At 44.1% G+C, this 72,089-nt stretch overlaps 1 pseudogene; it reads left to right on the top strand.

Annotated features, from left to right (window-relative positions):
• Positions 1-32,639: 32,639 nt before the first annotated feature.
• Positions 32,640-52,185, top strand: LOC119804463 (annotated as a pseudogene).
• The last annotated feature ends 19,904 nt before the right edge of the window (positions 52,186-72,089 follow it).

Here is a 72,089-nt window from a genome sequence, read left to right as displayed (position 1 = left end):
ATAGGACCCTGGGAAATGTACTCTCCCATTACCATTTTCTGTCTTACATGGCCACATCCTGCCCCAGACGCTTAAAACACTGGGAAATGTAGTCACCATCACCACTTCCTGTCGTACATGGCCACTTTCTACAAATGACCCATGGGACCCTGGGATATGCAGTCTCCATAACCACTTCCTATCTTACAGGGGCACTTCCTGCCGCTGACCCCTGGGACCCTGGGAAATATCATCTGCATTACCACTTCCTGTCTTACACAGTGGCCACTTCCTGCCACTGACAAATGGGACCCTGGGATATGTCGTCTCACATCACCACTTCCTGTATTACATGACCACATGCTGCCAATGACACATGGAACCCTGGAAAATATAGTCTCCATAAAATCTTCCTGTCCTACATGGCCACTTACTGCTACTGGGAAATGTACTCTCTCTCCATAACCACTTCCTGTTTTACAAGTCTACTTCCTGCCACTGATGCTTAGGACCCTGGGAAATGTCATCTCCCATCACCACTTCCTGTCTTACAGGGCCACTTAATGACAGTGTCCCATGAGACCCTGCGAAATGTCATCTCCATAACCATTTTTGTCTTACACTGCCACTTCCTGCCACTAATACATGGGACCCTAACAAATGTCGTCTCCCATCAAGACTTCCTGTCTTACACGGCCACTTCCTGCCACTGAACCATGGGACCCTGGGAAATGTTGTCTCCCATAACCACTTCCTGTCTTACATAGCCACTTCCTGCGACTGACCCATGGGACCCTGGGAAATGCAGTATCCATAAACACTTCCTCTTTTACTGGGACAATTCCTGCCACTGACACTTTGGATCCTGGGAAATGTCGTCTCCAATAACCACTTCGTGTCTTACACAGACACTTCCTGCCAAAGACGCTTAGGACCCTGGGAAATGTCATCTCCCATAACCACTTCCTGTCTTACAAGACCACTTCCTGCCACTGACACATGAGACCTTGGGAAATGTCATCTCCCATATCCAATTCCTGTCTTACATGGCCACTTCTACCACTGACCCATGTGACCCTGGGAAATGTAGTCTCCCATTACCACTTCCTGCCACAGACACTTAGGACCCTGGGAAATATAGTCTCCCATCACCACTTCCTGTCTTAGACGGCCACGTTCTACCACTGACCAATGGGACCCTGGGAAAGGTAGTCTCCCATTGCCACTTCCTGTCTTAGACAGCCACTTCCTACCACTGACTGATGTAACCCTGGGAAATATAGTCTCCCCTTACCACTTCCTGTCATACATGACCACTTCCTGCCACTGACCCATGGGACCCTAGGAAATGTAGTCGACCATTACTACTTTCTGTCATACATGGCCACTTCCTGCCAATGACCCACTGGACCATGGAAAATGTAGTCTTCCATTACAACTTCCTGTCTTACATGGCCACTTCCTGCCACTGACCCATGGGACCATGGGAAATGTAGTCACCTGTTACCACTTCCTGCCTTACACAGCCACTTCTTACCACTGACTGATGTGACCCTGGAAAATGTAGTCTCCCATTACCATTTCCTGTCGTAAACAGCCACTTCCTGCCAAAGATGCTTAGGACCCTAAGAAATGATTTCTCCCATAACCAATTTCTGTCTTACATAGCCACTTCCTGCCACTGACCCATTGGAGCCTGGAAAATGTAGTCTCCCATTACCACTTCCTGTCTTACATGACCACATGCTGCCACAGATGCTTAGGACACTGGGAAATGTAGTCTCCCATCACTACTTCCTGTCTTACATGGTTACTTCTTACTGCTTACCCCTGGGACCCTGGGAAATGTAGTCACCCATTACAACTTCCTGTCTTACATGGCCACTTCATGCAACTGACAAATGGGACCCTGGGAAATGTCATCTCCATAAAAACTTCCTGTCCTACATGGCTACTTCCTGCCACTGGGAAATGTACACTCCATAACCACTTCCGGTTTTACAGGTCCACATCGTGCCACTGAACAAACTGACCCTGGAAAATGTCTCCCATAACCACTTCCTGTCTTACATGCCAATTCCTGCCACTGACCCTTGGGACCCTGGGAAATGTAATCTCCCATGACCACTTCCTGTCTTACATAGCCACTTCTTGCCACTGAGCCATTGGACCCTGGGAAATGACATCTGCCATAACCACTTCCTGTCTTACAGGGCCACTTTCTGCCACTGACCCATGGGACCCTTGAAAATGTAGTCTCCCAGTACCACTTCCTGTCTAACACGGCCACTTCCTGCCAAAGAGGCTTAGGACCCTGGGAAATGCCATCTCCCATTACCACTTCCTTTATTACATGGCCACTTCCTGCCACTGACCCAGGGGACCCTGGGAAATGTAGTCTCCCATTAGCACTTCCTGTATTACACGGCCACTTCCTGCCACAGACGCTTATGACCCGAGGAAATGTAGTCTCCCAACACTACTGCATGTCTTAAATGGCCACTTACTGACACTCACCCATGAGGCCCTGGGAAATGATGTCTTCCATAACCACTTCCTGTCTTACAAGTCCACTTCGTGCCAAAGACACTTAGTACCCTGGAAAATGTCGTATCCCATAACCACTTCCTGTATTACACGGCCACTCCCTGCCACTGACCCATGGGACCATAGGAAATGTCATCTACCATAACTACTTCCTGTCTTACAGGGCCACTTCCTGCCAGTAACCCATGGGACAACGGGATATCATCCCATAAGCAATTCCTGTCTTATACTGCCACTTTCTGACACTGATACATGAGACCCTAAGAAATGTTGTCTCCCTTAACCACTTCCTGTCGTACACAGCCACTTCCTGCCAAAGACGCTTAGGACCCTTGGAAATGTAGTCTCCCATCAACACTTCCTGTCTTACATGACCACTTCCTGACACTGACCCATGGGGCCCTAGGAAATGACATCTTCCATAACCACTTCCTGTCATACAAATACACTTCCTGCAAAAGTCACTTAGAACCCTGGGAAATGTTGTTGCCTATAACCACTTCCTGTCTTAGAAGGCCACTTTCTCCCACTGACCAATGGGACCCTAGGAAATGTATTCTCCCATTACCACTACCTGTCTTACACGGCCACTTCCTGCCACAGATGCTTAGGACCCTGGGAAATGTAGTCTCCCATCAACACTTCCTGTCTTATATGGCCACCTCCTGACACTCACTCATGGGACCCTGGGAAATGATGTCTCCTATAACCACTTCCTGTCCTACAAGTCCACTTAGTGCCAAAGACGCCCAGTACCCTGTGAAATGTTGTAGCCCATAACCACTTCCTGTCTTAGAAGGCCACTTCCTGCCACCGATGCTTAGGACCCTGGGAAATGTAGTCTCAAACACCACTTCCTGTCTTACACGAGCACTTCCTGCCACTTACTCCTGGGATCCTGGAAAATGTAGTCACCCATTAAAACTTCCTGTCTTACATGGCCACTTCATGCAACTGACAAATGGGACCCTGGGAAATGTCATCTCCCATGACCACTTTCTATCTTACATGGACACTTCCTGCCATGTACAAATGAAACCCTGCGAAATGTCATCTCCCATAACTACTTCCTGTCTTACAAGGCCATTTCCTGCCAACGATGATTAGGACCCTGGGAAACTTAGTCGCCATTAACCACTTCCTGTATGACATGGTCACTTCCTGCCAGTGACCCATGGGACCCTGGGAAATGTTGTCTCCCATAACCACTTCCTGTCCTACAGGGCCAATTCCTGCCACAGACCCTTAGAACCCTGGGAAATGTAGTTGCCTAAAACCACTTCCTGTCTAACATGGCCAATTCCTGCCAATGACGATTAGGACCCTGGGAAATTTAGTCACCAATAACAACTTCCTATCTGACATGTCCACTTCCTGCCACTGGCCCCTGGGACCCTGGGAAATGTCGTCTTCCATCACCACGTCCTGTCATACATGACCACTTCCTTCCAATTAAACATGGGATGCTGGGAAATGTAGTCTCAATAAAAACTTCCTGTCCTACACGGCTACTTCCTGCCTCTGGAAAATGTAGTCTCCATAACCACTTCCTGTTTTACAAGTCCACTTCGTGCCACTGAACAAAGGGACCCTGGAAAATGTCGTCTCCCATAACCACTTGCTGTCTTACACAGCCAATTCCTGCCACTGACCATTGGGACCCTGGGAAATGTAATTTCCTATCACTACTTCCTGTCTTACATGTCCACTTCTTGAGACTGACCAATGGGACCCTGGGAAATGACATCACCCATAACCACTTCCTGTCTTACACGGCCCCTTCCTTCAATGACACATGGGACCCTGGGAAATGTCATCTCCAAAAACTACTTCCTGTCTTACAGGGCCACTTCCTGCCACTGACACTTAGGACCCTGGGAAATGTAGTCGGCCATCACCACTTCCTGTCTTACATGGCCACTTACTAACACTGACCCATGGGGCCCTGGGAAATGACATCTTCCATAACCACTTCCTGTCATATAAATACACTTCCTGCAAAAGTCGCTTAGAACCCTGGGAAATGTTGTTGCCCATAACCACTTCCTGTCTTAGAAGGCCACTTTCTCCCACTGACCAATGGGACCCTAGGAAATGTATCCTCCCATTACCACTACCTGTCTTACACGGCCACTTCCTGCCACAGATGCTTAGGACCCTGGGAAATGTAGTCTCCCATCAACACTTCCTGTCTTATATGGCCACCTCCTGACACTCACCCATGGGACCCTGGGAAATGATGTCTCCTATAACCACTTCCTGTCCTACAAGTCCACTTAGTGCCAAAGATGCCTAGTACCCTGTGAAATGTTGTAGCCCATAACCACTTCCTGTCTTAGAAGGCCACTTCCTGCCACAGATGCTTAGGACCCTGGGAAATGTAGTCTCCATAACCACTTCCTGTCTTACAGGTCCACTTATGCAACTGACCCATGGGACCCGGGAAAATGTAGTCTCCATGACCACTTCCTGTCTTGCAGAGCCACTTCCTGCAACTGACCCATGCGACCCTGGGAAATGTTGTCTCCCATAACCACTTTCTGTCTTACAAGGCCAATTCCTGCCACTGACCCATCGAACCTGGCGAAATGTCGTTGCCCATAACCGATTAAGGTCTACACGCCACTTCATGCCAATGACCCATGCGACCCCGGTAAATGTAGTCTCCCATTACCACTTCCTGTCTTACAGGGCCATTTCCTGCCACAGATGCTTAGGACCCTAGGAAATGTCGTCTCCCATTACCACTTCCTGTCTTTCATGGCCATATCCTGCCACTGACACAAGGGACCCAGGAAAATACAGTCTCCATAACCCCTTCCTGTCTTACATGGCCACTTCCTACCACTTATCCATGCGACCCTGGGAAATGTAGTCTCCAAACCACTTCCTCTAGAACACGAACACTTCCTGCCAAAGACGCTTAGGACACTATGAAATGTTGTCTCCCATAACCACTTTCTGTCTTACACGGCCACTTCCTGCCCCAGACGCTTAAGACCCTGGAAAATGTAGTCTCCCATCACCACTTCATGTTTTACATGGCCACAATCTGCCACTTACCCATGGGATCATGGGAAATGACGTCTCCCATTACCACTTCCTGTCCTACAGGGCCACTTATTGATATAAACACTTAGGACCCTAGGAAATGTCGTCTCCCATTACCACTTCCTGTCTTTCATGGCCACTTCCTGCCAAAGGTGCTTAGGTCCCTGGGAAATGTTATCTCCCATAACCACTTCCCGTCTTACATGGCCACTTTCTGCCACTGACAAATGGGACCCTAGAAAATGCAGTCTCCATAACCCCTTCCTGTCTTACATGGCCACTTACTACCTCTTACCCATGCAACCCTGGGAAATGTAGTCTCCCATTACCACTTCCTCTCGTACACGACCACTTCCTGCCAAAGACACCTGGGACAAAAATATATGTTGTCTCCCATAACCACTTTCTCTCTTACATGGCGACTTCCTGCCGCTCATTCATTGGACCCTGGAAAATGTAGTCTCCCATTACCACTTCCTGTCTGACATGGCCACTTCCTGCCACTGACCCATGGGACCCTGGAAATGTCATCTCCCATAACAATTTCCTGTCCTACATGGACACTTGCTGCCACTGTGAAATGTAGTCTCCATAACCACTTCCTGTCTTACATGGGCAAATCCTGTGGCCGACCCCTGGGACCCTGGGTAATGTAGTCTCCAATACCACTTCCTGTCTTAATGGCCACTTACTGCCACTGACCTATGGGACGCTGGGAATGTAGTCTCCCATTACCACTTCCTGTCTTACATGACCACTTCCTGTCTTACGAGGCCACTTCCTGTTACAGATGCTTAGGAACCTGGGAAATGTTGTTGCCCATAAACACTTCCTGTCTTAGAAGTCCACTTATGGCCTCTGACCCATGAGACCCTGGGAAATGTTGTCTCCATAACCAATTCCTGTCATACGTGGCCACTTCCTACCACTGACCCATGAGACACTGGGAAATGTAGTCTCGCATTACGACTTCCTGTCTTACAGGGCCACTTCCTAAAAACAGACGCTTAGTACCCTGGAAAATATAGTCTCGAAATTACAGGAAGCACATGTGGATAGGGTGAATCCAGAAATCAGTTGTATTCTCGTCATATTACCTTCAAAAATTTCTCCTACAGGAATTTTAATGCAAAGAGATGATATTAGAGTGGATCTTTCTACCTCATAAACCAAGTAAGAAAATAAAAACCTATGTGGAAAAGGTTTCTGAACTAATTATAAAAGGCAAATTGAGACTTCGTCAACTAGCAGGCATGGACCCAGCAGAAATCATAGTGCCTTTCACTGCTGATGAGATAAGAAAATTATGGGAAGATAATGAAACATGGCAAAGAGCTTGTGCTAACTTTTTAGGAGAAATTAATAACAACTATCCAAAAAGCAAGAGGCTTAACTTTATAAAGAGAACTTCTTGGATTCTTCCTCAAATCGTCCGTGATGCTCCAATAACTGGAGCCCGCACGTTTTATACTGATGCTAATAAATCAGGGAAGGCAGGCTACAAATCAGAAGACTTGAGTAAGGTGGAACAAAGTCCTTATGATTCTGTCCAAAAGGCAGAGTTATTTGCCATTCTTATGGTGCTAAGGGATTTTAAGGAACCTCTTAATATTGTTACTAACTCACAATATGCAGAAAGAGTTATCTTGCATATTGAAACTGCTCAATTCAAACCTGATGATACTGAACTAACCTCATTGTTTATCCAGGTACAAGACATAATCAGGAACAGACTTTTCCCTATGTATATAACACACATCCGATCCCATACGGGTCTGCCAGGTCCTCTAGCACAAGGTAATGCAGATATTGATCAGTTATTGATTGGTAGTGTGCTGCAGGGTTCTGAATTTAATGAAAAGCATCATGTCAATAGCAAAGGCTTGAAGAAAGAGTTTTCTATTACATGGCAACAAGCTAAGGAGATTGTAAAGAAATGCCCTACTTGCTCTTTCTATAACCAAGCACCACTGCCTGCAGGGACTAATCCAAAGGGCACTAAAAGGAATGAAATCTGGCAGATGGATGTGTTCCACTTCACAGAATTTAGAAAATTAAAATATGTACACCATACCATTGACACTTATTCAGGCTTCCAATGGGCAACTGCTTTAAGCTCAGAAAAGGCTGATTCGGTAATCACTCATTTGTTAGAAGTTATGGCCATCATGGGTATACCTGCACAAATAAAGACGGATAATGGTCCAGCTTATGTCTCTAGGAAAATGAAATGGGTTTTTGCTTATTACAACATTAAGCATGTTACAGGTATACCCTACAATCCTACAGGTCAAGCAGTCATTGGAAGATCAAATAGAACTATAAAGGATATGTTAAACAAACAAAAGGGGGTGGAAAATGCCCCCAGAAATAGAATACATAATATTTTATTAACCTTGAATTTTCTCAACGCTAATGAGAAGGGGCCAACGGCTGCAGAAAGACATTGGATAATGGAAAAGTCTGCTGAATTAAATCAACCAGTTTATTTCAAGGATGTGCTGACCTCACAGTGGAAGCCAGGGGATGTGCTACGTTGGGGAAGCGGTTTTGCTCTTGTCTCCACAGGAGAAGAAAAATTGTGGATACCATCAAAGTTAATAAACGTTCGGTTTGAAGAGGAGGAGCCCCTTGGAAAAGAAAAATAACAATTCATGCACAAGGATGGTGAACATACTGATAGTAAGAGACCTATAGTTTGGGGGCAGGGTTCTTTTCTTATCTCTACAGGAAAATGCTCACCTTCAAAGGATCTGAGGGACCCTGGATATTTTGAATACTGATGGATGGAAACCAGTTGCAACCCATCAAGGATCAGCATTAACATTGGGTAAGCTCCGCGAGTATGAAAAACAATTTTTTAATGTGTGTCAATATGCATTTCTTTATAAATATTTAGAGCTGGTTTTTTGGAGTTGGACTCTGGCCCAGTCCCTCTCCAATTCCAAGCTTGTTTATAAAAGATTTCTCAGAGTTTCTGTCTCAGGTCAGGAGTCATGTTATGAGACAGAATAATAATAATAATAATAATAATAATAATAATAATAATAATACTGTTAATAATGATACTAATATATTTGTCTTCTTTGCCTTCCCTCATATCTGTGTCTGTCTTTAATGCACCTTTCATTGAATATATACACGTATATGTCTGTATATGTCTCTGTAGATAATGCTTATCTTTCCCGTAACAAACAACAAATTTTTTTCTTTAGTAATCTTTGCAGTTTCCAGGATGAAGACGGGGCCACGCAACATCAACTCCAACTGGTTATTATAATGTCATGTTTTTGTAGCGCTAATATTTGGCCTGTTTTTTGGTACCAATTGCACAGAACACTTTTGAATAGTGCATATTTTTGACAACATTCTGGCCAGATATCCTCAAAATATTCAGAGGCTAGACACATTCTTCTTAGATGAAATGTTACCCTGGGTATTTTACCATCATTTGCTTTCACAGGACCCCTTGAGAAGAAAAGTTGCCCCTATGTCAGTTGGAAGCAATCTTAGATGACGACGCCCCCTCTCCCAACAAAGTTTACCCTCAGGTTTAGGGACACTAATTGGTGGCTGGTATAGGATTGAGGGGTTGAGAGAGGCTTTATATGGACTCAGGGGTATAAACTACATATATAAAAAAGGAGGGATTAACTGGTCTGAAGGAATAATTGATTTTTGTGAGTTATTGTTTTTTGAAAACTATATTGGTGCTGATTCTTGTATATTGATATATTGAACATTTTGAACATCGTATGAGAGTATGATCCTACTGCTGTTTGAAACAATTGTTATATTGAGATATATACCATATTGCAATGTACATCTCTACCTCTGATATTATTAATGTAATGACATTGTTTACCATATTGCAATGTACATTTATACCTCGGATATTATTTATGTAATGACCCTGTTTACATTTGGAAATCATTGTCTTCATTTATTGCACAGTTGTCTATTCTATTAGTCATACATTGAGATAAGTGTTGAGAATTATATGTTTGTCATATTTATATTTAGGATAATCAGGTTTTTTAGACACATAGAGATTATATTTAGTATAGATAGCATAATCTTCGACCTCTTCGAAGAGCTGTAGAACATGGCTTTTAATCTAACCTAGAGTTTTGTACTTATGAGACACAATCACTCTTGGCAACAATGCTCTACTCCCGAGAGAACGTTGAGAACCAAGGACACTCCACTGGGAGTTTGTCTTCTTCTTGGCAGAACTGGCCTTTGGGAAAAGAAAAGCCCATACCTCCACTACTGACTAAGATACAAAATATCCATAAGTGGATAAAACAGAATTGTCTTATCTTGCCAAGACAGGATAGGATAGTTCTACTAAAGTTTCCTTGCCATTGAAAAATGGTATGTCAGGTTATATCAGGCCTTAGCCAAAGTTGGTTGCCTCAACATTGCTAACAAGACTTTGTGTGGTTGCCCAGGTAGTCAATTGTCTCTGTCATCTGTTGCACATTTTGGAAGTTTCTCGTTTGTGCTTCCTGGTTGCTTTAGTAATATTACTTCCCTTCTCAGATCTTTGATGGGGTTGAAGATTAGATAATTGTAGCTACCTTCTACATTATTTAGACTTCCTGAAGTAGAATGTTTAGTAAAATTTCTGTTATATGTTCCTTGCCTAATATAGTTTGCTTCTTGTAATTTTACATGATGTATTCCCATTGTATATAGTTGTATTTGGTTTCTGAATCTGCCTTATTTAGACAAAAGGGGGAGATGTTGGGGCGGCTGACCAAACCCTGCTTTCAGGGGCTTGGCTGCTCCAGGAGAGAAAGGTACCTTTAAAAAGACCCGGGTTGGGGATAGACACCCTGTTTTTTCCCCCGCTTGATTCTCTGCATCGCTGGAACTTTGGCTTTGTAAGTGTATCCCACTTTCTCCTTTTATTAAAACTGATTTATTCTAAAACGACTATTTTTGGTTATTTCCAAATTCCTCCGACTGCCGCTACAGTCTCGAATCACCACTTCCTGTCTTACATGGCCACTTCCTACCACTGACACATTGGACCCTTGGAAATGTAGTCTCCATAACCATTTCCTGTCTTACAGGGCCACTTCCTGCCACAGACACTTATAACCCTAGGTAATGCCGTCTCCTATTACCACTTCCTATATTAAATGGCCACTTCCTGCCACTGACCCATGGGACCCTGGGAAATGTTGTCTCCCATTACCACTTCCTGTCTTACATGGGCACTTCCTGTCACAGACACTTAGGACCCTGGAAAATGTAGTCTCCCTTCACTACTTCCTGTCTTACATGTTAACTTTCTACCACTGACCCATGGGACCCTGGGAAATGTAATCTCCATTAATACTTCCTCTCTTATATGGCCACTTCCTGCCAAAGACGCTTAGGACCCTAAAAATGGTGTCTCCCATAACCACTTTCTGTCTTACAGAGACACATCCTACCGCTGACCCCTGGGACCCTGTGAAATGTAGTCTCCCATTACCACTTCCTGTCTTACATGGCCACTTCCTGCCACAGACACTTAGGACCCTGGGAAATGTAGTCTCCAAAACAACTTTCTGCCTTACAGGTCCACTTCCTGCCACTGACACATGGGACCCTGGGAAATGTCATGTCCCATTACCATTTCCTGTCTTACAGGGGCAATTCCTGCTGCTGACCTCTGGTACCCTGGGAAATGTAGTCTCTTATTACCACTTCCTGTCTTACATGGCCACTTCCTGCCACAGACGCTTAGGACCCTAAAAATGGTGTCTCCCATTACCACTTCCTGTCCTACATAGCCACTTCCTGCTACTGACCCATTAGATCCTAGGAAATGTAGTCTATATTACCACTTCCTTTCTTACAGGGCCACTTCCTGTTACAGATCCTTAGGACCCAGGGAAATGTAGTCTCCCATCATCACTTCCTGTCTTACATAACCAAATCCTGCCAAAGACGCTTAGGATCCTAAGAAATGCTATCTTCCATAACCACTTTCTGTCTTACAAGGCCACTTCCTGCCTCTGACCCAATGGACCCAGGGAAATGTAGTCTCCCATCATCACTTCCTGTCTTACATAACCAAATCCTGCCAAAGACGCTTAGGATCCTAAGAAATGCTATCTCCCATAACCACTTTCTGTCTTACAAGGCCACTTCCTGCCTCTGACCCAATGGACCCAGGGAAATGTAGTCTCCCATCATCACTTCCTGTCTTACATAACCAAATCCTGCCAAAGACGCTTAGGATCCTAAGAAATGCTATCTCCCATAACCACTTTCTGTCTTACAAGGCTACTTCCTGCCTCTGACCCAATGGACCCAGGGAAATGTAGTCTCCCATCATCACTTCCTGTCTTACGTAACCAAATCCTGCCAAAGACGCTTAGGATCCTCAGAAATGCTATCTCCCATAACCACTTTCTGTCTTACATGGCCACTTCCTGCCTCTGACCCATTAGACCCTGGAAAATGTAGTCTCCCTTTACCACTTCCTGTCTTACATGGCCACTTCCTGCCACTGACCCATGGGACCCTGGGAAATGTAGTCTCCCTTTACCACTTTCTGTCTTACATGGCCACCTCCTGCCAATGACCCACTGGACCATGGAAAATGTAGTCTCCCATTACCACATCCTGTCTTATATGGCCACTTTCTGGCACTGACCCATGGGACCCTGGGAACTGTAGTCTCCTGTTACCACTTCCTGCCTTACATGGTCACTTCTTACCACTGACCGATGTGACCCTGGAAAATGTAGTCTTCCATAACCATTTCCTGTTGTACACAGCCACTTCCTGCCAAAGATGCTTAGACCCCTAAGAAATTTTTTCTCCCATAACCACTTTCTGTCTTACATAGCCACTTCCTGCCACTCACCCCAGGGACACTGGGAAATGTCATCTCCCATAACCACTTCCTGTCTTACATGGCCACTTCCTGCCACTGAATCATGGGACCCTGGGAAATGTTGTCTTCATCACCACTCCCTGACTTACAGGACCACTTCCTGCCAATGACAATGGGACCCTGGGAAATGTAGTCTCCATAAAAACTTCCTGTCTTACCCGGTCACTTCCTGCTACTAGGAAATGTAGTCTCCATAACCACTTCCTGTGTTACATGTCCACTTCATGCCACTAACCAACGGGAAACAGGAAAATGTTGTCTCCCATAACCACTTCCTGTCTTACTCCGCCAATTCCTGCCACTGACCCATGAACACTGGGAAACGTAGTTGCCTATAACCACTTCCTATCTTATACAGCCACTTCCTGCCACTGACTCATGGGACCCCGGGAAATGTCAACTCCCATAACCATTTCCTGTCTTCCAAGGCCACTTTGTGGCACAGACGCTTAGGACCCTGGGAAATGTAGTCCCCCCTCAACACTTCCTGTCTTACATGGCCATGTCCTACCACTGACCCATGGAACCCTGGGAAATGTAGGCTCCCATTACCACTTCCTGTCTTACTCGGCCACTTCCTGTCCCAGATGCTTACCACTTCCTGTCTTACAGGGTCAATTCCTGCCTCCAACCCCTGAAACCGTGGATAATGTATTCTCCAATTACCACATCCTGTCTTACATAGCCACTTCCTGCCAGAGACGCTTAGGACCCTGAAATGTTTTCTGCCATAATCACTTCCTGTCTTACATGGCCACTTTCTGCCACTGACCAAAGGGACGATGGGAAAAATAGTCTCCCATTACGACTTCCTGTCTTACATGTCCACTTCTTGTTACAGATGCTTAGTACACTAAGAAATGTAGTCACCCATAACCACTTCCTGTCTTAGAAGTCCACTTCTGGCCTGTGACCCAAGAGACCCTGGAAAATGTCGTCTCCATAACTAATTCCTGTCTTACATGGCCACTTCCTACCACTGACCCATGCGACCCTGGGAAATGTAGTCTCCAATCACCACTTCCTGTCTTACATGGCCACTTCCCGCCACTGGGAAGTATAGTCTCCATAACCGCTTCCTGTTTTACAGGTCCACTTAGTGCCACTGAACAAAGGGACCCTGGAAAATGTCATCTCCCATAACCACTTCCTGTCTTACATGGCCAATTCCTGCCACTGATCCTTGGGACCCTGGGAAATGTAATTTCCCATCACCACTTCCTGTCTTACATGGCCATTTTCTGCCACTGACCCATGGGACCCTGAGAAATGACGTCTCCCATAACCACTTCCTGTCTTACATGGCGACTTCCTGCCACTGATGCTTAGGACCCTGGGAAATGTAGTATACAAAACCACTTCCTGTCTTACAGGTCCACTTCCTGCAACTGACCCATGGGACCCTGGGAAATGTAGTTTCCATAACCACTTCCTGTCTTACAGGGCCACTTCCTGCCACAGATGCTTAGGACCCCGGGAAATGTCATCTACCATTACCACTTCCTATCTTACACAGCCACTTCCTGCCACTGACCCATGGGAGCCTGGGAAATGTAGTCTCCAATCACCACTTCCTGTCCTACATGGCCACTTTCTGCCGCTGCCCCATGAGACCCTGGGAAATGACATATTTCATTACCACTTCCAGTCTTAAAAGTCCACTCCCTGCCAAGATGCTTAGGACCCTGGGAAATGTTGTCTCCCATAACCCTTTCTTGTCTTACATCCTGCCACTGACCCATTGGAGCCTGGGAAATGTAGTCTCAAATTACCACTTCCTTACTTACAGGGCTACTTCGTGTTACAGACACTTAGGACCCTGGGAAATGTAGTCTCCCATTAAAACTTCCTGTCTCACATGGCCACTTCCTGACACTCACCCATGGGACCCTGGGAAATGACGTCTCCCATAACCACTTCCTGTCTTACATGTCAACTTCCTGCCAAAGACGCTTAGTACCCTGGGAAATGTCACCCATAACCACTTCCTGTCTTAGAAGGCCACTTCCTGCCAATGACCCATGGGACCCTGGGAAATGTATTCTCTCATTATCACTTCCTGTTATAAGGCCACTTACTGCCAAAGACACTTAGGACCCTGGGAAATGTAGTCTCCATAACCCTTCCTGTCTTACATGTCCACTTCCTGCAACTGACCCATGGGACCCTGGGAAATGTAGTTTCCCTAACCACTTCCTGTCTTATAGGGCCACTTCCTGCAACTGACCCATGCGACCCTGGGAAATGTCATCTCCCATGTACACTTCCTGTCTTACAGGGACATTTCCTGCCACTGACCCATGGGACCCTGGGAAATATCCTCTCCCATTACCACTTCCTGTCTTACAAAGCCACTTCCTGACACTTAAGCTTAGGACCCTGGTAAATGTCATCTCCCATAACTACTTCCTGTCTTACATGGCCACTTCCTGCCACCGACTCATGGTACCCTGGGAAATGTCATCTCTCATAACCACTTCCTGTCTTACAAAGCCACTTCCTGCCACTTAAGCTTAGGACCCTGGGAAATGTATTCTCCTGTAACCACTTCCTGTCTTACCCGGCCACTTCCTGCCACTGACCCATGGGATCCTAGGAAATGTCATCTCCCATAACCACTTCCTGTCTGACATGGGCAATTCCTTCTAGGGACTGCAGTCCTCTTCCTTCTTCCATCCTCTCCTCTTATCTCAGCTTTCCTCTTGATCCTTCTTCTATCTTTCCCCCTCTTTCTTATTCTTTCACCTTACGTTTTTTTCTGTCTACTATCCTCTATTTTCCAATTTCCAGTTCATTTTTCCATGCTCTTTCTTCCTTTGTCTTCCCTCTCTCTGATCTTCTCCTTTTCCTACTTTTCCCTACTCTTTCCTCTTAATTACTTTTTTCATTTTCTTCCCTCTTCTCTTCTCCCCTTTTTATTCTTCCCTCCCCTTCTGTCTTTTCTACTACTCTTGCCCCCTCTTTTTATCCTTCCTCTTCTCTCTTCTACAATTTTATAGGTCCTATTACCTGACTTTTGTCTTCCCTTCTTTCTCCCATTTTCTCTTCCCTTTTCCATCACTTTTCCACTTCCTTCCTCTTACCTCTTCTACACTCTTTTAAACTGCTCTTGCTCCTCATCTCTCTTACCATCTAATCCCAATTTTCTTATTCCCTCTTCTTCTCCCCTCTTCCCTGTTCATTCTGCTTTTCTCTTCCCCTTCTCTCCTGATAACACCCTTTTTCCATGCTTCCTCTTATCATCTTTCTCTTCTCTCTTCCTTTCTTTTACCTCCACCCAACCCATCCTCTTCCCTTCTCCCTCTGCTTTCCTACTCCATCCACTTCCTCTTCCCTCTACATTCTCTTTGTTCTCTTTCCTCTTCCTTTGTTTTCCATGCTCCCTCATCTTCACTCCTTCCATCTTATACGTCCTCCTTCTAACCTCCATCCTTCTCCACATTCCTTCCTGTTCTTCCCACCTCTCTCCTCTATCCTACTCTCTCCTTTTTCCTACACCCTCTACTGCCTTCTTCTCTCCTTTTCCATCTTCCCACCACTTCCTGATTTCCCCTTAATCTTCCTCTAACCTATTCCCTACTCTTCTGACCTTTTACCTCCTGTCTCTTTTCTTGTTCCTCTGCAGCCCACTCTTCTTATTTTCCCTACCTCCTCTTTGCTTCTTCTTTCCTTCTATTTACTTCCTCCCTTCTCTTCTGCTTCTTATCTCTTTTATCCTCTTTCATATTAACTCCTCCTTCCTCTTCCCTTATTTCTCTACTTCTTTTTCATCTTGTCTACCCTTCCATATTCCCTCCATTCTCTTTATTCCTCCTTTCCCGTCCCTCCTTTTCACTACTCTCTCCACTTTCCTACCTCTCTTCTTTTTTCTCTTCTGTTCCTTCCTCCCACCTCTTCTCTCCCTTCCTCCCACTTCTTTTCTCCATCCACCTCAGATTTTACTTTTCATCCCTCTTCCGAACTCTTTTTTCCTGCCCTTTCCACTCCTGCCTCCTCTTCCATCCTGACTCTTCCCTTTTACTGCCCCCTCCTCTCTTATATTTTCTGTTCCCATTTACCTTCTCTTCTCTTTTCTCCTGCATTCCCTCCTCTTTCCTCATCTGTCACCTTCCCTCCTCCCTCCCACTCCCTCTTACCTGTTATTTTCTTTCCTCTCCTCTCTCCTCTTTACTACTCTTCTGGACTCTCTCCCCTATCTTGTTCCTACCTATTCCCTCCTGCCTTCTGTGCTTTCTCTCTCTTCCCCCTCTTCCTTTTTTGCTCCTCTTTCCTTCTTTCTCCACTTTCATTCTCCCTCCTATTCTCTCTTTCCTCTTCCCTCCTTTTCAATCTCTCTGCATTGCCCTACTCCTTATTCTTCCCTACTTTCTCCACTCCCTCCAATTCCTGCCCCTTTTCCTCTCTCCCACTTTCCCTTCTCCTTTTACCTCCTCTTCCCTCTTCTCTCCTCTTCCCTTCTCATAACTCTTACATTATTTCCCCTCCTTCCTCCTCTTTTCTCATCCCCTTTCATCTTCTCTCGCATTTCTTCCCCCCTCCTCTTCCCTCATGCTTCCCTTCCACACTTTCTTCTGTTTCCTTCTTCCTTCCTCATTTGCATTTCTCTTCTCTCAGTCCTCCTTTTTTCTGCCTCACTCCTGCTGCCCCCTCCCATTACTTCCCTGTTCCATGTTCCTATCGTCCCTCTTCCTGCTTCTCTCCTCTTTCTTCTACTTCATTCCTGTTCCTTCCTACTACTACTTCCCTGTTCTTTCCCCATATTCCTCCTCCTTCTTCTTTCTTTCTCCCTTTGCCTTCCCACTTCCCCCTTCCCTGATCTTCCCTCATGCCTCTTCTTCAATCATGCCTCATGTTATTCCTCTTCTCTTCCCTCCTCTGTCCTTGTCACTCCTTCTGCCCTTTATCTCTTTACTCTTCTTCTCCCTTCTTTCCTCTCCCTAGTCTTCCCTCTTGCCCCTTTACACTATTTCCTCATAACTGCCCTTCCTTCCCCTTCTCTCTTATTTCCTCACTCCTCTTCCTTTGCATTTCTCTTCCCTATTACCTTCTCTTCCCTATTTTTTCCATTTATATGCTCTTCTCTCTTCATTCCTTTTATCTCATCTTCCATTTTCTCTAATATTCCCTTCCCTTTTTCTCTTCTCCCTCTTCTTCACACCTTCCTTTTCTCATCCCCTATTTTCTGATCCTTCTTTTTTCCCTTTACCTCCATTATCTTCACTCCACTCATCCTCTCCTCTAACTCTTCTCACACCTCTTCTCTCATCTTCCCTCTTCCCTCCCCTATACTCTTTTTCATCCATCTCCTTCATCTTCCCACCATCCTTTACTCTCATTCTTCTCATCTTTCCTTTATCCCCTTCCCTCCTATTCTCTCTTCCCTCTTCCTTTCTCTCTCCTCTTCCTTCCCCATTTTCTGCCTTCCTCCCTTTCCCTCCCTCCTCATTCTTCCACTTTCCTTTTTCCTCTCCATTACTTCTCCCTTATCTTCCCTCTTTCTTGCTCTGTCCTTCTTATCCTTCTTTCCTCCCCTTCCCTCCTCCCTCCTATTGTATCCTCTCCCTTTCATTCCCCTGTCCTCTCTTTTTTTCATCTTCCTCTCTTTTCCATTCTCCTCTTTCCCAAATTCCTTGTCTTCCCTATTCCCTTCTCTTCCATTGTTCCTCCTCATTCTACCTCACTCCTCTTCTTTTTCTCTCTTCCCTCCAACCTCCTCCTATTCACTTCCTCTCCCATCTTACATCCTACCTGCTCTTTTATTCTCTTCCTCTTCCCTCCTACATCCTCCCTACTTCATCTTCCATTTTTCTGCTTATTCACAATTTCTCCTCTTCCCTGTTCCTTCCTGTCTTTTATCCTCTGTCCTCTGATTCCTTCCTCTATCCTCTATCCTCTCTCATTTTCCCTTCCTTTTCCTTTTTCCTTACTAGCTTCCCTTTAATGATTTCTTTTCCCTCTTCCTTCCTTGATTGTGTTCTTCACTGTTCCCTCCTCACTCTGATTTCCTCCTTTTATCTTATTGCTTCTTTTCATTGTTCAATATTGTTACCTCCTCCCTACATTTGCCTTTCATCCTACCTCTCTCCTTTCTTTAATATTCCCTCCTCCCTTCTCTTCAAATTTCTTTCCTCTTACTCCTTCAGTTTTCTTTCCTGATAATTCCTCTTTCCTTTTGTATTCCCTCTGCATCCCTAATACATCCTCCTCCATCCTCTTCTATCTTCCCTGCTTTTCCCTACTATCTCCTCTTCCTTCCTCCTTGCTTTTCTAGCTACTTCCTTCCTATTTCCGTATCTCTATTCTATCGTCTTCTTTCCTTTTCTTCTATCCCATTCTCTTTCTTCCTCAGTCCCCTTACTCTTCCATCCACTTCCACTCTTCCCCAACCTCTTGTCTCTCCTCTCCTCTCACTCTTCCTTACCCATTCTCTTCCCTCTTTCATATCCATTCCTCTTCCGTCATCTTCACTCTATCTTCCTTTTCCCTCATTCCCAAGTTACATGCATTTATTCTTCTCTCATCTTTCCACATTGTCTCAACTTCCCTCCTTTCTCCTCCCTCTTCTCTTTCCTCTATTCTCCTCCTCTCTCCTCTATGCTTTTCACTCTTATTCACTCCCCTCTGCTCTCTCCTCCCTCTTCTTATCTGCATCCTACTTCATCCTCTTTCTTCTTCTGTAATCTTATTTCTTCCCTCCTCTTTCACTTCCCCCTTTTATTTTTACATCAATTCTCTCCCTTTTGTGTCCTTTTATCTCTTCTGTCCACCACCCTCTTCCCCCATTGCTTCTCTTTCAAGTCCCATCTTTCCTCCTCCCTTCTCTTTCCTCTCCTCTCCTCCTTCATCTTCCTCCCTCCCTTTCCCTCCTCTCTTCTTTTCTGTATTTCCTCCTCCATCTTCTTTCTAATTCCTGCTATTCTTTCTTTCTTCTTCCTCCATCTTCCATACTCTGTTTCCCTCACAGTCCTCTTTATCCTTTTTCCTGTTCTTACCTTCTCTTTTTTAATTCTTTTTCATTTTTGCTTTCCCCTCATCCCTCTTCCCCATCTTTCCTTGTTTCCATAATCTCCTCATACTTTTTCTCTCCTCTTCGCACATCTTTGCCCTTCCTCCTCTTTCCTCCTTTCCTCTCTTCATGACATTTTCACAGCCCTTCTCACCCTTAGTTCTTCCTCTTTCACTCATTACTGTACTCTGCCATCCTCTCCTTCTTCCCCTCTCTTCCCTCCTTTTACCTCTGGCATCTCTTCCCTCTTCCCTGCTGCTCCCTCGCTTATTCTTTATCTACCCTCTCTTCTCTCAGTTTCCCTACTTATTTCTTCTTCCTACCTCTTCCCTTTCCCTCCTTTTCTCTTCTCCCATCTCTTTCCTTCTTCCTCATCCTCCTTCAATTTTTCTCTTCCCTCAACTCTCTTACTCCACGTTTCCCTCTTTGCTCTTCTTCCCTGCTCACCCTCTTCCCTCTTTCAGTCTTTCAACAAGTCCCTCCTTTCTCCTTATACATAATTTCTTTTTCCCTACCACCCTCCTCTCTCCTCTTCTATTTCCCTCCATCCTACATCCACTTCACTTGTTCCTCCTTCCTTTGTCCTCTGTTCTCAACTTTCCTCTTCTGTCCTCCCTCCTACCTCATCCCTCCCCATAATGTTCTCTCCTCTTTTCTCCCCATTCTTTCATCTTCCCTGTATTCCCATTTTCCTTATCTTTCTTTCTTCCTCTATCCCCCCTTTTCTTGTTTTCTTCTCATTCCTACCTCCTCTTTTGTTCCTTCATTTTCCTCTTTCTTCTTTTTCTTCTTTCCTTCTCTTTCCTCTTTTCTCCTTTTCCCTCCTTTCCCTTCCCTCCTATTCCTTCCCCTTCCCATTCACTACTTTTTCCTGTCACCTCTCCTTTATCCTCCTCCTCCTTCCAATTCTCTCCTCTTACCTACTCCCTTGTTTTTTCTTTTTCTAGTCTTCCCACTTCTTTCCCCGTACTCATCAATCTTCCTCACTCTTGCCTTTTCTTTTCCTATATCTCTTTCCTCCTCAGTTCTATTCACTCTGTTTTCCTCATCCTGCTGGTATCCTTTACATTCCTCTTCCATCTTGTCTCCTTCCTCCTCTTCCTTCCCTATTTCTTCCTCTTCTTACCCCTTACTTCCTTTCTCTTATTCTTTTATCCTTTCTCTTCACAAATCACCTTCCCTGCTCCCATTCCTTTATGTCTTTGTCCCTCTTATCTCCTCTTCCCTTTTTTGTCCTCTTCAGCCTGGTTCCATTTTATTCCCTCCTCTTTCTTCTTCTCCATTTTCCCTTTTCACTCCTCTTTTCTTCTCTCTCTCCTCTTCCTTCCTACTCCCTCTTCCCTCATTTTCTTTTGTCATTTTTATATTCTTTTATCGACCCCATACCTTTTCCTCCCCTTCCCTGTACCTTCTACTTCCCTCCTAGTCCTGTCTCCTCTTTGCTTCTTCCCTTCTCTTCCCCTTCTCTCCCTTTTAATGTTCCCTGTTTTTTCTTCCTTTTCTTCCACTCTCCTTTCACTTCTCCCCATCTCTCCCTGCATTCCTCTATTCTCTTCCGCCGTACCCCTTTTATACTATTCTTCCCTCTTCTGTCCTTCCTCCTCTCTTTGTTTTATCTCTTCTTTCCCCTTCCCTCTACATTTCTTCCCACTACTCCACTCTTTCTAAAACCTCCTCTTCTATCACACACTTTCCCGCATCTACTCTCTTTATCATATTCCCCCCTCTTCTTCCCTTCTCTGCCTTCTTCACTTGGTTTGACTCCTTCCCTCTCATACAATCTTCCTCCTCTTTCCTTCACCCACTGTACTCTATTTCATTCTTCTTCTCCTCTCTCCTTTCTTCTCTTCCCTCCTCCTTCCTAATCAATCCTCTTCCTTTCTCTCTTCTCATTTATTGATCCTCATTGTCCTGCTTCCTTCTTTCTTCCTGCTCTTTTCTCTTCTTTCTACCTATATATCTTCTCTTTCCTCCTCCTCCTCACTACACTCCCTCCTATTTATATTTCCCTCCTTTGTACCTTTTCTAAACTCCTTTCTTCTCTATCTTCCTACCTCCTCTTTCTTCTTTTCACCCCTTCCCTTTCCTGCCTTCCTTCTCTTTCCTTGTCTGTCCTCTTCCATCTTTCCTAGTGTTTCTCTCTCCCTCGCCTGTGCCCCTTCCTTTTCTTTCCATTCATTTTACCTCCCTCTTACTCCATCCTCTCTCATCTTCTTCCATCCTACCCCCTAAACACCTGTCCCTTTCCTTCCCTACGCCCTCCTCTTCCCTTTTTTTCTCTCCTCTCTTCACCTTCCTCTTCTATCCTCTGTCTACTTCATTCCTCCTTTTTTCTCTCATCCCTCATTTCCCTATTGCATTTTCCTTCTCTTTTCTCTTCCCCCTCATCCCTGCACCACAATCTCCTTCAATTCATCATCTTCCCTACTCTATTCTCTTCCCTCCTCCATGCTCTTCCTCTCTCTTTTTTCTTTTAACTTTCTTGCATTCTACTCTTCCTTCTTCTTCGTTTATTTGCCTTATTCCCTCCTCTTCCTTTCACCCTCCTCTACCTCCAGTCCCAATGACTTCCTTCTCCTTCTTCCTCTTCCCCCTTCATTCCTCTTTCTACTTTTATTTTCATCCATTTACCTCCTCATAATACCCTATTTCTTCCCATTCATTCCTCAATCCAATTCTCCCTCTCCCTCCTCGATCACCTTCCCTCCTATTCCCTCTTCTTTTTCCCTTCTTGCTTGATTCCCTCTTCCAACCTACTTCCTCTTCCCTCGTCTCTCTTCCCTCTTTTTCTGTCCATCCTTAATCTTCCTTTGTCTTTCCTCATACTCCATCATTTCTGTTCTTCTTCCTCATCCCTCATCCCTCTTCTTTCCTCCACACTCTTCTCTCTTCCCTCCTCATTCTTCTCTCTTCCTTACTCTTCTTTCCTCTCTCCTATTAACTCCTGTCTCTTCTTCCTTACTTTCTTCTTTCCCTCTTCTTCTCTCCTACATTTTTCCTTCTTCCCTTCTCTTTGCTCTTCTTCTCCCCCTTTCCTTCATTGTGTATCCTTCCTCTTCTTTTCTCTTTCATCCAACATCTTCCCATTGCAATCTTACCTCCTCCTTCATGCTTTGACCCAGAAAGCCTGCACTGTAGATGCCTTCTTTCTTCCCTAGTCTAAGCATTTTATTCTGTAATCTGCCCCCTTATCTTCTTTCCCTCTAATCCAACTCCTACCTTTCCCAGATCCTCCCCTAAACCTTATTTATAATCTACCTTACCAGAAACTCCATCCAGTACTGAGTTCTCCACCTATCACGGGTGAAGGCTAAAATCTTCCCTATTATTAAAACCCCTCTCTCAAGAATCATTACATATTTTCTGTGAATGCCTGTGTGAACATTGTAAGCAGTCACTGCAACCCTGGCCCCAGGATACAGCAGAAGAGTGCCTCAGATGCTCTTAGAACAGAGCTGAAGACATTGTGCATCCCATGTGGGAGTTTAGCATCAAACCTCTGGCCTGTGGAAAATCAGGCACCTGTACTGAGTGCTGAGACAGATTGCTAAGCCTCAGTCCCTCCTGCTCTATCTGAAATTATAGGCATATTTGCAAGCCCACACTTGTGAAGCTGCCCCCATCTTTCTATGAGCTGTCTGCCATGTCCAACACTTGTCTTATTTTTCACTGTTCATCCTGATCACCTCACCCTCCAGACAAAGCCAGGCCTTCTATCACACACCTTATTCTCCTACCTACATCCTTCCTCACACTCCTCCTCACACACGTTGCCTCTGATAACCTGCACATCTTCCTGCCCTCCTGACTAGTTTTCTGTCACTCCCAGCAATTGTGCCTCATACAAGATCCACTTTCCCTCTCACAGAGAACAATCTGGACCCATCCCAGACTCCCATCCTGTCTACCCCAGGTTTTCACTCTTTCTGCATATATGTAGCATTCTCTTAATCCTTCTTTTTTACCCCTCAACTTCAGCCTTCTAACACAACCCAGATTATTGCCAACCCTTTCTGGTACATGATGCATACATGCAGCATACATCTTGCCTTCCTCTCAGACTCATAAATTCCTTGTATAGTACTAGAACTCACCAGTTATTTGCTCCAATAATTTTGATCATCTTCTCTGCTCCATTACTGTTCTGATGGCCTGCCAAACATAAGAACACCTATTCAGCATTCTCTTCCTCCCTTGGCATCCCAATCTCCCCAAAGCCTCCAATTCTTCTCCTGGTCCCTGTCCTCCCTGTGCTTCTAAGAGTTAATAGCCTTCTCATGCCTCCACCAAACTCACAGCTTACTCCAATCTGTTTACTTTTGGTGTGTATCCTGCCCTGCTCAGAAGCACTGAGTCCCAGGGCAGTCTTGGAGTTTCTCCCATGCATCTACACTCATATCCAGGTCCTGTGCTGTTGGGGCAGCTGGCCCAATCCCTGCGTTTAGGGGCGTGGCTGCCCCAGCAGAGTAGCATTTCCCTTAAATAGGATCGGGGCACCGGAAGGAGCCCCGTTTTGTTCTCCCCTGCGTACCTTCTGCTCCGCTGGACCCTTGGTTCTGTAAGTTCCCTTATCTCCCCTTGTATTAAAACTGATTAATTATAAAAGGACTATCGTGGTTATTCCCTAACCCCTACAACCGCCGGTACCGCCGGCGTTTGCCGGTACGTTTGCCGGTACCCGATTCCACTACAGTTTGGCGCTCCAACGTGGTGACTAAATCCACTTCAAAACCTTACGTGGGGCAGAATCCCGGGGGCAGTAAGTCTGCTGCGGTCTGCTCGCTATTCACAGGCGGGCTGAACGGCCCTAATTCTAATTCAACTGATTGAGCCGGAGCTCGCACTCTTCTTTATTATTTCCTGGTCTCCAGTTTTTTTAAAAAAAAACTATATGAGTGTTGATTCTTGTATATTGATATATTAAACATTGTATGAGAGTATGATACTACCTCTGTTTAAAACAATTGTTATATTGACATTGCTTACTATATTGCAATGTACATCTCTACCTCTGATACTATTTATGTAATGACATTGTTTACCATATTGCACTGTACATTTCTACCTCAGATATTATTTATGTAAGGACCCTGTTTACATTTGGAAATCATTGTCTTCATTTATTGCACAGTTGTCTATTCTATTAGTCATACAGTTACATAAGTGTTGAGAATCATATGTTGGTCATATTTATATTTAGGACAATCAGGTTTTTTAGACACATAGAGGTTGTATTTAGTATAGATAGCATAATCTTCGACCTCTTTGAAGAGCTGTAGAACATGGCCTTTAATCTAACCTAGAGTTTTGTATTCATGAGACACAATCACTCCTGGCAACAATGTTTGCAACAATAGTTTGCCGGTACGTTTGCCGGTACCCGATTCCACTACACTGTGCTTTAACACAGATTGTCCCCAAATTCAGACACTCACCTCTACTCCTGAAGTATAAGCTGGGTACTTCTGGGTATCCTGTCATTGTCCTAGTCTACTACCCATCCTAATAAACTCCTGAGTTCCTCTATTCTTCTAGGAGCATCCAGAGACTCCTATCCTGTTCAGTCTCACCACCCTCCTCAGACTTCTTCCTACTTTCCAGTCTCCCTACACAGCCCTTATAACTAGATTTCACCTTTACCTCAGTCTCTGATCTAAAATTTTTGACAATCCTGCCTTCTTCCCCCACCACTTGCCACCTTTCCCCCATGTTCCTGACATCTCAACCCAGATGTTAGCCTTTCTGTAATTGTCTGCCTTCTGACTTCTCCATCTGACTAGTTTCAGTTGGATCCTCCTGGTCTGGTACCCAGATTTTGAGGTACCCTGGTCTGCTTCTGGTCCCCAGCGCTGCAGTCTTCCCAAGAACACAGTTCTCCCCATCCCCTTTCACTTGCAGAAGGCTTCTATCCCATCCTCAGTCCTAGCATTTCCAATCTTTCCAAGTTTGGCAATCACTTCCCACCTCTGTCTGCTACCTGTGGCATCTCCCCACCACTGTACGTCATGCATACCCTCTTAGTTTCCAGCCATCTCAGTGTGTCTCCTGCCACTTCCCCATCATACTCTTAATCGCTTCGCCAGTCATCTCTTTCACCCTGCATTCCTTCCCTTCCCTTTTATGTATTTTTAAGGGATAAGAGTTCTGCCTGCATGTGTGTCTACATGCCAAAAAGGGCAACAGATCCAATTATAGATGGTTGTGAACAACCATGGGTTGCTGGTAATTGAACTCAGGAAGAACACAAAAGGCACTTACCTGCTGAAGTATCTCTCTAGCTCTTTCAATATTCCCCCTTTTGATTTTCCAAAACAGGGTTTCTCTGTAGTTTTGGGGCCTGTCCTGGAACTAGCTCTTGTAGACCAGGCTGGCCATGAACTCAAAGAAATCCACCTGCTTCTTCCTCCCGAGTTCTGGCATTGAAGGCATGTGCCACCCCCACCCGGCTTCCTTCCAATCTCTTCTAAGAACCCTATCCTCCTTATCCTTATGTTGTCCCAGAACCTCATTCTCTCCTCAGGAACATGTACCCCCATTCTCAGCTGCCATCCCTCATGATATCATCTCCAGTCTGTTCACTGCCCTGTGTCTCTGGGGACTTCCTGGAACCTGCTACCCTCCCCCTGAGCCTTAAAGAATTCAGCATATTGCCTATCCTTCTGACATGATTTTGTGTACATCCCTAGCCTTTAGACTTCCCATGAGCCTTTTTTACCAGGATTCTCAATTTCCAGAGCCTCTGGTTTCACTCACTAGGAACATACAGCAAATAGTTCACCTCTTTGCAGGTCTTCTCCACTCTTAGGATACTCTGACCATTTTCCTCACCAGTATCCTCTTGGTGAGTCTCCTGACACTTCTATTTGTCCCTCCTCCCTAGTCTCCTGTCACCTCCATCTTGCCCTCAGCTCCATCTTCTTTCCACCCCATCCTTCTAATGTCCTCAAATCTACCTGTATCCTCACCCCCCCTGCAGTGTCTGGCCTCTTCCCTTCACCTCTACCCTGTCCCTGAGCTTCCTTCTCTCTTCCCCAAATTTCTGTTGTCCTGCTGACCATTGTGCCCTTTTAGGATGCTTCCTTCTCTCCTCCTCTTCATCTACATTCTATTCTCCTCTATTCTACCACCAACCTCACCAACTCTCCGTCCTCTTCAGTCACCTGTATGAGTATGAAACCTCTTGTAGCCTTACCGCCTCACCCTAGGCTCCTTTTTGATTTGTCACCATGGTTCTGCCCTTCTACCCAGACTTTTAGGTTCTTCCTAAACTTTTGTCCTTTCCATTCGTCTGTCCTCCTCTTCATCCTTTGATGTTTGCCTGAGTCTTCTGCCCTGCTCCCTTGCCTTCCTCACCCTGCTTCTTAGTCTCCCTACTACTATCCTCTCCAGGTGTTGCCCTCTCCATCTTACCTTTAGGCTGACTGTATGAGTCCTTCCTCATGCATCTAGAACCCTTGAGTACTCACTTCTCTTCTCTACCTTTCTATGTCTGTATCCCCTTCCCCTCCCCAGAGTCCTGTCACTCCCTATTCTGTACCCTCCACATTGAAGCCCCTACCCTACACAGCATCCTTTTGCCCAGGTCTTAGCTCCCCTTGGATTCTCTATCATCCCCTAGTGTGCTTCATCTTTTCCTGAGCTTTCTGTCCCCACCAGCTTCCTACCCTCACTTTGGGCTGGTTGCCTTTCTCTCCGGACTCCCACCTTCCTCTTTAGCTTCTGGCCCTTCTCCATGTCCTTCTCTACAAACTTCTATTTCTTCCCAATCCCTTGACAAGTATCTCCCCCCTGCTCTGTAACTAATGATCTTAGATACCCTCACAGCTTCCTCTTCGCCTGCCTCTTCATCCTCATCCTTCCTTCTCTCAGCCCATGCCTTCCTCTAAGGGACTTATTCTCCTTCCCTCCAATACTCTCCTCTGCCTTTCTCCCTCCCTCAGAACCTGCTCTCATTCTGATTCCTTCCTTCTGTCTGCCTTCCTGCCTTTCTCCATGTCATCTCTCCTCAGATCCATCCTCTGCTCTTATCTACCCACCGCTCTTAATCCTGACATCTCTGTTCCTTATTCCTTCTCCATGATCATCTTGCACTCCTCATCCCTAGGCCTTTCTTTAGTCTCTAAACATAACATATGCCTTGGGCGTTGTCCTCATCTGCAGCTTCCTACCCTGAGCCAGTGTGTGTGTGTGTGTGTGTGTGTGTGTGTGTGTGTGCCTTCCTGATCAGCCTTGTTTCCATCTGTACTTATCCCAACTCTGGTGACTTTCCTCCTGCCATCCTGTCCTCTGTCAACCTCCTAACCGCTCTCAGCATCAGACCCATTTCCGGGACTCTTTTTCTCCTCTGTACACTTAGTTCTCCCCACTACACACACACACACACACACACACACACGCATCTAGTGCCTAGCTCCATATTTTCTAACTATTTTTGAGCATCTTGCTTTCTCCTCCACTTACTATCCTAAAGTGAACCATCTTCAGTGTCCTGCCCACCCTTTGAGGCTCCATGCTGCTGTCCTTGTTCTATAATTCCAGCTCTCACCAGGAACCTCCCCTTCTCCTCTAGCCTCTTGTCTTTCTCTGAATTATAGCAATCCTTATCTCCTCCCTTGCCTCCTGTCTTTCCTCCAGTTTTCTCCTCCTCTGTAAACGGAGACTGCAATTTGGTTACCAGGCCACACAGACCCGAATAATCAGACAACTACTATTTTAATAACAACACTGTTTGACCAATGGCTCAGGCATATTTGTAGCTAGTTTTTACATCTTAAATTAACCCATTTCTATTCCTTTTCTTTTTACCACGAGGCTCATGGTTTGTTACCTCTTGCTTCTTGGGTGGCAACATGGAGTCTCCCTGACTCCGCCTTCCTTCCTCCTCTATCTCTGCTTGGATCTCCCGTCTTGCTGTATTCTCTCTTTCCATAGGCCAAAGCAGCTTCTTTTTTAAACAATGGTAATAAAACATGTTACGGAGGGCAATCCCAAATCACTCCTATCTCCCGGATTACTGCCCTCCACAAGCCTTCTATCTTCCCCTTACCTTCCATTTTCCTTTAGCCATCTATTTCATTCCTGATTTCATCCTGAGTTCTTGGGCCCCCTCCTCAGCCTTCTAGGTCCCCCAGACCCTGACAGTGCCCTGAGCCTCTGTCCATATCCCACCTTTCTCTCATGTCTGCTACCTGCTCCAGCTTCTGCTCTCCTTTAAGCTCCTCTCCCTACTCCCACTCTTTCTCAGACCCCACCCCAACTCCTGCAGTATTCCTTAGCTTCCTGCAAACCTCCTAAGCCTTCCACCCTCCATAATCCCCTCCTTCCCTCTGGCCATAATTTCTTCCTCAATAGACTTTCACCCTATAACATCATAACCTCCCTTAAACCTCCTGCCATGCTCACCCACCACCTGCCCTTCCCCCACCCACTGGCAGTCCTCACCAGCCTGAGGCCTTGCCTTCTCCTTCCTCCCAAGTCTCCTTCCCTACCTAGCATTCTCCCTCTCACATCCTTCCTCCTTCTGCCCTCCTCACCCATGTGTCCTTCTCTCCAGCCTTCTCCTCTCCAGCCTCTTGGCCCCTTCCTCCCAATGTCTCCCCATCCCTTCCCAGCTCCCAGCTGTCCTTTCAGCCTATGCCTCAGTCTCAGCTTCTTCTGCCTTCACCCATCCCTGATCTTCATTCCCCAACCCAGCCTCATACCCTCCACGACTCCTGCCTTCCTCATCATGGGATGCCCCCATGATCCTCCTACCACTCTCCTCACTCTGCCGTGTTCCTTCTCAGCTTCCCGCCATGCTCCCTACCATTCTGCCCTATGCCAGATACCCATTCTCCCCTCCAGCCTGTTGTGCACCCCAAAACCTTCTGCCTTCCCCAGTCCCATGAACCAACCTGTTTCTTGTCCAGCTTACCTTTCTCAGTCTTCTGTGTAGCACACCAGACACCACCTTCCCTTAACAGTATGGCCGTTGGTCCTGGCCCTCTGCCCTCCTTAGCATTTGTCCCCTAGCTTTGCCTGCCTTCCTCTCAGCCTCCTACAGCCCCTGAGCCAGCTGCTCAGTCTAACAGATTCATATGTTCTTCTGATCCTTCTGACCTGGCTCGGGTACTATATTCCTGAGCCTTTGGCTCTCTTCCTCAGTCTCCCTACCTTCTTCCTCTGTGTCTCCGGCCCTCCTTCTAAATCTTCTGTCCTCCCCCAGCTATCCCTCTCATCCCTGACTTCCCCTTTTGCCTCCTATCTGCCTCTCTAGCCTTCAGCCCCACTCTATGACCCTCCTGCCCTCCTCACAGTGAATCCTTTCCTCAAGTCTCCTGCCCCTTTTTACAGTCTTGTGCATGCCTATCCTCCTACCATTTCCCACCCTACCATCCCCCCAGCCTGTTGTCACCCTTTCCAGAATCATACAGCCCCCTGAGCTTCCTACCTTCTACACCACTCTTCTGCTCGCCTCCCCAGCCTTAAGTCGTTCCTACCTGACCTCCTACTGTCCCCATGAGACTCCTGGGATTCTGGTCAGCTTCTTTGTCTTTCTCCTGAGCCCTCTATGGTCCCCATGGTCTACAGTACCCCCTGCAGCGTCCTGTCCTGCTCTGCAGCACCCAGCTGTCTCCTGTCCTGCTCCTGAGGCTTCTACCCTACTACAAGAACTTCCTGACTTTCTCTAGTCTCCCACAATGCATTTGAGCCTCATGTCACCTTTCCTGCCCTCCTGGGTGCCCTTTTCCCAGCCCCCACAAGGGAGTTTCTCACAGTCTTGCTGTCTGACCTTCCCCCAGCCTCCTCCACACTGAGCCTCCTGCTTCCTTGTTAAGCCCCACCTCACCTCAGCCCTAGGGCTCCTGGCTTCTCTGGTTATTAACTCCTCAGAATGGAGTTCTGAGAAAACAGAGGTAAAGTCTTGAGAGAAAAGCAGTCACCTTTCAGATCCAAAGGAAACTTCAATTCTCTAAGCTCCAAATGGCTCTCCAAATGGCTGGAAATGAGCTCAGCTGGGAAAACAGGATGATTTCTGGGTGTTAGATAAAATCCAGCATTCCTCGGGAACTCGTATAGCCGGTTCCCCTCCAATGAGAAGCATCCTTCCCTTATCTCTGGCAGAAGGGACATGTGGCTCTCTGTGGCTCCTACCAGCATATTAAGCAGTGTATGCTGGGAGCACAAAGTGCTTGCGGGTAACACAAGTACCTGTTCCACATTCCACACTCATGCTAGCATCCAAGCCCTTCTCACAGCCTCCCCTGTGCTGCATTCCTTCCAGTTCAATGGCTTCTCTGGCCCCAGTTACTCATTCCTCTTTTAATGCTGCCATTCCTCCTGTGTAGTCACTACCAGTATGTGGGACAGGCTCCTGCTTCTCTTGCTATGTTTTCTCCTTTTCCTGTTCCCCAACTTTCATCCCTCTCTTGCCCTGACCAGGTGCAATCTGATGGCCATGTTCTGCCTACTTTCATTCCTGTTTTGGACTCTTCCAGATGCCTCTGGTTGTTCTCTCTCTCATTTCTGCAATAAAAACCTTCCCCATAACCATACCATGGAATGGTGGTATGTCAACTTAATCAGCTTGTGGCAGGTGGTTCATTTTGTCATGAGTCCTAGCAAGCTCCTGGCCAGATGGCAGTAAGGACTTTACCACCTGTTCCTGCAGATGGATGACTGGGCTGCACAGAGTGGCCTGTAGAACGTTCTTGCATTTCCCCTTTCTCTTCAGGCTCAATTTGAATTAAACACATTGAATCCAGACCCTGCAATGAAAGAGAAGCCTTTGCTTCAACTACTTTCTCTGAACACTGAATGAGAACAACTGGAACATTCTACTGTTACCCACTTGGTGAGGGGGGAGCGGAGGGTGGTGGTTCTGTCAAGGGTGGTCTAGGAGGAGGCTCTGAAGCTGCAGTTTCCCTGCTCAGCTCTCTGGATGCCCCCTACTGGGCTTGGAGCATGCTGTCACCACACCCCACCCACTTCACCACCCTAGGTACAGTATGGCACCTGAGAAAAACTGGAGGCATGCAGGCAGTATTTGGTGTACTGAACTGGAATATTTTCTTTTAACTTTGAGAGACAACAACATATGGCAACATCAGAAATGGCATTTCTGACCAGACAGTGCTGGCAGTGCAGAGTTTATCACACATGGAAATGTACGGCCATCCGGGTCCAGTCTCTGAGCTGATTGAAGCTCTACTGCTTGCAGTACAGACAGCAAGGAGATAAAGTGCATCACGACCCCATCACACAGCCAGGGCACCGTGGAGGAAGAAAAGTAGCCAAGGGGCAGGGGAAAACAGAGGCTCACAGACTACTCAAGGCCAGAATGGGATAGGAACACAAAGCAGAGTGCTAGTTCTACCCCCATCTTCTGGCTGACACCACTGGCCCCAGAGTCCAGTCCATTGCCAGTGCTTCTGACATCACACCATAGCCCATGCCTGGACATGAACAGGGAGGGGCTTCCTGGAGCAGGAGGTCTAAGAAGGCAGGGCCTCCATCGCATACTCATTTCTCCCAGTAGGTCAAGGCTTACCAGCATGCTGAAGGTTTCTGTATCAGGAATGGAATGCATGGACCTTGAGATACCACTGCCAGAGAAGCTTGGAGGAGTGTAGGAGAAGGAGTAAAAGTATCCCTTGGGACATCCTTGGGCATTTGGAGAGTCTAGCCTAAGAAGGGCCTCCTGGACAGACTGCTCAGTATATCTAGAGGGGAATTTTTTCCCATGTGATCCCCATGGGATGGGGCTACAAGCCCGGGAACAAAGAAACAGGGCCATACCATGAATCTCAACCTGTAGCTCCTCAACCTCCCATGAACCACAATGCCATCATTGTAGTCTACCACCACACAACTGCTCGGGGGCCCTGGTCAAGCACCAGAGAGGTGGGGAGGGCAAATTTCAGGAAGTTCTTGAATCCTTCTTTCTGTTCATGAACTCAACATCTGCCTGTCTTCTAGTCTACTCTAAGGAAAGGCAGATGCCCAGCTTCCCTAACCCACAGCCCCTCTTTCTCCCTAGGTCCCCTGGCAGCTCTCTACTCCCTCCCCACCCCAGCATCCTTCCAGGTCATAAAGAAGACTGCAGAAGGGGTGGGGGAATGCAGGTCCAGGGCAGGCTGAGTTCCCCCTTCTGTGTGTAACAAGGGCAAACCCAGCATGGTACTTGAGCCCCATTGTGTTCATGAGATGAGGGAATATGTCTGCCTCACAGTGGTGCTAGGAGATATCAGTGCCCGAGGTACACTGACATCTTTTCTATGACGGGGCCAGAAGACCTGAGCCACCCCACCACTCTCTAGACCTCTACCAGAAAGGGCCTTCCTCTTCTAGGCAGGTTCTTCACTCAGCTGTACCCCGGGGATGCTCAGGAACAGAGGCAGGCATCTCTATATAGGGATCCATCCTGAAATGATCAGAGAAGGGAACCATCACCTAGAAGATCAAGGCCTGAAAAAAAAAAAAAAGAAGACTTCAGAGTTGGCCTCCTGTACACTCTGCTTCTCCACCTATCCCGACAGCAGCTGCTTGCTCCTGGAATCCTTCGCACTTCCCCAGATCCTGTGGCACACAGCTGCCAGGCCACTCATGGCTGGAAGATGGGCTTCTGGGTCTCACGAGTGTCGTCGCAGGTGCTGATGGGCAGACAGGGAGGATGGGAGAAGCAGGCTGTGGGGGAAAGAGACGATTGTAACCAATATTTCCTGTTCTTTCCTGTCTGCAGATGCAGAGAGCCTCAGGAATGCCCCAGACTGGGTTAGGGGAGCAAGAGGGAGAGCAGGAGGAGCAGGCAGAGGACAGTCCCCTGGCCCCATCCCCAAGAGTGCAGGAGGCAGTCTGGAGAAGGGCTGCGCAGAGCTGCAGAGACTAACCTTGGGCCTGCATGCAAAGAAGGGGACAGACCTGAGGTTTGGTTCAGAAAAGAACTGTCCATTTTATCTGACCACCTGACATAGGGAGACCGATGAATTCTAGCACCTTCCTGGGGGCTCACTGGCCCATTCAGGGTTCAGGTTACATCTCAGAATGGCTCTACAAAAAAGGGACCTGAGGCTGGAAAGTGGGTGGGAGGGGCTCCCTGTCTGTGTGTTGGTGCTGAATTGACCCTCCAAGATACCTTAGCCACCCAATACCCTGGAAACACTACCAGGAAACATGGGAAAGCCTCACCTACCTCTTCAGTTTCCCAGCTTGGCCAGGCCACAGGTATGCCAGGGTGCTGCCCCTTCTAAAACCCTCTACCCATGTGGCCTCTTCAAAACTACTGTGCTACATTTCAACTGACCCTCCTGCTCTCACTCATCCTCCAGATGCCCCTGGTCTCTGGTTTTCTTGCTCAGACTCTTCACATCCACCTTATCTTCTCACTATCCCTATGCCTCCTCCCAGCCTTGTGCTCTCTAGCTCGTCACTGTCTCAGCCTTTAGTTCCCTGTCTACTCCCTGATTCTCCTGTTCTCTACTAGACTCCTGCATTCCTTCCCAGCTCATCTCAGCTGTCTCCTGGCTTCCTACCTGTGCTGCTCCTGTGACTTCAACCTTACTCTAGCAACTAACCATCTCCTTTAGTCATGTGATCTCCCCACCCTTCATCCCTCCTCAGCCTCCTACCCTCTTCTGAAGCTTCCCACCCTCCTCCCCAGATTCCTATTTCTTCCCAGATTCTAACCTTTCCCCCTGCACCTGCTGTCCTCATTCCTAACCTCTTGCCTTCTTGTATATCTTCTGATGTTTTCCACCTGCCCCATGACCTCAGATCTTTCTGCAGCCTGCTAGCCTCACCCTAAGCCTACTGTCTTCTTCCAGACTTCCGTGCTATCACCGAGACTCCCATCATTTTTCCTCCCCAGACTCCTGCCTTGTCTCTAGGCTTATGTCCTCTTGTAGCATTCTAAGAGCCTCTGCATCACCAGCCTTCCTCTTAAAGCTTGTAACATCCCAGTTCTTGGACGGCAAAGACAAGAGGATCATGTGTTTGGTGGTAACCTGTAAAGGAACATGCCTCCCCCCCCCTCAAAAAAACAAGGTCCTAAGCAGAGCTCAAAGTTCTAAAAGCCAGGTATTTGAGAACTGCAGATAAAAGCTGCTGATCCGACAGAGAACACCCAGTGGTTGTAAAAACACCCCCACAGAGTTTCAAAACCAAACAGTTTGTCTAAGGACAACAGCTAATTTCACCATTCTGCCCTAAGTAAATACCCTTCCTCCTTCTCTATCCCCAGCTTGAAACATGTAATCTTCATTCTTTTGAACTCTGGTCACTGAGTGTCTGGGTCCTGTGCCGTGATTGGTGTGTGGCCAAATCTTGAGATGCCACCTCTCTGACGTTCAATAAAGCTTCTCTGGGTGTCAAGGTCAGCTATGTCCTTATTTCTTCCTGCACATTTAACTCTTACATATTCTTACAGCTCAGGCTACAGGATGAGTTTCTCTCTGAGAGCAAAATTTCCTAATAATCTCAATATAAAGATAAGGAAACAGTCACACATTGTTCTCCAACAAGTTTGAGCATCTTGGCGGTCATCCTTGAACTCTTTTTGATCTCTCATTTTTGTTTTTATTTTATTTTTAAGGTTTATCTTATTTTTATGAATTTATGTGAATAGTGTTTTACCGGCATGTATGTCTGTGCACCACATGCATGCATTATCCACAGTGGCCAGCAGAGGGAATCAGATGTCCTGATGGTGGCCTTAGAGCCACTTGTGAGTGTTTTGACTGTAGGTGTTGGGAATGAAGCCTAGGTCCTCCGGCAGAGAGGTCAGTGCTAATAACCACCACGCCATCTCACCAGTCCTGAATTTTTATTTTAATTTTCTTGTATATTTAATGTCTGTATCTGCAACCCGGAGTGTTCTTTAACAAGTTTGGTGTTGTTTATACTTTATGAATATGGAACACAGTGACTGTTTGGCAAGAACTGGCAGCATTAAGACCCTGAAGGGAAGGAAGTATACAGAGGTCCAATTTCTTGTGTTATTTTATAATAAAATGGCATTTTTTGATGTGTGACACCATACTCATTTGAATGTGTTTAATTTAGATTTGGCCTTGTTTTATAAATATCCCTTCAAGTGTTTACTGTGTGTATAGTCTCAAATGAGTTGTTTGACTGGCCACTTGAAGTTTTATAGTCACCATCCATGTCGCCTAACTGCTTTCTCCAGCCAAGACTAACCCAGTCTGGCTTTTAATTTTACCTGCTCATCTTCATTACATTCAGTTAAGTTTGGCCTGGGACTCCTGGAGGTGCTTTTGGAAAGTCTTTGTGCAAAGTTCATTTGCAAAAAGGAAATTAGAATCTATTTGAGTGTCTCTAATTTAATATTACAATTTTTTTATTTGACACCATTCTCTTTGCCAACATGTGTTGTTTCTGCTCCCTAAATGCCATTGGCAGCAAATGTTTGGAGCTTGTTTTCACTTGCAGTTCTAGAACTTACTTAGCTGAGTCCTCACAGCAGTGCATGCTCTTACCCATCTGTCAGCTGTGGGGTTTTAAACTCACGGCTTTCGTTTTATAAAAGATTTGTGTGTTTATGACAATGTTAGCAATCCTGGATCTTCTAGGAGTTTGTGATAAAAATGGATTTGATATCTTTAGTGCCCATATGAAGAAAAAACAGTTCTAATAAGCTTTGTGCATATTGCTTTAATAAGAGTTGTAAGCCCCCAAATTGAACTGAAGTTTAAGTCCTTATATAAATTATTTCATAACTTTACTAAAACGTGAAGTGATATTATTTGCAAAAAGTCCCAGAAGTACTGGTCAGTGTTTGAAAATTCATTTCCCAAATGAATTTCATGCTGAAATTCCTATTATGTAATCCACTTCTGTCCAACTTTTAATACTATTTCATTGAAAACAATGCAGACTCTCCTTAACATTTGAGCCATCTCTCAAGCTCTATTACAGAGGTACAGTAATGAAAACAGCTTGGTATTGGCATAAAAGCAGAGATATTGACCAATGGAATTGAAGATCCGGATACCCACATACCTATGAACACCTGATTTTTGACAAAGAAACTAAAATTATACAAAGGAAAAAGAAAGCATCTTCAACAAATGGTGCTGGCATAACAGGATGTCAACCTGTAGAAGAATGAAAATAGATCTAAATCTATCACCATGCACAAAACTCAAGTCCAAATGGATTAAAGATCTCAATATAAATCCAATCACACTGAACCTGATAGAAGAGAAAGTGGGAAGTAGCCTTCAATGCATGGGCACAGGAGACCACTTCATAAGTATAACCACATTAGCACAGACATAAGAGCAACAATGAATAAATGGGACCTCCTGAAACTGAGCAGCTTCTGTAAAGCAAAGGACACAGTCAATAAGACAAAAAGGCAATCTACTGAATGGGAGAAGATCTTCACCAACCCCACATCAGATGTTGGGGCAGCTGGCCCAATCCCTGCGTTCAGGGGCATGGCTGCCCCAGGGGAGTAGGATACCCTTAAAAAGGATGGGGCTCCAGAAGGAGCCCTGTTTTGCGATTCCCCGCGTTACCTTCTGCTCCGCTGGACCCTTGGTTCTGTAAGTTCCCTTATTTCCCCTTTTATTAAAACTGATTTATTATAAAAGGACTATTTTGGTTATTTCCAAACCCCTCCGACCGCCGGTACACGCCGGTACCCGCCGGTACATTTGGCGCCCAACATGGTTACTAAATCCACTTAAAAACCTGAGAGGGCTTTAAACAAAGGAGAGAGAGAGTTTAACACCGCTTTTTGCTGTTTGCCTGGAAGCGCTGTAGAGAGATTTCCTGTTTCGGCAATAGCGGCAGAGAAAAAGCTGAGTCATTTTAAAACGCAGCTTCCTGCGCTGTGCCACCATCGCGAACTCTGGCTTTAAAGCATTTCACTGGCTTTTATGGGCCTGGATATTTGTGTTCCCGCTTGGGATCGGAAGGAGAGTGTGCTGAGACCATGCCAATGGCTCCCTGCTCCCTGCCTGCACCTGGGCAGATGGCGGAATCAGGCTTAGGCAGGAGGAAGAGCATGGCAGATTCCTGCCGCCATACAGAGAGATGTTTTCAGGCTGTGCGGTGCTCTGCGTGTCAGATTTGGCTGAACTTGGATGAAAAGAGTTTCTGTGCTGCACGCTCAGTCTCAGAGTTAAAGTGCTGAGTGCGGCTCTTACCTGGCAGCCCCAGAGCTAGTAGAAAATGGTACATCCTCCATTTTGAAATTGGAGAGAGGTGGAGCCAACATCCAGAACAGCCCGGGCGGCTGTGCAGCTCAGAGGTGCAACCAATTCAGAGTCACAAGTGGCTCCGCCATGTTGGACTGGGCGGGACAAGCACACAGTACCTGTTTTTGACCTAGGAATGTCACAGCTTAGAGTCTTAAGCACTTAGCAATGTAAAGGCTCAAATCAAACATGTTTCTCGACAGTAAAAAAATTACAGATTCACAATAGGACAAATTTAGACATAGAAGACTCCCATATGGGTCACAATGTTGGATGAATGTACGTAGGCTTGAGAGAGAGAAAAAGAATATAGAGAATGAAGTTAATCCCTTTAAATAAAAAGGGTAAAGTCTTTAAAGAGACAGAATAAAGTAAAGTGATAGAGTAAAAATAAGCCACGTAAAAATGGAAAATTCACAGAGAGTCTGGATTGTGTATTTTATTGTGTTTTCTTTGAAATTTTTGACTGTAAAGGAGCTAAATACAGAAAGACATTTCATTATATGGGCTGCCAGGCTAGACCAGAATGGACATCTTAACACTATGACTTCAGAATTTGGATCTAAGAACATGATGCTTTGGAAAAGAGGGTCTTCTTTTGTTTTCACAGAGGATGACACACTGTGGATTGCTTCTATCCCAATATGGTATGATAGACCTCGCCCTCCTGAAAGGTTGCTGTAAACACCCTCAAAAAATTACTTCACTCAACTGCTGACTGAGAGGAACCTGGCACACAGGTTATACCATGAAAGACCTAAAAAACAGCGCCCCCATTCAGTAGGAAGCAGTTTGGAGAGAAATAACTGCGCCCATTTTCCTAAATATTGTTTATAAATGTTCTTTTACATTTAAAGGGGGAGATGATATAGATATGAATAATTTGCATTGGTATGGATTTTAAGGTCAATTTGTTATATGTATATGTATTTCTGATCTTGATTAAGGTATTGTAATTGTGTAGTTCATTTAAAAATGTAATGTATAATTAGGAAATATAGGTTGTTAATGGATAATCATTGATAATAGTTAAGCTTGTAGTCATGTTATTAGATTTTCTAGATACGTAGAGATATATTTCAGTTAGATAGACATTCTTCATATCTTTCAAAGACTGCAGAATATGGCATTTAATGTTTTAATAACTTAGGGTTTTTCACGACAATGAGACACGTCTGCTCCTGGCAGCACCAATCTACTTCGAGAGGAAGATGGGCATCGAAAAAGCTACTTATGGAGTTTGTTAGCCATTTGGGCAAGAAACTGCTCTTGCCTGGACTGTTACATAAACTGGACACAAGGAACCCACAGAAAGAGGACTGCTGAACTTGCCTAAAGGTAAGATGGCCTTTTGGGGTTCCTGATTCATTAAAGAGTCTGCGAGACGTTCTGCAGGACACAGCAGAAAGTGACTGAACTGTCTTTGGAATTTCCTGCTTCATGGAAATGTCTGCTGGACACTATGGGCCTGAAGGCCGAAGATGGATGCCCCAACGGTACAGAGGAACTTTGGGTGACTGTCCAGGCAGTGAATTGTCTCTGTCATTTCTAGAGGTTGACAGTTGCGTATTTCTTGTTTACTTAGGTAATATATCCTTCTGGAGTCTTTGATGGAGTTGAAGAATAAATAGATAGTTATAGCTTTCCTTAGTTATGATAAAAGATAAAATAGATCTAAATATTGTAACTGTAATACTTGCTTGATAACTGTTTTGTTATATGTAATTTTGCTATGTTAAAGTTGAAGCCTTTTTGTTTAAACAGAAAAAGGGGAAATGATGGAGGAGAGTTATCTGTCTATGTTACTTTCATTGGTTAATTAATAAAGAAAACTGCCTTGGCCCTTTAAGAGAACAGAAAATTAGGTAGGCGGGGTAGACAGAACAGAATGCTGGGTAGCAGGGTTGGGGAGACACTTCAGGCAGTCGCCATAGTGAGTCTCCATGCTTCTCCTCTCCGAGATGGACGCAGGTTAAGATCTCTCCTGGTAAACCACACCTCGTGGTGCTACACAGATTACTAAATATGGGTTAAAGGAAGATGTGAGAATTAGCCAATAAGAGGCTGAAACTATAGGCCAGGCAGTGTTTTAAAAGAATACAGTTTCCGTGTAATTATTTCGGGTGTAAAGCTAGCCAGCGGCCGGGTGGCGGGACGCAACCCTGCCGCTTCGTTCAACAATCAGACAAAAGTCTGTTCTCCAAAATATATAAAGAACTCGAGAAACTCGACATTAAAATTCTAAATAACCCAATTAAAAAATGGGGTAGTGAATTGAACAGAGAATTCTCAACAGAAGAAGTTCAAATGGCCAAAAGACACTTAAGATCATTTTCAACCTCCTTAGCGATCAGGGAAATGCAAATCAAAACAACTTTGAGATACCATCTTACACTTGTCAGAATGGCTAAAATCAAAACCGCCAATGATAGCCTATGCTGGAGAGGATGTGGAGGAAGGGGAACACTCATCCATTGTTGGTGGGAATGCAAATTTGTGCAACCACTTTGGAAATCAGTGTGGCAGTTTGTCAGGAAATTGGGAGTCAACCTACCTCAAAATCCAGCAATACCACTTTTGGGAATATAACCAAGAAATGCCCAATCATTCTACAAAAGCATTTGTTCAACTATGTTCATAGCAGCACAATTTGTAATAGCCAGAACCTGGAAACAACCTAGATGTCCCTCAGCTGAAGGATGGATAAAGAAAGTGTGGCACATTTACACATTAGAGTACTACTCAGCTTTTAAAAAAAAAAAAACAGTGACATCTTGAATTTTACATGCAAATGGATAGAATTAGAAAACACTATCCTGAGTGAGATAACACAGACCCAAAAAGATGAATATGGTATGTACTCACTTATAAGGGGATACTAGCTATAAACAAAGGACATTGAACCTATAGTTCATAATCCTGGAGGAAGTAAGGTGACTCCCTATATATATATATATATATATATATATATATACATATATATATATATATATATAGAGAGAGAGAGAGAGAGAGACAGACAGACAGACAGAGACAGAGATCCACCTGGAAGTTAGACACAGACAAGACCACAAGACCACCTGACAAAATTGGGAGCATGGGGTGGGGGAGAAGGGAGGGAGGGTAGAAGGGGAAGAGGAGGAAAGAAAGGGAAGGTTGAGGAGAACTTGAGAGAATGGGATAGTTGAGATGGAGGAAGGACAGAGTTGAGAGCAAGGAAAGAGATCTCTAGATTGAGGGAGTCATTATAGGGTTAGCAGAAACCTGACTCTAGAGAAATTCCCAGGAATCCACAAGGATGACCACAGCTAAGACCCTAAGCAATAGAGGAGATATGGCCTGATCTTGACTTGTCCTGTAGTCAGACTGATTAATATTTTAAATATCACCATAGAACCTTCATCCAGCAACTGTTGGAAACAGAGGCAGAGACCCACATTGGAGCACTGGACTGAGCTCACAAAGTCCAGTTGAAAAGTGGGAAGAATTAGAATATGAGCGGCGAGGTCAAGAACATGATGGGTTCATGGGCTGAAACAGTTTATCTAAGCTAATAGCTAATCCTTTTCTGTTATGGGTACCTCTTTTTTGAAATGTAACCAGAGGCCACTGTCCTGGATAATAGTTCAAATGAGTTCCCTGGATCATAAGTACAGTGATGTTATCCAGAGTGACATCATATATGTGATTAACCTACTGACTACTTCCTGATACCCAATTATGGACAAGGGTACCTGCTTCTTAACTCATCCCATGCCATCCTATACCATGCCACCCCATCCCCAACAAGGGTCCAGCTTTAGGAACATGATTACAGGGATGCAGTGAAGATCTGTCTCTGATCTCGGCCAGCACTGTCTTTCAGTCACACTTATCAATGTCATTAAGGGATGCCCCTCTGGTGAGGTATGTAGGGCTGCATTGTATACAAGGATATTCTGGATTCAGGGGGAACAGTTTGACTCGAGACCCATCTCTCATGGTCCCAACAACTACAGGTATGCTAGACACAGACTGGACCTGCTTGCTGCATCAATCACAGTAATCAGTGTCTTTGGGTGATGCCCCACTGGAGAAGAAAGTGGAGATGAAGATGCATGTGTGTGCTCTGTGTTGTGTGTGTGTTGTGTTTGTGTGTGTGCACACATGCATTCATGAGTGTGTGCATGCATGTGTGCATATGTGTGTGCATGCATGCGTGCATCCGTGTGTGTGTGTGTGTGTGTGTGTGTGTGTGTGTGTGTGTGTGTTACAGATTTAGGGGCAAATGGTTCGGATGAGGCAGCTTGACTGAACCATCTGTCAGGGTCTTAAAGTCTCCGGGTGTCTGTATAGAACAAAATTGGCCTGGTTTCATAGGCAGTCCGAATATTAGTTTTACATTACTCATGACTCTGCCACACCGAACTATCTGAATCCTGAGGGTTACATGACACTCATGAGTGGGCTAGTTTTTCGGGAATGGATGATGTGGTTTCCATTTGTCAATCCACCTGCAGACCATTAGAGTTCCTTCAGTTCTACAGAGCAACCACTTTAGCCAGAACCAATCCTCCTGCGGTCCTGTTTACATTTTGTTTTCTTTCTTTCTATTTATTTATTTATTTATTTATTTATTTATTTATTTATTTATTTATTTAAATTTATGTTAAATAAAATATCTTTTCTCATTTTACATTCCAAATCCAGTTTTTCTTTTTTCTCCTGTTCCTGCTCTTTCCACTTTGCCTACCCAGGCTCCCATCCCACACCCATCCACTCCTCAGAGAGGGTAAGGCTTCCTATGGAGAGTCCACAAAGTCTAGCACATTGCTTTGAGGCAGGAACAAGGCCTCTCCACTATATCTAGGTTGAGAAAGGTATCCCTCCAGACATAATGAGTTCAAAAGAGTCAAAACAAGCAGTAGGGATAAATCATGGTCTCACTGCCAGTGACCCCACAGTCATATAACTGTCACCCACACTCAGAGGGACTAGTTTGGTCCTATGCTGGCTCCCTTGCTGTCAGGTCAGAATTCATAAGCTTCCATTAGCTCAGGTAAGCTGCTTCAGTCGGTATCCCCATAATGGTCTTGACCTCTTAGCTCATATTCACACTCCTCCTTCTCTTTGACTGGACTTTGGGAGCTCAGCCCAATTCTCCACTGTGGATCTCTGCATCTGCTTTCCTTAGTTGCTGGATGAAGGTTCTATGATGATGTTTAGGATAGTCAACAATTTGACTACAGGGCAAGGCCAGTTCGGGCACCCTCTCCACTATTGCTTAGGGTTTTAGCTAGGGTCATCCTTGTGGATTCCTGGGAATTTCTCTAGTACCAAGTTTCTTGCTAGCCCATAATGACTCCCTCAATCAAGATATCTCATTCCTTCTTCTCCGGCTCTGTCCTCTCATCTCAACCATCCAGTTCTTTCTAATTCTCTCCCCCTTCTCACCTCCTCTTTCCCTTCTGCCTTTCCTTCTCACCCACCCCCAAGATCCCAATTTTCTTAGGAGATCTTGTCTGTTTCCCCTTCTCATGGGGATGTTTGCATGTTTTTCTTAGGGTTCATCATGTTACTTAGCTTCTCTGGGGTCATGGCCTATAGGCTTCTTATCTTTTGCTTTACAGCTAGTGCTCACCAAAGAGTGGGTACATACCATGCCGACCTTTTAGAGTCTGGGTTACCTCACTCAGGATGGTTTTTCTAGTTCCATCCCATTGCATGTAAATTTCAAGATATCATTTTTTTACCATTGAGTAGTACTCTATTGTATAAATGGACCACCAAGAAAGAGAATTACAGACCAATCTCCCTCATGAACATTGATGAAGATACACTCAATAAAATACTGACAAATCATAATTCAAGAACATATCAAAAGAAATCATCCACCATGATCAAGTCAGCTTCAATCCAGAGATGCAGGAATGTTTCGACATATGAAAATCTATCAATGTAAACTACCATATAAATAAACTGAAAGAAGAAAAACATATGATCAGCTCATTAGATGCTGCAAAACCATTTGACAGAATCCAAAACTACTTCATGGTAAAGGTCTTAGAGAGATCAGGGAAACAAGAATAATAAAAGCAATATACAGCAAGCCAACAGCCAACATCAAATTAATTTCAGAGAAACAAAAAGTGATTCTACTTACTCCATAACTATTCAACATAATTCTTGAAGCTATGGCTAGAGCAAATAATACAACAAAAGTAGATCAAACGTTAATGAATTAATATTATATGAATTATTGTTTATCCACATTAAAAATCAGATGGTTCTATATGTGGTGGCACACCACTGTAGTCACAACATTTGATAGGTAGGATTATGTGACTGCAGCCTAGGATACACAGAGAGGTTGTCTCAAGAAGGACAAGGAGGAAGAGAGGGAGAAAGAAGAGGAAGGTGAGGAGCAAATTAAAAAATAAAAGGAAACATTTTCACTACCACTAAAAGTCTTAGATGAGATCACCCCTATAGATTTGTGGGAGTTTGCCTTGCATCAGTTTTCTACCTGACCCTGAAAAGCCCCCAACCCTTTCCAGTCATCTCTTTCAGTACTCTCCCATTCCATCCCCAACTTGATCCCTCAAGCTTCCATCCCCACCTATCCCCTGTCCACCCAGGAGAACTCTTCTTTTGCCCCTTCCCAGGGGGTTTCATGCTTCCCTCCTTGGGTGGTGGGCAGAGGAGAAATAGGCAGAGGGGATGGGAAAAGAGAAGGGAGGGGAAACTTCAGTCAGAATGTAAAATAAGTAAATTAAATTAAAAAATAAAAATAGAGGGAACGGGGAAATCAGCAATGAACTGAAATTCATCTGACATACAATTAAAAATTTTGCTATTAAAAATTATATGTATGAGTGTTTTATCTGAATGTATGTCTGTGGATGATTTGTGTTCAGTGTCTGCAGGGGCCAGCCAGAAGAGGGCACTGGACTTCCTGGGACTGGACTTACAGAGAGTTGATAGCTGCCATGTGGGTTTGAAACATTATGTGTTCTTTTTGAGTTAGGTAGGATACAGAGGAATTGAAATTGGCACAAATTTTGAAAGGATAATTTCATAATATATACCAAGCACTAAAAGCAGCTAATGCTTTGATCCAGCGATTCCTTTCCTAACAAGCTTGGGTTTAGAGGAGAGTGTCACACTCCAATTCCAAAGTCAGTTTTAATTTCTAATTGGACTGGGACTACAAAAAGACCATTTGTATTATATGTTTGTAGAGAACAGCAGCAACAAACATTTCGGAAGTTTTATGAAATTTTATCCTGTTGGAAATGTGATATACTAATATTCCAATTATTCCTTTTCTTGAGACTTTTTTTTCTGGATAGTTTCTTCTTTTTCTTCAGATGTCTCATTTGTCCAGTGGTTTTCAGATTCCTTAGCTGGATGCCTTTATTATCCTAAAAAGACAGTTTCCCAACTCTAACTTTGAGGAGGTTTCCTTTTGGCAAGTAATATCTGGGCAAATCAAAAGCATTTATTTGTTTTATCAGTTAGTTTAGATTGAATGGCCATGTTGTTTGATGAACCATCATCTCTTATAATTAATAAGTCTCTCTTGTTCAAATAGAACCTTTATTGATTTTTATGGTGTCCATGCTTTTTCTTCTCCCATGCAAAGAAAAACAAAATCCCTTTCCCAATGTAACACATGTCCTGGTTTCCATTCTGAGGTCAGCCCATCTTTAAAGTATACAGGCTGATTTAGCTATGTAAGATTTTTATATTATTCAACACCTCTCTGCAGCTGTTGTTCCTTTCTCATTAACATTTAGAAAATTCAAAGTTAATAAAGCATTATGCAATCTATTTCTGGGAGTCTCTATTACTTCTTTCTGTTTATTTAACATATCTTTTAGAGTTCAATTTGATCTTTCAAGAACTGCCTGGACTGTTGGAGTATGTTTTATACTTGTAATATGTTTTATATTATAATAAACAAAAAACTGTTTCATTTTCTTAGAGATATATGCTGGAACATCATCTGACTTAATTTGTACAGGCATACCCATGATTGCCATAACTTCTAAGAAATATGTGATTACAGAATCAGTCTTTTCAGACTCAAAGCAGTTGCCCATTGCAATTCTGAATGGTGTGGTGTACATATGTTAATTTTCCAAAATCTATAAAATGGAACACATACATCTGCCAGATTTCACTGCTTTGAGTACCCTTTAGGTTACCTTCTGCAGGTAGTGGTGTTTGGTTGTTTCAAGAACAAGTAGAACATTTCCTTAGCATGTTGCCATGTAATAAAAAATCTTTTTTTAAGATTTCCTATTGACATGATGTTTTTATTGAAATTTTGTGGCCTCCAGCACATTTCCTTGTAGCACAAATTCTAATTGGCCTTACCAGAGGCAGATACTAGGCAGTGAAAGTTGAAGGATCAGAGAAGCAGTGTGACCAGCCATGAGAGGACCTTTTACTTCTACCAATGCTCAGACCGAAGGTACAATCATGTCCTCAGACTGCCTCATCAGACTGCATCCTCAGAATGCAGGGGTGATCCTCAGACTGCAACTGTCCCCATCAAACCTCAGACTGCATCTGAGTTCCTCTCTCCTCCTGCCTTACATTATCTCTCCACCCAACCATATCCTTCCTGTCTCCATCTCCTTAGTGCTGGGATTAAAGGTGCAGGATCCAAACTGTTGGCATCACCTTTGTGTGAGCTCTGTTCCCTTTTTGGACAAATTCAATCTTGTTTAGTGCAGGGTGGACTTGAACTGACAGAAATACGTCTGCCACTGTCTCCTGAGTCCTGGGATTAAAAAGTGTGTGCCCCTACTCTCTGGTTAAAAGATCCATTCTAAGATAATATCTTCCCTCTTCCTTAATATTCATGTAGGAGAATACTTAAAAAGTAAAATAAGTAGAATGCAATAAAGCTTTGGATACAAATGATCCACATGTGCATCCTGTAATTTCTTTTCCACCAAGGCCAGTTCTCTCTCAGTTTCAGCTGATAATTCTCTTGGACTATGTAAGTCCTTGTCACCATCTAAGCTTTCCAACAAATTTCAAAGTTCATGATTTTTTATCCCAATAGTGGGATGTAGATTCAAAATATCTACTAGCAATCTTTCAAATTCATTGAGAGTCTGCAATCCATCTCTCCTAATCTGCACCTTTTGGGGTCTAATTTTTATAGACTTATGTTATGTCCTAAATAATTAATAGAACTTACTCTTTGTATTTTTTCAGGAGCAACTTCTAATCCGCAGCAGGGCAAAATTTTCTTTACCTCTTCAAACATTCTTTCTAAAGTATCAATATTTGAATCAACTAATAAGATGACATCCATTTAAAGGTAAACTGTAAGTTGAGGAAAATTGCTTATGTATCATTTCCAATGCTGCCATAAAAATATCGGCACAGGGTGGAGCTATTTAACATTCCCCATGGGAGAATCTTCCATTGATATCTCTTTGCAGGCTGAAAATTATAAGTAGGCACCATGAAGGGAAATTTTTTCACTGTTTTTTCTTGCAAATGTATAGTGAAGAAACAATCTTTTAAATCAATAACTATAAGAGACCATCCTTTAGGAAATAGAGAAGGCAAAGGAGTGACATACGGTAGAGAGCCCATTGACTGAATTACCTTATTTACAACTCTTGGATCTGTTGCTATTCTCCATTTTCCAGATTTCTTTTTTTAAAATATTTATTTATTTATTATGTATACAATATTCTGCATGTATGCCTGCACGCCAGAAGAGGGCCCCAGACCCCATTACAGATGGTTGTGAGCCACCATGTGGTTGCCGGGAATTGAACTCAGGACGTTTGGAAGAGCAGGCAATGCTCTTAACCTCTGAGCCATCTCTCCAGCCCCTCCAGATTTCTTTTTAATAATAAATATGGGAAAATTCTAAGGGCTAGTTGATTATTCAATATGCTGAGCATTTAGCTGCTCTATAGCTGTTCTAAGGTCTGCAGTTTCTCTGTTGTTAAAGGCCATTGCCTAACCCATAGAGGTTTGTGTGTCAACCATTTTAAAGGTAGGGGTGTTGGTGCATCTGAAAGATCAGCATCTGTTGTACCCTGTTCTTGTACAACCTGAATGGTCAGTGATTGTTCTTTAAAATACCTCCTAATATTTTCCCCAGAAACATACATTAATGCTTCTGAGATTAAAGGAATGTTAACCTGATTATTCCATTACTGTAACAAATCACATCCTCATAAATTCATTGCTTGAAAGTTCTAGCAGGGGAGTACAGCTACTCATATACCCTTGACCAAAGACTGGTTTTCCTTTATAAAGGGAAGGTTGTCCTCTACAACCGAGAGTCCTGCTTCAGGAGGGGAACACATGGAGCAGTAAAGTAAGCACGAGATACCCATGTAGCCAGCAAGATCAGCAAAATCAACCCTGGCAATCAATGGACAACATATGTCACAGTCATATCACCCCTTACATCCAGCTGTGGAGCCTCCAAGGGCTCCCATCTCATGCTCTGTTTTACCAGAGATAAATCCAATCCCTAAAAGTTGAACATTCACCTCCTGAAGAGGTCAGTTTGGATGCCAAGATTCAGGTGCAACTATTGCTACATCTGTACCTGTGTCTACAAGACCTTCAATGACAATGTGATTATTCATATTTTTAATTTTGGTCTTTGTTAATTTATAAAAGTTTGCAAAATATATGCTTCACCATTCCTTCTGAATTTTTTCTCTCTTCTATAGCTGATCTATCTATCTATATTCTAGAGCAATATGGTTTCTTACAATCGGCATTAGGTTCTTTAATTGCTCTAGGAAGGAATTTTAATCCCAGCACTTTCAATCCCAATACTAAGGAGATGGAGACAGGAAGGCATATGGCTGGGTGGAGAGAAGAATATAAGCCAGAAGGAGACAGGAGCTCAGGCATTCAGTCTGAGGATTCATGGAGACAGGATCTTACCCACTTTGGTCTTAGAATTTGGTAGAGATAAAAAGTCTCTAATGGTTGGCTCCTTTACTTCTCTGATCTTTCAGCATTTATCCTGATATATGACTCCAGGATTTTATTATTAAGACCAATTAGAATTTTTACTACAGCATTCTCACAATTGAGGTTCCTTCCTCTTAGATGACTGAAGTTTGTGTCAAGGTGACACAGAAAAACAGCCTGTACATACTTCAACAGTGGTTGTATTATTGAAGAACGAGAAACAAATTGGAGCCAAGGAATAGACATGTTGAATATTCCACTCCTCCCAGTCTGCACCTACATATGTGGCTAGAAAAATCTTAGAAGCACAAATAGCCGTGGAGGTTTTAGGTCACTGTAAGTATCTTTGTAAGTTATATATAGTGTGGAATACAATCCATCTGCAATTCATTCTAGTTGCCTTTTTAAATTTTTATATCAATATACTCGTGTGAATTTTATAGAAATGTGTCAAGAGTAATGAATACACTCAAAGTAAGAATATTTAAAGCATAGCAGCCAAGTATGAAAATTTAATAGTGAACCCTATTACTTTGTTAAAAAATATGTCAATTTAAAAGGCATATAATACTTGAGTTCTATTTTTCTTCCTTACTTATCTTTCCCATATATGTTAAAAAGCATATCCAGTACATAATGATATATCATAAATCTATAAAATTGGTTCATAATTGTTGTTTCAAGCAGTGAGTTTTTGAATAAATTGAAAAAATTCTTCATTGTGTGTGGCCACTAGAATCTGCTTAGAAAACTTAAAAATCAGATAATAGGTATTCTGCTGGGACTAGAAACTCCAGAGACCAAGTTGGTACCCAGAACCCTAGAGGCCACACAAGTACCTAGAACCCACAGGCTACACCAGTATCCAGAACCCCAGAAGTCATGCCAAGTTGCAGAAACCCAAAATCCCAGAGGTTACGCAGACCATGAAATCCCCAGCAGAGACACCCTACTGTTGTAGGAAGCTGCTTGTTTGTTCCTGGCTGCGGAGCCCCAAAATAATCACTCAGAAACCATATTATTTGCAATAATGTTTGGCCAATAGTTTAAGTGTATCTCTGGCTACCTCTTATATCCTAAACTAGCCCATCTCCTTTAATCTGTGTATCACCATGTGGCTGCGGCTTACCAGCAAAGTTTCGGCATGTCTGTCTCTGGCGGTAGCTCCATGTCCTTTCCCTGACACTGACTTGTTTATCTCAGCATTCACCCCTACTGGACCTGAAGACTCATTGGTCACCAGAACCTCAGGCCTCTCAGGCCATAAGACCAGAGAGGAAACAGAAACCAAGGGGAAAACATTTTTAAAAAATTCATCCAACAAAGATAAACTCAGAAATTGGCACCTAAACCTATAATAAACCCAAACTCAGATGACTAGAGGCCAGCATTTGAAAACAATCAACAATAGCCAGGGCAATATGGCACCCCCAGAACACAGCTATCCTACTACAGCAAGCCCTGGATACACCAACACAGCTGAAGCACAAAAAATGGACCTTAAATTCAATCTTATGAAGATGATCAAGGCCCTTAAAGAAGAATCAAATATATTCCTTAAAGAAATCCAGGAAAACACAAACAGGTAGAGAAATTGTGGTTTGTATGTAAAATTAATCATTTCAACTAAAAACAGTAAATCAAGGAAAGAAATATCTTGATTGAAGGAGTCATAATGGGGCTAGCAAGAAACCTAGCTCTAGAGAAATTCCCAGGAATCCACAAGGATGACCACAGCTAAGACCCTAAGCAACAGAGGAGAGAGAGCCTGAACTGGCTACAGTCTGATTACAGACAGACTGATGATTATCTTAAATATCACCATAACACCTTCATCCAGCAACTGATGGAAACAAAGTCAGAGACCTGCATCAGAGCATTGGACTGAGCTCCCACAGTCCTGTTGAAGAGTGGAAAGAATGAGAATATGAGCAAAGAGGTCAAGACCATGATGGGTTCACCCACTGAAACAGTCTAGCTGAGCTAATGCTCATCAACTCCAGCTGAACTTGGAAGGAACAAGAATAGGACCAAACTAGCCCCTCTGAATGTGGTTGACAGTTGTATGGCTGAGGCAGACTGATGGTCCACTGGCAGTAACACCAGGATTTATCCCTAGTGCTTATACTGGCTTTTTGGGAACATGTTCTCTTTGGATTGATACCTTGCTCAGCCTAGATATAGTAAGGAGGGCCTTACAAAACAATGTGCCTTACCCTCTCTGTGGAGTGGATGGGGGCGTGGGGCTGGGAGGGTAAGTGAAGGAAATGGGAGGGTAGGAAGGAGTGGGAACTAGGATTGATATGTATAATGAAAAAAGATAGTTTGTTTTTATTTCTAAAAAATAAAAATAAACACTAAATGTATAAAGGATGAGTATTAAAAGTTGCAATGGAAAAAGACCAAGTAACATATAAAGACAGACCTATTAGAATTACACCCAACTTCTCAATGAAGACTCTGAATGCCAAAAGGACCCAGACAGATGTGTATTGCAGGCTCTAAGAGACCACAGAGGCCAGCCCAGATTATGATAGCCAGCAAAATTTTCAATCACTATAGATAGAGAAAACAAAAATTCCAATGCAAAGTCAAATTTAAAAAATACCTATCCATAAATCCAGCCCTACAGAAAGTACTAAAAGGAATACTCCTACACAAGTAGGTTAACTACACCTAAGAAAACATAGGAAATAAGTAATTTCACACCAGAAAAAGAACAAAATAAGGAAAACATATACACACACACAAACCAACAACAACAACACAAATAATGGGAATTATCAATCACTGGTCATTAATATCTCCCATTATAAATGTACTCAATTTCCTTAATCTTGGATCACATTCAAGGAATTTGGTGGAAAAGAAAATCTGTCCAACTGCATCCAATTGAAAACTTTGATTATTAAAGGATATTAGAAGCAATCGATAGAGCAATTTCTGGTATTGAACCATGGCTTAATAAAATCATGCCTGAGAAAATTGTCAGATGCCATGAACACATAGAAATCCTTAGAGTAAATGGAGAATGACCTTGTTTACACACAGAGAAGAGCCTTTTTATCCAACCCTAAGATTATTTCAAAAATATCCTCTTATCTTGCCATATCAGCAGGTTGATAAAGGGGCCATCAAATTTACACTCAGCGGAGCAAATATCATGTGTCCAGGCTTAACGTCCAGAGCTAAACTTTACCCTGGTGTTGTAGATACTATGGTTGCAATCATGACATAAGAAAAACAACTTGGTAATTTATGTGTTGGAGTCATGGGAATGTCTGTAGAAGATATTGAGGAAGTCAACAGAAGAATTGGTATTAAAAATATCCATTTTAAAATGTTTATTTATTCTTTGTAGCTTGCACATCATACATCCACATCCTATTCATCTCCCTGTTCTTTTGTTCCCTCTGCCCTTGCACACACCCCAAAAATAAAATAAATTTTTAAGAGAAAACATGTCATCGTGGAAGCTGTAGTGTGGAACAGTGAAAAATGTCCTTTATTTAAATGATGGGCTGTGGTGTATGAAAACATATAAATGAACCTCAAAAGAATTTGTTTGGACAAAATACGAATATTGTGCCATATCTGTGTTTGTGTCTGTGTGTGACCACATAAAGACAATGCCTCTGTTGTTAAGCTGAATGAATGTTTTTGGATGTTTAAAAAATCCTATGAAGTGACAGCCAGAGGGTGCTAAAGAACTTTAGATAGTCACACTTAGATCAAAGTTGTCTCTTTCTTTCTGTGTACATTGTATTATATTTATTCATGTCCTCATATGCAAGTATGAGCACATATGGAAATCTGAGGATATTTTGGGGAGACTCAGTTACCTCCTTCTGCTACATGAGTTCTGGGGATTGAACTCAGGTAATCCGGCCTATCAGCAAGTACCTTTAACCTGCTGAGCCACCCTTCCAGCACAGAAATTGTCTTTCTTAAAACTGGAAATGCTGCAGGTAATACCTCCACATGAGAAGGGTTTCTTTGGGTTTATTTCAGGTAGACTATGATGTATATCTGAATATGGGGTCGATGGTTACAAGTTGTCAGCTCAGTATAATTGTGAGGCAGAAGAGTGATGGCCAAGGCTCCACAGATATCCTGGAATCAAAAGAAAAAACAAGCAGCATGGTCTTAATTCTGAGTCCATCTGGTATAAAATCGCAACTTCCTGGTCATTAGGAATGTTTCTGACACCCCCCTACCTTAGCTTATATGTCAAAATAAAGGAGGCAAGTCAGGTTCACATAGTTCTTGGCATCATCTGTTCCTTCAATTCACTGCATGCTTCTGACTGTGTATGATTTCTAGGCTCCTACAATTATATATCCCTTGTATAGCTTGGCATTGTAGGCACAGTGTGTACCAGTGGTGTTTAATAGCTAGGTACTAGAAAACCAGTCTTGGGGAAAATGGCTGTCTACTTTACCCTCCCGAGAAAACTCTGACTTTCTTGTCATTGAAACATCACACACTGTTGCAGAGTAAGAGATTGTGGCAGCTTGGCCTGCCTGCACATGCCTGCTACATAGCTAAACATATCTCTCTCTCTCTCTCTCTCTCTCTCTCTCTCTCTCTCTCTCTCTCTCTCTCTCTCTCTCTCTCTCTCTCTCTATCTCGGATTTCAGGTCACCCTTGGATGCAAGTCAGCAGGTCTGTATTCCTTATACTGCCCAGGGGAACCCAGGCTGATAGGTCTTACTCCATGCCCAAGAAGTTCCTTAATGTGGGAGGGTCTTCTGTTTGAGTTGATTTCATTGGTTAATACAGAAACTGCCTGGCCCATTTGATTGGCCAGCCCTTAGGTGGGCGGAGTAGACAGAACAGAATGCTGGGAAGGGAAGTTAATAAATTGCCATGCCTCTGCTCTCTGGGTCAGACGCGATGAAGCTCTGGCCCAAGATGGACGTACCCTAGAATCTTCCCAGTAAGGCACCACTTTGTGGTGTTACACAGATTATTAGATATGGGTTAGTCAAGATGTGAGTAAGAGGCTGGAACTAATGGGCCAGGCAGTGTTTAAATGAATGCAGTTTGTATGTTGTTATTTTGGGGCATAAACTAGCCAGGCGGCTGGGAGCCGGGCAGGAATGCAGCCCGCCACTCCCATCACTACAGTACCTCAGTCCAAAAGAAAAAAACTGAAGACACTCTGGCTTGGAGCCAGGGAGCCCCACAGGAGGCCATTGCAAGCATGTAGGGCTGAGTCAGCTGTGCCTGGGCCAGGCCGATGACAGAGGAATTCAAGCAGTAGAAGATAGAACTTGATGTGTGAGTCAAGGTTTGGTTCTCCTGGAGCAGATGGCCCTTTACATTATTTGTCTCATACTAAGGAATGGTTGGCCCATTCAGCTAGCTCCCATTACAAAGGCTCATCCCAGCTTGGAAGATCACAGAGACCTTTGCTGAACTTTAGTGAATAGAGATTGTGGCTAGTGTCTCTTCCCAACTCAAGAGCAGCAAGAACATATGGGTGAAAGAATACATGGATGAAAGGGGAAGGGGATGATTTGTGTTTATCACAATAACAAGACATTTAGAATGGGAGGGATAATGAAGGATGTTAGAAGTTGTTTGTATTTGTGTGGTCCAAGTCGTGGGTTCTTCCTACTTTATATCCATAGCTCTGAGGTAGATAAGAAGAAAAGGAGAAGTTATGAAAAAGCGTTTTTGCATACATGGAATGAACAGTTTGCTGTCTCTTCCACTCTTTAGGGCAGCTACATCAGTGGTTCTCAACCTGGGGGTCACAACCTCCCTGGAGGTTAGAACAACTCTTTCACAGGGGTCTCATACCAGATTTCCTGCACATCAGATATTTACATTATGATTCCTAGCAGTAGCAAAGTTGCAGTTACGAAGTAGCAGTGAGAATAATTTCATGGCTGGGGGTCTCCACAGTAATGAGGAACTGCATTAAAGGGTCACAGCATTAGGAAGGTTTAGAACCACTGTACTACATGAAGAGAAAGCCTTAGAACACGATGTACTCACGTCTCACATTGGGTAGAAATAATAAAGAATGGATAATGTAGCTCTCTCTCTCTGCTGTGGTTCTCTGGATCTTCTACCTGTCATCATGAAAGATTTGGGAAGGGATCCCACGCCTTAATACCTTCAGCTGCGCTCTGTAGTGTGGTAGCCAGTACATCCTTCTTAACATTTAATGTTCCTTCTTTAAATTAAATGTACTTAACATTACTTGAAATTATGTCAGATCCAAGCCAATTTTCTTGATGACATGAGCTCCATTTCAAGTATTCAGGATCTACCTGTAGGTAGCGACTCCATCATCAGACTTGATCTGAATTTTGCTGAGCATATTAGTAGTGAGGGATTCCAAGGACCGGTACACATGTCTAGGACATCATGATTTCTGTTGATGCAGCCCACCCCACCCATGTGTATGCTTAATAAAATATTACAATATGACAAACGCCCACTTGTCCCTTTCTATCCCTCCTAGATTCCAGTTGACTCAGATGTGTCAAGCTTCTTCGGTAAGGCAACACAATATTTTTGGTTTCAGGGACCACGTTTGCTGTCTGTTGCTCTGCTTTCTCTCTTATGAAAGCCACTTTTTCCACCTGAATTCTCACCTTGTTGCCCAGGTGGATCTCAAATTCCTCGTCTCAAGTGATCTTCCTGCCTTACCCGCATCAGACTACAGGAGGAATGTGCCTGTACACGCAGTTAGCCAGTATTTGGGAAGGTTAAAAGCATTCTGAGTTCCTGAGACAAAGGCATCCCACAGATAGCATCGCTGTGCAAGCCACAGGGCAGTGCACTGATGTTTGGATGGGTGTGTATAGAGAAGTTATGCTGCCTAGAATTTCATTTACTGATAATAAAGGAGACATTTGTGTGTTGTAGAGAGGGCATGGTGGTCAGGTACAGGGTGGAAACTCTGACCCCTATCCTATGACCCCTATGCTGGCTCCAGCTGACTCACACAAAAGAGACTGTTGAAAAGGACTCTGGGGAAAGGTAGGGGCTGTGGAATGACAGGGACAGAATGTCTCATCTTGACGCAGCTGCCTAGTCACTTGCCCGGCGCTGTTCTCACCTTGTTCCCTGCTTCCCCATTGTCTTTCCACAGCCCTTCTATCAGGGTGAAAAGTCGTTCTCTTGTCTCCAGGCTGAGTGTGCTGGTACTGTTCTCTGTGTCTGCAGGTAGAATTTGCAGGAATTTCTCTATCACGAACAGCGCCAGGATCTGTTCCACAGACCATGTCTGTGGCTTCAGCCATTGAGAGCAAAGCTCCCAGAGTTGGCAGAAGGCGTCTCGAGGCCCGGCTGCTTCTTCATACTGGAACTGACTGCAGTGCTGGTGGAAGGCTTCCCAGGGTGTGTCAGGCTCTTGAGGCTGAGGGCCCTGGTGGCAAGATGAGGGGGCCTACATGGCAGATTTCCCGGGTGCAGCCATTGTGCCCTTGGCTAGCTGCTTACAGCTTCTCTTGGGCCTGAGGTCTCCTGTCTCAGCCGTATTGCTGGGCGTTCCACAGGGAAGCCACCTGCAGCAGAGTCTGAGAGGACTCGGTGACAAAGGAAACACAGCAGCGGTGACAAGAGGGTTCAATTGGTGCCCTGCTCTTCAGAATCTAACAGAAGGCAGTACTCTTCTCATAAACATATTTTTGTATGTTCATATCTAATATATACATGTCCAACTCTACACCCAGCTGCCAAAAACTTACAAAATGTCCCCCCATCCACAGACTCCCTGGGCCTGTCCTTTCCCTAGGTTAGCCGCTGGGGCCGTGTGACTTCTTAAGTGGGCATTAGTGGAAGTTGGTGGCTCTGTTCTTAGTCACATTCTCTCTGTTTCTTGGGCATCATTGCAGAGCCCTAACTGCTATTGGGAAGCTCAGCTGGAGTGTTTTCATGGGCCCTGGGATGGGACTCCCTCCTCAAGAAGTTCAGGATTCTAGCCCCACTCCTGGTGAAATAACATTAGCCCTGAGTTTCTGAATTCAGAGACACTCCAAAAGAGTGGAAGAGGAACACCTACAACCCCCTGAATAACCCTCAAAAGTCTCTCTACTCTTGAATCCGCCTTAATAGCCTTCACTCTGAGTGACCTGTGCTGGAGTGTGCTCCCCAGACTTCTCACCACAGGCTGCTGGGGAACCCCAGGGTTGCCACAGGTGCCTACTTGTGCAGTAGCCTTCTATCCTAGTTAGATGTCTATTGGTGTGCTACACATCATAACCAAAGCCACCTGGGGAGGAAAGCGCTCATTCCATCGTACAGCTTGGAGTATATCATCAAGAAACACCAAGCCAGGAAGTCAAGACAGAAGCTTGAAACAGAAACCACAAAGGAATGAATGATACTTATTGAAATGCTGTAACCTGAAATTATAAGCCAAACACACCCCTTCCTCTCCTAAGTTGCTTTTTTTTCAGTTTTATTTTTGGAGACAGGGTTTCTCAGTGTGACCACTCTGGCTGTCCTGGAACTCATTCTGTAGACCAGGCTGGCCTTGAACACACAGAGATCTGCCTGCCTCTGCTTCTTGAGTGCTGAGATTAAATTCAAGGCATGTGCTGCTACTGTCCAGTCCCAAGGTGCTTCTTGTCAGAGTCTTTTATCACAGCAACAAGATTAGCCTAGAAGAGCTATCTCTACTTAGAAGAATGTGTTTGTGTTATGGAAACTCTACACAGTCTAAATGGCATCCAGCATACAAAGCTACCCCTTATAGTGCCCTTGGCCTGCAGTTTAAAACTTCACCCACTTGATCCCACTTCCTTAAACTTCCCAATTTTACAAAAGCCCTATGGGTATGGAGAGATGCTTCAGCGATTAAGAGTCCAGGTTGATCATCCAGAGGACCTGTGTTTCACTCCCAGCACCCACATAGTGACTCACCACTGCTTATAACTCCAGAGTCAGGGGTTGCAACATCTTCTTCTGGCCTCCACAGGCACCAGGCATGCATGTGGTGCACAGTCCTACATGTACACCAAATACAAATAGACTCAAAATAAAAACAATAAACTTCACTGGATTGAAGGTATTTAATGGACTTTGAAAATGAGGTCTTCATTTTCTGGTTCAGCTGGCTTTTCAAATAAAGTCATCTTTCATACCACAACACCTTGGCATAGTTGGTCCAGCAGCTGCGTTTGACGGCAATACCAACCATTTCACTCAGACATTTACCATGTGGCCTTGTCTGACTTGGTTCAATAGCCTGAGACTCACACTTTCTGTTTCTCATTGGCACAAAGAGAATAACACCACTATCTAGTTTCTAATCTCTGCAGGACATGTGTGTGGTGATATTTTGTTTGTAATCTAACAAATAAGCTTGCCTTAAAAGCTTGCATGAAGATCAGAGTGCAAAGCTAAGTCACTAGTTATCCATAGAGGCCAAGCAATGGTGGGCCACACCTTTTGTCCCAGGACTCAGGAGACAGAGGCAGACGGATCTCTGTATTTGAAGGCCACTCTGGGCTACACAAGATTGAATCTGTCTAAAAGAGAAACAGAGTTCACACAAAGGTGATCCCAGCCCTTGGCATCACGTGCCTTTAATCTCAGCACTAGGGAGGTGGAGACAGGAGTGATATGGCTGGGCAGAGAGAATAATGTATAGCGGGAGGAGACAGGAACTCAGTGCAGTCTGAGGATGCAGTCTTAGGATGCAGTCTGAGGGTTTGTAGAGACAGCATTCAGTCTGAGGTTTCACAGAAACAGGATCGCCCCCTTCGCTCTAAACATTGGTAGATGTGTGAACTCTACCAATCTGCTTCTCTGCTCTATCAGCTTTCACCCCCTAATATCTGACTCTGAATTTTTACTATTAAGACCAATTAGAATTTATGCAACACATGCGGAACGGTATCTGGCACCTAGCTGAACTCAGCAGCTGTTCTTTATGCAGAGCACTAACTCAGGGTCTCTCCTGTTGCAGTACACTTATCTACAAAGACAGCTACTTGGAAAGTGTACTGGTTAACTTTCATCATTATCTTGACACAAACCAGTCACTTGGGAAAAGGCAACCTCAGTTGAAGGATTGCCTAGATCTAATTGACCTGTAGGTATGTCCGTGAGGCATTGTCTTGACTGTTGTTTAATATAGGAGGGCCCAGACCACTCTGTTCAGTACCATGCCCTCGGCAGGTGGGCCTGGGATCTATTTTCAAGAAGCTAGGTTGAATGAGAGTGAGAGCTACAGCAAGAGAAGGCAGGACAGGAATTCAAGGCAGGATCCTGAAGGCAGAAACCGTGGAGGAATGCTACTTGCTGACTCATTACCAAATTTCCTTATATAGCCCAGGACATCCTACACAGGGATAGACTGGGACCTCCTGCATCAGTTAATGATCAAGAGACTCCCCCACGATCATGTCCGAAGGCCAATCTGATGGAGGCAATACCTCAACTGAGACTCGGTTTTAAAGTGATTCTAGATTGTACCAAGCTGCAGTTAATGTTAATTAGGACACCATTTCACCATCCTAAGCCTTACAGTAACAAACCATATGCTTCCTGCTGCCTACATGCAAGAAGATGGGCTACTTAAACACCATTTATTTTCCCATCTTGTCTGTTTTGTGACATCACTGGTATGCTCTTGAGTTTGAACATGTCTCTACCTTCTAGAGCTCACAGACATTTTCCATGTGCAGTTAATTCTCTTACAGGGAGACAAGATCGGGTTCTACTTTCCTGCCATTCAAGTGCCAGGAAAGTCAAGACATTTTAGTGCAATTTCTGAGGCTACAGAGATGGTTACATAATTGTCTCAAATGGTCTCAGCACTTGGACGTCACTGTGTCCTCTCCCACGTAACTTACTGAAACCATTCCTCTCTACTTCTCTGCAGAAACTCAGGGATGGGAAATCTTGTGATGCTCACTAGGTATAGTAGGAAAAGCACTTGGGAGGCTAATACAGGAGAAACCTAAGTTTAAGGTCAGTCTGAGAAACTGAGAAATTTGAAGTCCAGGTTGGCCTGTATAAAAAGTTCCCATCTTAAAAACAAAACAGAAATAACCCCCAATAATGGAAATAAGAAGCAATGACCTGAGAGACCTAAGAGCCCAGTGATAGAGTGCTTGGTGAGCATGCACAAGGTTCTTGCCTCCATCTCCAGCAACACATACGCACCTCAAGGAATTCCCTTTTTTATTCTTCTTACCTAGTTCACTAAAATCTATACTGTGACTAAATATCAAGCTCTACTACGTGAGAATCTGAAGTTCAGTGCCAGACGGTTGATCTAGGTTGGATGAACTGCTAGCTATATGATCATGATATAGTGTTGCTGCTTGCAACAGGTCATTGACTATGAAGTCTTTCCTAAAATGTCCCAAGTCCAATTTTACAGAAAAATAAATATACCCAGTTCAAGTGTCTGGAAGAGAGATGTGAGGTCCATCTTTCAGCACCAAGAAAGAAAGAAGGTCATGGGGACTCGGAAGTTGAAGGTTTTGCAAGGAGTAGTAGGTGACAGGATATACTCTGGCATCGTGAATGAGATGTCCCCCGCTAAGTCTCGGGCATTTGAATACCTGACCCATTTGGTAGCTGTTAGGAGAGTATTAAAAGGTGTGGCCTTCCTGAAGGAAGTATGTCACTGGGAACACACTTTGAGGTTTCCAAAGACAAGTGTGAGTCCCATTGTGTCCTCTCGGCTTCTTGTTTGTGAATCCAGGTGTGAACTCTTAACTATTCCTGCTTCCATGCCTTTGCTTTGTCATCAAGGGCTCTAACCCTCTGAAACCATGAGCCCAATTAAATGCTTTTTTTTAATAAGTTGCCTTGGTCATAATATTTTGACACAGAAGTAGAAAAGTAACTAATATGCATACTTTATTCTCTCTAGACAAAGGCCACAACCACACAACCCACTAGTCAAGCAGACACCAGCAGGCCCCCAGGCACACACAGGCTGGTGGTACTGGCACAGCCATAAACCACAGTGAGGTAGACACAGAGGCCTACAGACACCTATAGGCAAGCTAGTAAAAACACAAGGCAGAGGTAAAGGCCCAGGAAAAGACTCCAACCTTTGACATAGTTATATAAAATGCACACAAAAGTGGCATTCTGACAGATAGTTATTTAATAGATTATAATACTATTTACTTTGGGGTCTCTAGGACATCCAGTGTTAGCTACTTTCTAATGACTCATAACCCCTGGATATTTAGGCTTAGCCATCTTGGATAAAGACAGGTATCCATTTTAGCAACATGTTGTCTCAGCATAAATTTACCATTATAGTCCTCTGTTTTTTATAAGCAGTATTATTTAAAACTTATTTGTGATGAGGATCCCTTCTGAGAAGCTTTGGTTTTAATGCATCAAGGTATCGATACTTGACTGGTGGCCATGCAAGATCTGTAGGAGTTTTCTGAGGACCCATCCATTAATCTCCTTTCAGCTCAGCATTTCTACCCTGACCAATCCAAGCCCTTCTACTGTGTCAACTAGGAAAGTAGTATGGCTCAGTATTCGAGCATTTTCTCAGCATATGATGACCCTGAGTCCCATCCCCAGTGCTGCAAGAAAATGTACACAAAACAAGTAAATAGGAGAGAAGAAGAGGAGGACCCTGTAGAAGCAGAAACATGAAAAAGTACAAAGAGCTGTCAGGGACCATTTTCCTAAGGATAGATTTGACAGGGACCATCGTCCTTACAGGGATAGCAGAGGTCATTGCCCTAAGGATGTTTATGGAGATCCCACCCCTCATCCCAAACTATCTTGAGAGCTACCCGTTAACCGAACCCACCCCTTACTCCAATGCTAATGGATCACATCTGTTAAGGGAACCCACCCCTTACTCCAATGTTAATGAATCACATGCTTCGGCTTACACCAGGTGCTGGCTGATGACCTTCAGTTACCCCGGCAGAGTTCCTGCCTACCCCTACCTCCACCCCATTCAAGGGTATATAAGCTGTAACTTTCACCCCAATAAATGGAGACCTTTACAATAGAATCTTGCTTGGTCTCCATTCCTCTTCTTCAGCCCATGTCTTGCAGGTTAGCGCCCCTTCAGAGGACCCTGAATAGCTGACCCTGCCGGCAGGGTTACAAAGAGCTAATTGCAATTAGTGTGACTAAGAATCCATGCCAGTTAACTGACAGTTCCGGAAATTAGAACTGTCCATCCTCCCTCAGGCAATGGAGCACAGAGGGGTCCTGTTCCTCCTCGCGATGACATTTTAAAGGCATGGTTTTCTATCCTTGAGAAAGATACAATACAAGGTAGGTCATAGGTTGAGAACAGAAGTGCTTGTGGAAAAGCCCTTGTCTCAGAAGCCCCATGAAATTTACTGGCATTCAACTGGAGCCCTGAATGGTGAAAGGAGTGCAGGCCACAGGCCCCAGAAGCTGTGGGGTCTCAGATACCAAAGACATGAAAGAGAATCCTAGCGAGGACAAGTGCTCTGTATGTGTGCAAGAGAAGGGCCCTGGAATCATCTCACTAATGCTGGCAGCATCCAGGACAAAGTGGCTAAGTACTATAATTCAGGTATTTGGCAGGTTGATGCAGGTGGATTGCAAGTGCAAGGCCTGCAAGTTCAGCAGAGTAAGTTCAAGACTGGTCTAAGCAATCTAGTGAGATCCTGTATGGAAACAAAGGAGTAACTTGAGTGACACACACCAGCATTTAAAACATAAACAAAATATATACTTAAAGTAGCCATTCTTGGTTACTTAAGCAAGCCTATAGCCATTATGAGCTGCATGAGATTCTATTTCAAGAAAAAAGTTTTAAAAAATACACAGAGGCTGGGCATGATGGTATATGTCTTTGATCCCAGTACTTGGGCGGCTGAGGCAGACCAATATCTGTGAGTTCAAGACCAACCAGCATTATACAGTGAAGCTGAGTGCTAGGAGTGAGAGAGGGGGTCTTTCCCAGGGAAGAGCACACCAATTGTTTATCAAATTGAACAGCCATGAAAACATTTACACAAGTAAACATTATCCAGACTGAATCAGTTTGATTTAAAATTGTAAATAAATAGACTGGCATACAGTTGAAACAAGCATAAATTTTTATCTATACCTGGATTCCCCAGTTTACAATAACAGCTTACAATACTTGAGAATGATAGTCTAGTTCAGGTTCCAAGATGGGCACTGTCCATGTCCAGAATGGTATCCCCACAGCTGCTCACTTACAGTTTCCCCCAACACATTCCAAGCCACCTCTATTTCTCTATCTGCCACATGTACTCATCACTGGCAAACATCCACCTCTCTCTCTGTCTCTCTCTGTCTCTGTCTCTCTGTCTCTCTGTCTCTGTCTCTCTCTGTCCCTCTCTGTGTGTCTCTCTCTGTCTCTGTCTCTCTCTGTGTCTCTCTCTGTGTCTCTCTCTGTCTCTCTCTGTGTCTCTCTCTCTCTGTCTCTCTGTGTCTCTCTCTGTCTCTCTGTCTCTGTCTCTCTCTCTCTCTCTCTCTCTCTCTCTCTCTCTCTCTGTCTGTCTCTCCACGTCTATAATGCTGTCACTTGAATACTATTTTAGCTTTTGCTTGGCAGTGCTAAGCAAAGGCTTTAGACATGGCATCATGGAGATGTGTGGCCTTCTACAGCTGGCACCGTTTACATTTCAAATCATTCTGGAGAGACTCATGCAAGTTCTCCTGTGTAACGATGTTTGTCCTCTAGCCTCCACACACACGAATGGATGTGGTTTATAAATTAAAAAAAATAAATGCAGTCTTTCTTCCCTGGCTAACCCTGGAGCCCAGGAGATTTGTTCTCAGCTCTCTGTCCTCGCTCATCTCCTTGCCCTTCTGCTACTCCCTCGGCTTCACCTCTTTCCCCTTTCCCTCATAGTTAGGTTAGGCTGTGACTGAGCATTTCCAGCCAGTGGCCAGGCCGCAGGAATATTCGGAAATGTTCCACCCACTGTCCCTCAGTGTAGAAGGAAGCGGCGGGGCTGCGTCCCGCCACCCGGCCGCCGGCTAGCTTTACACCCGAAATAATTACACGGAAACTGTATTCATTTAAATACTGCCTGGCCCATAGTTTCAGCCTCTTATTGTCTAATTCTCACATCTTCCTTTAACCCATATTTAGTAATCTGTGAAGCACCACGAGTTGTGGCTTACCAGGAGAGATCTTAACTGCGTCCATCTCGGAGAGGAGAAGCATGGAGACTGCATATGGCGACTGCCTGAAGTGTCTCCCCACTCTCCCAGAATTCTGTTCTGTCTACTCCACCTACCTAATTTTCTGTCTCTTAAAGGGCCAAGGCAGTTTTCTTTATTAATTAACCAATGAAAGTAACATAGACAGATAACTCTCCTCCATCACCTCAGTGTAACAGACACCTCTGAAGACAGTTAGAACCTGCATTTCGTCACTGCACAATCAGAGCGTGGACAGATAGAGGGCAGGAATGGAAAAGGACCAGAGGGGTTAAGCTGTGATGTATGACAAGGATCCAGAAGAGAACAGGCTAAGTGGGAAAAGGCTAACTCCCACTGGGACGTAGGCAGGAAAAGACACAGTAAGAAGTGGAGACATGCTCTACACTGGGAAGTATTTGGAAAATGTGGAAGCTTCTCCAACTCTTTTTTAAAAGTCAGTCTTTACTTCACAGCCTAGGCTGGCATGGACCAGTATTCTCACCTACCTCAGCATTTGAAATGCCACACCAACATGTTCAGCTTTTAAATGTCTCTTTAAATAACAGGAGAGATGTTTGGAATTTGTTTACATTTTAATGATGGAACCTTCTATCTTCCCCACCTTCCTCATCATTGACGCTTGCCTATATCTTCACTTGATCCAACTCTTGGTGTGCATGTGTGTGCACACACACGCACCTGCAGAGGCCAGAAGAGAGTCGCAGATCTCAGATCTCCTGTATCTGTGGTTACAGGCATAAGTCATTGGACATAGGTGTGGGAGAACCAAACACTGGCCCTCTGGAAAAGTAAGTGCTCTTAAACATTGATTCATTTTACTGAATTTTCCCATCTGTCATTTTTTATTTTAATTAAAAAATAATTACATCATTTCTACTACCTTCTCTTCCCTGCCTCCTCCTCCCCTTCCCATGTCTGTTCTCTGCCCCTATGTCCTCCCAAATTCACTCCCACCTCTCTTTAACCATTGTTATATAGAGATATGAATGAATAAACAATATAATTCGTCACTTATTCTTTCTTCCTTTTTATCTTTTTAACATAAATTTAAAAATTGATTCTGTGGAGATTTCTCATCATGCACCCCAGTACCACTAATTTCCCAGTCTTGCATGTTCAGCCTTCACCCTTGTAGCCTCCCCCTAAAAAGAAAAGAAAGCCCCACTTTGCTCCTTCATCCTGCCCACCTTTGCCTCTCTGTCACACATTCATTTCGTGCACTGAAATAAGACTAAGCACCTCCCCTTGTATTAAGTCTGAACAAGGCAGTCCTGTATGAGGAGTAAGATCACCAAAGCCAGTAAGCATCAGACATAGCCCCTGCTCTCACTGTTAGGAGTCCCACAATAACACCAAACTAACAACTGTCAAGTATATGCAGGCTCCCTGGTTCTTGGTTTAGTCTCTGTGAGGATCTATGAGCCCAGGTTAGCTGAGTCTGTGGGTATTCTTGTAACATCCTTGAACTCTCTGGCTCCTACAATCTTTCCTTCCCCTCTTCCACAGAATTTTCCAAGCTCTGCCTGATATTTGGCTGTGGGTTTCTGCACCTGTTTCCATCAGTTGCTGGATGAAGCCTCTCTGATGACAATTGGGCTAGTCACCAATCTATGCTGCATATAGTGGCCAGCAGGGGGTGGAGCCAGATCTCCCAGAGCCATCGAGGGTCGGAGAATTTGTCCTTTCTTGATCCCCAATTTCTTACTCAATTCTCATTTTGAAATTCTCTGAGTGGGTAAGATTGGTTTAACAGATAGAAGTTTTCGAATGGGAGTCATTGCAACAATGCTCATGATTATGGGCTCTATGTTCTTTGGTCAAAGGAATTCTTTCCCATGCATTGTGATCTGAATAGGTTTGATTAACATGACACAGCTAATGTCATGACACTTCTCTGGGAATAATGATCAACTCTAGATGGCAGGTATTCTGAAATCCCAACCCAGCTCTGCTTTGTTCTCACCAGGGTAGTCAGTTGGGTTTTACAGTGAGATACAATGGATATCCCTCTAAAATGGCTACTGAGGAGAGTCTTTGGTATTGAATGGCTGTGTGCTGCAGAGTTATACATACACAATTACTTTTCAGAGTGGAAGAGACATGATGTGCAATGCAACGCTCCCATCCTCATTGTATCTGGCAACGCACAAGAGGAATACCAAGATGGATACAATATCCTGCTCAATAGAACTCAAGAAAATCAAGTCAAGAAACACATAATGCACCAAAAACAGTTGCAATGAAGACTAATTTAATGGATCAAACATGAGAGTGCCTTGCAAGTCTGCTACTTTTTAAAGCATGTATTTCAAGTAGTCATAAGTAACTATTAATTTTAGCAAGGAACACTCTACCCTGGAAGGGTATTTATGTTATAGTCCAAACCCATTCAAGCAAGTCCATATCATTTCTGGCCCGGCCCAGCTGCCTGTCAGTCAAATATATCAGTATATTATTAGACTGGTTGCGGCCTTTTAACTCAGTGGATGAGACTGGCTCCTTGATTGGTTCTGGTGGGCTGGGACTGGCTTCAGACTTTTCTTTATCCATAACTGGTGTTATCCAGTAGCCTCAGAACAACCGAGAAAGCCTGAAAAAGATAAGACCACATAATCCAGTAAACTCAGAGGCCTCTTTATTACTGCCACCTCCCGGTTTTGTCTATCTGTCTCTAACACATAGTAGGTAGTCAAGTAAGGTTGCTTTGAGACACAGTCTGATTTGCAATGGTCATCTTACCATATTTCACATTATTACATCTCACATGATAATATCTTTTACCCTGTCATATACATTGATCTATGTTTGCAAACTCTGTTCCATTCTATTAAAACATTTTCAATTCCTATTTAGTTTTTAAAGACTGTGTGTGTGTGTGTGTGTGTGTGTGTGTGTGTGTGTGTGTGTGTGTGTGTGTAAGTGTGTGCCCCAGATTACCTGTGGAGGTTATGGGACAACCACCATGTGGGTTCTGGGGACTGAACTCGGGTCATCAGTCTTTGCACCAAGCAACTGGTTGAGCCATATTGATAAACCTCAATTCCTCTTTCTTTTCCCAAATGGAATCTTCTTGCCACATTCTAAACTGCCATATTTCTCTTTATTCCAAGTTATAGAAAAGCAGAGTAATGTCTGCCTTGTTTTCTGCATCTGTCAGTACAAGAGTCTCAGGAAGGGATACAATTCCCAAGATTCCACTGACTCATTTGTTGCCATGTAGAGGAAAAGGGGAAGGTTGACTGAGGAATCAGGATACAGACGTGAACTGTACCAGAGCCAGGCGTCCTGAGTGCCAAGACCTGGATACTGACACAGGAAGGCATAGTCCAGACATTTCACAGCCCCCGTACCCTGGGCTGTTTTTACAGGTCCATTTCTCTTATCAGTTTCAACACAAAACTGCGCCCTCCCTTCCCTGCAGCCAGCATGGTAAGGACATGGTCAGCAGCTGAGCTTGAGGATGGAACAAAACCCACCATGTTACCTGTTTGGATGGATTTTTTATCTCTCCAACTACTGTAGCACCTCCAGAAGAAGCAGGCTGCTAGCACAAGGAATGAGAAGAAAAGTTCCCTTGTAAGACTTGTCTGTGTCTCAGAAGCTGATGATGACAGTGCCCAGTGGACCTAGAATCCTGAAACCAAAAATAGTTTTATAATTCAACCGCTGGCCACTGCTCCTGGTTGTCTGCTTCCCATACGCTCTCAGGTGTAAGGCCATCCACTGGGGCATGGTCAACCTGCCAGGGAGGGGCTACACCCTTAAGGAAAATGAACTGCATCACCTCTCCAGCTCCCCTGCCCCCTTCTTTAGAGGAACATTTCTCTTCCTGGTTTGAACACAGAACTGCCATTCTCCATCCCCACTACCCAACGTGGGCAGGACATAGTCAACAGATGAGTTTGATAATGAAACAAACCCCACCATGTTACCTGCTTGTCAGGATGTTTGTTGGATCCAACCTCAGACCACTGAAGCACCTCTGTACACTAGGCTGGTGACACAAGGAATGAGAGGCAAAGTTCCCTGTGAGACTTTTCTACCCTGTCGCTGAACCTGATTGGTCAGTTCTCCAGTGAAATATGATAATGCAAATGTTCTTAGAACTTTCAAACCAACAGTTTTATGACCCAACTACTGGCCACTGCTTCTTGTTCAGGACTGACTGTGGTAAGCAGGAGCCATTACAGAGGCCAGATGCTACCTAAGCGTTTACTTTCTCCACATTGTTATCTGCATAGGCTTGTCAGTTCCCTTGGTATCATAGCTTTACCCTAGTTTTTTAAATATTTCCACATTAAACCTCGTGTGTGAAGAGTTTGAAAAACATGGGGTACCTTAGCAGGACCCCTGGAATTGCTCAATAATTTTGACCTTTAGATCCAATTAGGATTTTATTCTGTGTAACTATTTCTCATTATATAGACAAGCTTGCTTGTGACTCTGAAGGTACTTCCTTAAATAAACCTATGTGTGTGTGCATGTGTGTGTGTGTGTGTGTGTGTGCATGCCTGCACGTACACACATTTGCAAGTGCCCATGTAGGCCAGGAGAGTGCATCAAATACCCTAGAACTGGTGTTCCAGCTTGTGAGCCTTCAGAAAGTGCTTGCTGAGAACAGAACTCCTACCCATCTTTTCTTGCATCTTCTTATTACACAGTCTATCAGTGGAGTGTTTCATTGCTGCAATGTTGGCCACAATTACCACAATGAAGTGCTTTCCAGGTCTGTAATCTATTGCAACTATGCTGTTAGCATCAATGTTTGACCCAGGTGAGTACTGTCTGTAAGCAGGCCTGAATTCTTGCAGGCCAGAAGAGGGTTTATGGCGAGGACAGGGTTTTGTGTTTTGGAGGAAATGAAAAGAATTTCTTGGCCCTACACTGAACACCCCACTCAGTTCATGTAAAAAACAAACTGAGGGAGTTTAAACACAGATGGCTAACAGAGGGACCCAGGTCACATTTTCTGAATTAATCAGGGTTCTCTAAAGAAACATATGTAGATTTTCATAGAATGGCTTCCAGGTTGTGGTCTTGCTAGTCCCAACAGTGATTTTCTACCAGTACTACCAACAAAAGGTCCAATAACCTAGTAGTTGTTCAGTTCACAAGACTGGATGTCTCAGCTGGTCTTCGATACAAGCTGGAAACCTGAAGAAGTATGCTCTAATGCCAGTGAAGGAATGAAAATGCTAGCAACACTGTTTTCATAAATTCCCATAGGATTCGGTATGTTGTGTCTTCATTTTTGTTGAATTCAAAGAAGACTTTAATTTTTTTCCTTATTTCTTCCTTGACCCAGGGGTGGTTTAGTAGTTGACTGTTCAGTTTCCAGGAGTTTGTAGGCATTTGAGGGGCAGTATTGTTGTTAAATTCTAACTTTACTCCATGGTGAACCAATAAGACACAGGTGGTTACTCCAGAATGGGTTCATGAACCCACTGGACCTACTATGAGTAGAGCCTCAGCCAAAACTCTGCTATTCACTGTTCTGTTACTGTGAAAAGACACTATGACCAAAGGCAACTCTTACAAAAGAAAGCATTTCATTGGGAGCTTGTTTACACGTTCAGAGTATCATAATGGCAAGGGAGCATGTTGGGGACTCATGGTGCTAGAGACATAGCTGAGAGCTATATTCTGATCCATGGGTAGAGAAAGACAGAGAGAGACGGACCTGGTATGGACTTTTGAAAGCTCAAAATCTAATCCCAGTGACACATTTCCTCCAACAAGACCACAACTCCCAATCCTTTTCTAACAGTTCCACTTCCTGATAACTAAGCATTCAAATATAAGAGCCTAGGGGGACTATTCTTATTTAAACCATCACATAATCCCTTTCACCAAAGGCAGGGACATTCCAGTCATTGGCGTTCACCCTACCACACATAGGACCATATATAAAGACCCTCATACAGGGACCAGAGATATGTTTCAGTGATTAAGAACATTTTCTGTTCTTCTGGCAGACTCAGGTTTGGTTCTCAGTACCATGCTGGGTGGCTTACCACTGTCTACAACTCTAGCACCAGGGGTTCTGACACTCACAACTTTGTAGGCACCTGAAATGGTATTTTGTTTCTGATCTAACAACTAAAGCTTGCCTGAAATTCAGAGAAGCAGAGCAGCTCACTACCAGTTCTTACCTCTATGAAATCCTCTGGCCAAATGGGGTATCCTGTCTCTACAAGTTCTCAGACTGAATGAACCCTGAGCTCCTATCTCCTTCCACCTTATAGTCCTCTCTCCACCCAGTCAAATCACTCTTGTTGCTACCTCCCTAGTACTGGGATTAAAGGTATGTGATCCTAAGTGCTGGGATCAAAAGAGCTCTGTTTCTCTTTTAGACAGATTCAATCTCATGTAGCCCAAGGTAGCCTTGAACTCATAGAGATCCATCTGCCTCTGTTTATTGAGTGCTTGGATTAAAGGTGTGTGCCACTACTGCATGGCCTCTAGTATCTTAGTTCTGCCCTCTGATCTTCAGGCAAGCTTTATTTGTTAGATCACAAAATGTCACCACAGGCACCTGCATGCTTGTGTATACAATACTTTTACACAGGAATACATACACATAAATAAATCTTTAAAAAATCCTCACACAGCTTTGTTCAGGTTCTGAAACATAATGGAGAGGAATAATGATGTAGTGTAAGGACTTCTGTTAACAAAAGGACTGGTAAAAATGCTTTGATTTTTCTGATTGACTTCATCTAAAACCAAAGCAATCATCTGAAATGTTGACCAAGGGAGCTTGTTTGTTATCATATAAATGAATTTAACAGCCATATGACTCATTGGAATATAAAAATACAAGACCTTCTTATATCAATCACAATCATAAATTGCATATAAAAATGGTTGACCAAATAAGAGGAAAATACCTGTGAGACTTTTGTGGACTTTCTGTTTGTGTACTCAAGTAATATCTTAAAACATTTTTTTGAAAAGGAGGACTAACTTCAAAATTCTATTATTCCCTAAGTTGATCTAAATTCAATGCACTTCCAATTGCATACCAAAATGGGACCTTGAATGTATGTGGCTTTGGATGGCAATATCCTAAAATTATTTTGAAAAGCACAGGCAAAGGATTTTCTCAGAGGGGAGCTTTTCTTACTGGCTATCAATAGTCACTGTTTAGGATCAGCAATTGAAGCAAGAATTGATAGATGTTCTTGCAGACAAGTACTTTTAAAGATTCATTTTTATTCCTGAGTATGTGCTTGTGTGTGTTTTTGTACACCACATGCATGCGGGTGCCCAGGGAGAACAGAGAGCAACAGATCCCCCTGGAACTGGAATTACAGGCAGTCATGGGCTACCTGACGCAGGTGCTGGGAAACAAGCTGGGGTCTTCTTCATGAGTAGTAAACACGCTAACTACTCAGCCATCTCTCAAATTAGCCCTCAAATTAGATGTTTCAGAACTTGACTGGTATATTTCTTGGCTCAAACAGTTGGCATTTTGATTCAGTTGTGGCATCAAATTATGCTCTTAGAATTGTGTGTCCTAAGACTGTGTGTACACAATTTCAGGAAAGGCATGTTCAGGGGGCCATAGGGAGATTCTTCTCCAGATAACTGGATTCCAACGCCACCAACAGGCATTCTCTATTGTTTTGTCCTCTCCACACCCATCAGTGGAGCTGAGTCACCATGGAATAAAAGGCAGGTTGCCATCAAACCCAAAACAGGCATGCTAAGGCTGAAGCAGAAGGTAGATCAATACCTGAAAGCCAAACTGACCTCCCAGACCATGCTTAGTGCTTTCCTTGGCAGACGACTTGGGAGACACAGGAGAGATATACACCTGACAGAATGGCTGTGGTCACTGACACAAACTGGAGTTGGCCTTTGCCAAAATACCACAGGATCTACCCAGATATGTGTCCTGGAGAGGGCGAGAAACCTTCTAAGATGATATGGATCAACAAATCATTCCCCTAACAGAGCCATTAAACCAGAACCTGTGTTTTCTCTCCTTGAGTTTGATATGGTTTGTTCCATTTCACCTTGTTTCGTTTTTGTTTATTCACGTGGACTATATCTTCCTGTCCCAACTTGATACCACCCAGAGGCTATAGACATGTGATGTCTGGGCACTCATTCTTGCAAAGGTATTTAGTAACATTGCAGAGTGCAGGGGAGGAGGTGGAGTTAGAGGCACTGTTAAATCAGGGCTGAAGGCATGCATGAAATGCAAGGAATCATTGAAGGGCTGGAAACCTATCTAGTAAAATCCAGCTAGTTACCTTATGTGCAGATGGGGTGTATTCCCTGGAGGACACTTTGGGAGACA

The sequence above is a fragment of the Arvicola amphibius genome, chromosome X (genome assembly GCF_903992535.2).
Source record: "Arvicola amphibius chromosome X, mArvAmp1.2, whole genome shotgun sequence".
Lineage (NCBI taxonomy): Eukaryota > Metazoa > Chordata > Mammalia > Rodentia > Cricetidae > Arvicola > Arvicola amphibius.
This window is presented reverse-complemented; position numbering and strand designations above follow the sequence as displayed.